Here is a 72,089-nt window from a genome sequence, read left to right as displayed (position 1 = left end):
TTGCTTAATTTCGAGAAAAAGTTTTTCTTAAACTAAAGAATAAAATGTTGTAAATATAAGATTATATATAAATAAATATAAGGTATAAAATAAAAAATAATAGAGTCGGTACTGAAGCCTTTGGCTCTTCATATAATTAGGAAATATAAGCATTATTTATTACTGTTCGTATTGAACAATCTACCCCTATTCTTTTTCAGACGTGCTATGCAGTCCTGTGTAAGAATATTATCTTTCTTTGATGGTCGTAGGTAGGAGCACTTTTAAAAAAACTTCACACGGTCACCTATGGTTACTGACGTTGTATCTCATTAAGTTTACTGAGACCGAGACTCAAATAGCCTTAGTAGAATTGCTCTTTCGCGTCAACCTTGTAGTTTTATCAGAAGAAATAGCTTCACTCTCTGTCTAATGAGCACTGAGCAGCGAAGACAGCCATCCGTGAAAGTAATGGATTATCTTCGTGGCTGTCAGAGGAAGCATTTTCTTCTTGAAGTATTCGATGCAAGAAAGGAAGAATGATGTTTGCGGCAAAGGAAACATCAATAATATTCAAAGTGTGCTGAACGCTAACAGTTTTCAAATACACATTGACAACATCATTTGTAAGTCAGCAAACAAGACATCAAAGATATAGTCAAGTCAAAACCTACGTAAAAAAAAAGCAAATTTTGGTTTATAATTGAAAGCCTTAAAGTCCTTATAAGGACTGGCTTAAAGGGACGAAGCAAGAATGCTTTTCATCTTCCCCGTTATCTGTAGAGGACAGTGTATGGATAAGGTGTTATTGAGCTATTAAAGCTCTGATCATGTCATGTCATGGCAGGAAGGTAACAGCAATTGCCGAGCCTCAGTTAGAACTTCATTGGCTACGGCATTGCCATCCGTTACTCTCCAAGCTATTAATCATTAATCACCGCATCTCACGGTCGATTCCCACTTCCTTCATTCAAGCCTTAAAAGTCCTTATAAGGACTGGCTTAAAGGGGCGAAGCAAAAATGCTTTTCATCTTCCCCGTTATCTGTAGAGGACAGTGTAGGGATAAGGTGTTATTGAGCTATTAAAGCTCTGATCATGGCAGGAGAGTAACAGCAATAGCCGAGCCTCAGTTAGAACTTCATTGGCTACAGCATTGCCATCCATTACCCTCCAAGGGTGTTGGATTGAATGAATCAATCACCGCATCTCACGGTCGATTAACCCACACCTCAAGCCTTAAAATCTGATTAGAGTCGGTACTTGGATTAATTCTAATTAATTACTGAAAGGGTGTGGGAAAAAAACTCTTGTTAATTATCGATGTAATCAATATTAGCATATTATTGAGAGTTTTTGACTAATTAATTATTCAACCTTATGAATTATTATAATTACATCATATAACATATCATTAACAGCTTATTCCAATGTAAGCATCCAAAAGTGCGTAAAGAAGAGGAAAAGCAACAATAAAATCATAAAACAGAGTGGAAACTCTGTTTTATGAGAAAGCTGCGATGTTAAAATGCTTACATGTAAAAGCACCATGTTATTTTTGTATAAATGGCTTGCTAGTTTTAAAATTCACTTGGCCAGTTGTCATCAAGAATTTCATTAAGGTTTCATTGATCCTGGTCAGTATGTGGCGAAATGGGAATTCAACTGTTCCAAATCCACTGCCATCTATCAGCAACAGATAAGTCAGTAGTTCCAAATACTGTCTACTTTTATATGAAGATTGTAAATTTGTTTATAAATTTTCCTGCTAAAATTTATATGTTAAACGTGTTCAAAAATTCTAATTAAAAAATAATCAAATACAATAACATTGCGCCCTTCGATTGGAAAAGACCTGGGTTCGATTCTCATCGTGACGAGTGGAATCCTTAGATAGGATTTTTCAGTTTAATGTGAGTTAGCCGATCTCATACGCTGGTAGCAGGGTTTTTTCTCCCGGAAACTCGGGTTTTTCATCCCGGTACAGAAAAATCGGCCTTCAGAACACGCAATTTACAGACCAAAAAATACTGTTGTTGGTGATTATGGCCGATAGATGTCGTCGATGGTAGTAGTATCGTAGTTAGAGAATTAAGTAGTAGTGGAGAGGATGCAATGTATTTAGCGAAGTAGATCAGTGTGCCCTCCCATGATGAGTCCTTGGACTCCTTGTAGGTGTCCTGTAATAATAATAATAATAATAATAATAATAATAATAATAATAATAATAATAATAATAATAATAATAATAATAATAATAATAATAACACTTAAATAAAACAAAATAGACTGAAATAAAATAAATCAAGCAGACTAGAATAGAATAAATTCAAAGAACATTTTAGTCTCGTTTATTAAAATGATATTCTAAGAAAATAATTTCCGAATAGAAATATATTAACCACTTCCATACTAAAAACAAACCACAGTTTATTATATTCTATCAAAATAAAAGAGAACACGAGTTTAGTTTGTCAGACGAAAATGGCATTGTAATTTTACTTCAAGCTAAGTAATATTTACAACGACCATTAAGAGACGGACGAACGAAAAAAATGTAGGTTGGAATATCAAAGTTTGTACTTGCTATTAACGACAAAAACTGGTAAAATTTTGCTGTTAGTTCATATCTTATTGCATCATTAGCGAAACCGGAAGAGCCAACACTTTTGAAATGTTACAAATAGGTTGAATAAGGAACTGCACTTCGCTTTGAGACTCATTGTAAATACGATACTTAAAAAGATAAATAATACCGATGGTATTCTCAGCTTTCATTGAACATTAGACAACGGTCGAGTTTTATCAAGAAAAATGAAAAAAAAGCGAGAGAGAGAGAGAGAGAGAGCGAAGCGAACGAGGCAAGCAAACGAGAGAGAGAGAGAGAGAGAGAGAGAGAGGGAGAGAGAGAGAGAGGGAGAGAGAGAGAGAGAGAGAGAGAGAGAAACTCATTATTCTTTCTTTAAATTTGAACAACTATTTCTTAAACCGAGCTGAAATATCGGCAGTAAAATTAAAGAGTCTACTTAATGTATTAAAAGAAACGGAATATTTTCAGATAAATGAAAATAGTTTTGTGAACGGTAGCGAATAAAAAAACACATAAATGGAGAATTAAATTTTCTAACATTCATCTATAAAAACGAGCGCGTGTAAATATTGTATATTACACAGAAAGTAATTTGTTTTATTTACGCATGCGCGCACAATTTCAATGGCGGTTATAATCAGTTATCAGAAAATGAATGTTCGTTTGTTGTAATTCTGATTGCTTCCATTTTAACAGTACATTTCCTCTGTTGTTAGTAGAACGTGACTAAGGCATAGTGAAGAAAAAAATGTCAAAGTTCTCCTGCATACAAATGGAAATGGTTTCATCTTGAAAAATAAAATAAATATGAAGCGATACCACAGAACATAGGAGATATGCCATTCATACTAGCCTGCGGTCTTTGAATATTCTACAAGCATTTATTTGTAAAACTCGAAAAAAAAAGTTGCAGTTCCAGTTTGCTCTTCGTGTATGTCAAAAGGAACACGCATTCGATACAACACTTCCAATATATATTGTTAAAGCGGCATCAAAAAAGAGATCCGAAGTCTATAGGGACCAACACTTTATGGTGACAACAGCGATTTTGTTATTGTTGTCAATGTTTGTAAGTCTTTTAGTATTTCGATGTGGAACGTGCTTTCTTTGTGAAAAAGCGTAAGCATCAATACACGTAGTACAATGGCACATGGAAAAACGGCATTTTTACAGGCTCATTGAGTTAACTTTAAATGAGTCTTGTTGGCAAAGCAAATCAGGAATTGCATGATGGCTAACAGACTTTTAGCAAACAGAATGACTACCAAAAGAAATAATAGATTCCTTTTCTGTATTCAGTGTGTTTCTATTTTGTCTCTTGTTACATTTTAACAATCAGATTTTGTACGCACACTTTCATGACCAATAAATCAACAAATTGAGTGTAACATCAATCGACACCTAGTGATTAATTATAAATCTATTGAAGAATAAACTGCAATTCTGGAAAACTATTTTTAAACGGTGATATTTTTTTCACTGCAAGAAGGTTATTTTTTTTTAATTGAGCAGAAAAATATGTAATTAATTATAGGCCATGAAAGAAACTAGACAAATTATTGCGTTTTAATCTAAATAATTTATACCATTAAATCATTACCTTTAGATAATGTTTTTTCAATAATAGAATAATAGGTATTTGCAACAAATTCGTAACTGTATTTTCTTTTATTGCAAATTATATGTCATTTCTTTGAACTGAAATGAATTGGCAGTTCAGTTCAAAGACCAATGCAGAAACAATAAAAAACAAAACACCGATAGAAAACTCTCCAGTTCTAGCTAATGAAACCAGAGCTTGCAGATTAAGCTTGGACATATGAAAAGAATTGGCGAGGAGAGAATGACTAAACACGCATTCAAGATGAAGCTTGATGGAAAGTGACTTAGGAGAAGACGGTGGCAGCGCTGAGAGGATAACATCCAAAAGATTTAACTGAGATAGGTATTCTGCATTGGACTGAAAGTTCAAGACAGAAAAGAATAGAAGTTGGTACTTACAGCAAAGAACCTTAGAAATCCAGCAAGCTAAGGAAGAAGAAGGTTTTAGACTTTGGTCTCTAGGGCAGAGTTCCTATTATGTAGAAATAAATAAAAAAAAACACACTAATAAAAATGACGAAAAACAATCCGTAACCAATCTACGGTATTCATGTACTATAAGCTTACAATCTTTCATGGATGGAAATCACATAAACTTACTAGGAATATAATCACTATTAAAAATTGATGTTGTCATCATATGTTCTCATGGGAAAAACTAAAATAGACAATTAGTATCAGTGCTTATATACAAAAATTCGTCTTCGCATCATGTTCTATCAAATCTTCTACTGACGTCACAGCGTTTTATATCTGAGGACTACAGAAAACATCACTGGTAAGTTAAGTGCAAGGATTACACACTACCCCTAAATTATTACATCTAATTCTCAAAATTCAAACGTGCATTACTGGATGGCATTATCGTCCATTTATTTTATCTTTAAGGAGTAATCTTATTTGTTCTTATGCAAACAAAAAAGATTGTTTATAAATCCGGTTTGTGATCTACTGTCGTTTTAATTTTTTCCCGTTCATTAAAAAAGGAAGGAGGAAGTAAGAATATAAGCTGAAATCGCATTACACAGATGGTTATCAGAAAGAATATAAAGTGGTCTGTTACACTAATTGGATTAATGGATTTCAGGGAAAATATAAAAAAAAAGAGCAACAAATGAATGAACTATTTCACTTTTCTAAAGTACAAATCATTCGTTTACTAATTGGATGTGAAAGTAAGGCTTCTAATTACTTATCACACAGCGCCTAAAGCTTAATTTGTTAAGGAGCAGACCGAGAAGTAAGAACTGGAGGAGAAGAGAGGTCTCGCAATTCTTATATAAGATAACTCAAGCATTTCGAAAGCACAACACAAGCAAAAGGTGCACAGCCTCTTTACTGCTTTTTTTTGCTATTATTGTTTAATACTTAAAAGTGAAAGTGGTTATACGTTGTTGCTCCATCTTGCGGTAGCCAGCAGATAATCAATGCAAATGTTTCTTTTGAAAATCTCAATCACTGAATGCATATTTTTTTCGATTTAGAAGAAATTTACAAAAGTAATGGAAATTACCTGGAAGAAGAATTCTCTCCAGTAAGACTACTCTTAAAATCCCCCCCCCCTCTCAGTGTGTGTGTGTGTGTGTGTGTGTGTGTGTGTGTGTGTGTGTGTGTGTGTGTGTGTGTGTGTGTGTGTGTGTGTGTGTGTGTGTGTCCTCAGTGAAGGTGAATGTTGGAAGGTAAGCTAAAACTGCGGTTATAGTCAATAATGGATATGGTTGTTGTTGTTGAGAAAGGTGAACTCTATCTTGGGATAAAGAGGAGGGTTGTCCAATTTGGAAGTTTTGCCATCACTATCATGTATCACGCAAAACTTAGGAATACAATGGCAGTAAAAGCTTACATTTTTACAGACTCACTGATGTGGAAAAGCTACTGATGTTATTGTAACAAAGGAGGACAACAAAACTGAAATGCATTTGAAAGATCATTTTCTGAATAACTTCTGAAAGACCTGAACATGAAACTCAGAGAAAAGAGAAAATTTTGACTGAAATGTTCAGTAATAAATAGTTTTGATATTACATGAAAAATACCTATAGAGTGAGATACTCTTATTTAGAGAAGATTTGACGATCGTGATAAAAGACGCACACTTCGCTAGATCACTCGATATGCCATCTGTTATTTTTTTAAGTTTTCATCTTTTCTGAAACTCCTTCATAGCAAAAAATCAAGTAAAATTTAGCAGATGAAACAATCTATCTAATCCATAAATATAGTCAAACACATTCTAGTTATTTTTCTTGCTTGCATTGCAACAGTAACAGTCTCCTATGAACAGTATTATTATTATTATTATTATTATTATTATTATTATTATTAATCGAGAACTTCAGTTAGTCAGAAACTCGTCGAGGGAGGCCACATATCACTCGCATCAGCTGTCATACATTTTCTTGAATTCATTCACACTACATGCACTCACAACCTCCAAAGGAAATCCATTTCAGTTACGCACTGCTGTATAAGAGAAAGATCTAATTCTGACTCTCCTTCTTCACTGCATTCGTTCTCAACTTCCAAAGATATTCTGGTCCACTCCTCACCCTCCATAAAATGAAAAGTTCCATCTATTCGTATCTTCAGTTATCGTTTCAGAAGTTTGTATCTATCAATCATATCGCCACTCTTTCTTCTGTTTACTAGTGTAAACAGATTCACAAATTCTCGATCGTTGTTCTCTCCATTGTATCGGCACCAGAAATGAAGATACCGACCTGTACAAAATAGTCCACGCAAGGTTGTATCATGCTTTGTAATGGGACAAAATGGCTTCCATATTATTACAAGATTCGTTTCAGCAATGCAGTTATCCTCTGAGTTATATTTGTTATCTTTGCTACATAGCTCTAAAACGTCCTGTCTAAATACAACTCCAAGATCTCTAAACTGATCAATATCCACTAGCACAATCCTACTAGTATCATATCACATTGGATATCTCCTTACACTAAAATACATGACTTTATACATTGAACTGACAGTTATATTGATATGCCCACAGTTCCAGCCTAGTCAAATCATTCTACAAGTAATACATGGCATTTGCATCCCTGATTACCTTACCTATCTTTGCATCTACAGCAAATGGTTCTACATTGCATGTCAAATTCTTCCCACTGTCATTAAAGTATAGACTGAATATCAACGGAACTTAACAGAGAGAGAGAGAGAGAGAGAGAGAGAGAGAGAGAGAGAGAGAGAGAGAGAGAGAGAGAGAGAGAGAGACGTATTGCTGCTCGAAATTTTCCCCAAGAAAACCAACAAGGCTTTATCCTTTGCTCTGAAGATAAAATGGACCGGTTTGCCTCAAGAACTCCTGAATCATTTGGTTCTAAGCATTATACGACGTTGTAAGAGAATGCATCAGTTCGGGGTAGACATATTCCGTACTGAAATGTCTCTCTACATAACTTTCTGTAAGCAATGTACATTAATTCCTTAAGTACGTCCTTAGGAAATTATAATGTTCAATCAAAATCGTATTGCAATTTAATTTGTACGAAATTTATAACACATTTTTGTGTAATATAATGTATTAGTATGCTCTGGCAATAAATTTACACCCATATTTGGCTATAGTGATGAAATGTTTTTCATATACTGGTAGTAATATAGTTCGTCCTTAGGTTTTGGACCCCAGTGTAGTATACGTCGAGTATGGAAACATCTTCATGTTGTCAGACGAGACTTTTTTTTCTTTTCTTTTTTTTAAACACAATATAAAGTGCTGCTTATAAAATATAAGTCGTATAATGCATTTTATAACGTAGTATTAGGGCAACTAAATTATAGAAATGAAGCAATAAATAATAAAAGTAAAGTAAAGCAATGAAAATGAATAAACTGCTGAATGCGGATCGCGGTATTTTGCATTTAATATTACAAACCGATAAACAAATATTATCTCAGGGAAGATGAGCATAAAATAATTCCTATACTTTCGGACATTCAAAGGTCCTATGATTTGATGTTGTCGTTGTCTACAACCATCCTACTCAACTTTCGCATATTTACGAGTCCTCCTGTTTTTGTAGCTTAATTCAATTTCTTAGAACAACAGTGGTAATAAAAGTTCAAAGATCTGCTGTACAATGCTCCACCAAATTCCAAATCTCATGGAAATAAACCCAGTACTTTCGATGTAATTTGTTCAGAACTCCATGGAAATTAAACAGTTGAAGTCGACTTTACCAACTGTGAGGCAAAGTAATGGTACATATTTCTTTCTCCCAGAGTACTGGATCCTTTAATCAGAAAACAGTAGTTAAATCCTTCTTAATGATTCAAATAAATTCAACTGGAAATCACTGGGTGAAAGATCAGGACTATGTGTGCGTGTGCAGTGGCAAGGCATCATTGTACAGTATAATGAGGCGGTAACTCGGGGGTTCGGGTTGCATTGAATAGCTAGTCATTGTATCCATTGTATTGATCCATCGTATTGTAGTAATGTTCAGACTTCCGAACCACCTTCGTTAAAAAAAGCAGTATGAATCAACCCATTATGATTCTACGGAGTTTGTACAAAAGTAGCACTTTTGTACAAACTCCATGCAATCCCATATCACGATCATATGAGCAAACAGACGGTTCGAAAGCTATTCACACCTATTGTTCTATGTGTCTTCTTCCTTCTCCTCCATTGAGGACCACCAGATTTCATATTTCAGGATATAAGGTACCAGACAATTCTCATCTCGTTTCTACTATTTTTACAACACGGTGTATTTAAGACACAGTAGAGATCATGACCAGGATCATTTATATCTGAAAAAGTGGCGAAATCGATTTCAATAAATTCTCATTGATAGTATGTAGAAGAATTGGCTCTGTGTAGTTAGGACCTGAAGTTGGAAAATATTTCCTTATTTGATGCTCATACGTGTCTCGGTGACCTGAAGCTATATTCTGCATGAATAAAACGAGCCTATAAATGCGTATGGACACTTTCTTGCCAAAGAATCCTAAATGTTAATGTTTCTCCTAAGACAAGTTATTGAGAAAGATGAATTTAAAAAAAAAAAGAATAAAGTTGAGCGTCAATATTCCTTGTATAGCACTGTTTTATGATGCAATTGTTGTCATTGCTATTTCATTTTCTTCTTTTTTTTTCGAAGGGGATCCCAACGTTTCGAATCTACGTTTCGAAGAGAAATGTATGTTGCATTTTCTTTAAAAAATTTATACGTTTTATCCTATAAATCACCAGACTGGACACGTAATGTATATACTTTTTTTTTCGAGAGATTAGTTTCGATGTAGAATTTGTGTAAATTTAGGAGAAATAAATAAATGCTCACTCTGTTTCTTAATCATATAAATATAAGACTCAATGCGCAGGCACTTATTGCCACTTAGGCAGTGGAATTTGGATTCAGGAAGTACGAAGAGATTGCAGGATTTTGCAAGTAACAAATTGGCACACAAAGATAACTTCAATACAATCTTCCCTTGCTTCTTTTCTCAGAATTTGCCATTTTTGTTTCTAGGTTTGATTCACATCTTCAAACTCTGTATACCAAACAAAATGGTACAGATTCATTATCTGTATCAATATAAGTTTTACCGTGTTCTTATTTTTCTTTTCACTATTATATCAATATAAGTTTTACCATGGTGATTGATTGATTGATTCAATCAATCACCATGGGGGTGATTGATTCATTCAATCCAATACCCTTGGAGGGTAATGGATGGCAATGCTGTAGCCAATGAAGTTCTAACTGAGGCCTCGGCTATTGCTGTTACCCTTCTGCCATGATCAGAGCTTTAATTGCTCAATAACACCAGTCCGCGCGGTTAGCCTAGTGGCTATGCGCTTCGCAACCATATGCCTGGGGAAGGAGTGTCCCAGGTTGGATTCCCGTCGGTGACGTGAGGAGTTGAAGGATCGTCCTCAGCCATAGCCAAATTAGCCAGTCTTGGGCGTGGACAGCAGGTTTTTTCCCCAGTTTATTCTGGGGTTTTTCATCCCGCAAAGTAGGCAAACTGGCCTTGAGAACTCAACACTACAGGCTATAGGATACACCGGGGCATAAGGCTGACCACCTTATCCTGTAAACGGAGTGAGGTCCGATGATCAATGGACCCTCGACATCGCAAGGTAAAAGAGGGTATAAGGAAGATGAGATGAGATGAGAAATTGGCACACAGGAGCCTCGCGTTTTTTTTTTTAATCTAAATGTTTTCTTGATTTGTTTATTTTGAAATTGCCTTTTTTGCTAGTAGTGGCGTAATGAAATATGTATACATGGATTAAGGAACACAAAGTCTCTTGTTATTCGATGCAAAATGAAGACTATTTTAATGCACATTTGGAAAATATCAATCACCTATAAACGTATTTCCATATTATGTACAAACATTATTCATTTAATTGTGCAATTAAGCATACTTAATATTTTAACTGCACTGCATGTTAAAATATTTAATTCTAAACCAGTTTCACTTGATAAATCGTTTATTTGTTAATGTTAGGAGCTTGAGGAAAAGAGGCTGAAAATTTTAATATTTAAAAAATAGCCTTTAACAAAACGTAAGAAATATTTGATATACAACTACAAACAACTCACTATATTCCTTTTAATTCACTGATTAGTTAGTAGACTCTTTGCATTCAGATTTATTTTGTTTGATAAAATACAGAGCCCGGAAAGAGAGATGTAGTAAGGCAGATTGAAAGACTCCAAAAATATTATAGCTGAACTGTGCATAAGATTTCTATGCGACAAAACAAAATCTTCCTCAATTAATATTAGCAGTGGAAATGTTTCTACAAAACATTCAAACCAAAAATATTCTTTTTTAGGAAAAATATCTATTATCGAATATTTAAAATTTTTATGGTAAGGATATAAAAAATTTAAATGGAAATTCAAATGTGCTGAATTAGAGAATAGTTAAAATATTTTGTAAAAGTCAGAGAAATGGACGCAGGAAGAGAACAAAGATATCTGGAACACAACCCTATCAATGTTTTAAAAATATCTTAGCAAAAAATTTAATCATACCTGAAAAAACGAGATATATACATACAACAGAAGAAACAGAATCACAAAAAAGTGAAAATAAACGGAAGAAGAAATGGAATGGGAGAGAACAACTAACAATTCAGTTAGCGGCGTCATTCATAAATTATTTCTTTATATCTGTTTATTTTGACTAAGACACTGTCGAAAAGAAGTCTTTGTGAAAATATTCACAAAGAAAATATCATTTGAGAGTTTTAACCTTTTCAAATACTTAGTTTTATTGTTAATATAAAATCAAACAATTTTTCCTAAGAAGATGAATGTGTGATTCTAACATACAGGCAAAAATTCAGTGAAACCAAATAAAATATTCAGGTGGCAATAATAATTAATTAATAATAATAAACTAATCAAGCATAATATTTGTTTAGAACTACTGAAAACCTCTGATTTGCCTCAATGAAAATAGATGAAATCAGGCTTACCATCCTATGATAGGTACTATATATTAGTAATACCAATAAACCGCATCTAATTTAAATTGTAATAAACTGAAATGAGATAAGCTTTGCTATTGCAAAAGGTAATTCATATCCCTGATAATACAGCTATTATTAATCCTTCATTAACTACGAGATACGATACTGACCTCCTTCGTATTTCGAGCAGGTTGAACTCTACTGATATGTTTTTTTTCTATTTCTTCAACGTCTCCATGTATTTTTCTGAACTGATCGTAGCTCCTCTCCCTCCAACACGTCTTCAAGCAAAAACCCCTATCCCCCATCCTTGTCTCAGAAAACAGATGCTATGACTTTTACACGGTTGGCATATGGTGTCTGACCCAGCGATGTCAAAAGAGCATGGAGGATGATAGAGACTTTGTTGCAAACTGACAGAATTCTCAAGAAGAAGTGGGGATTAATCCATGTAAAAACCATTTAAAATCAATTATATTTTATGGGAAAAAATAATAGAAAGAATAGTAGCCCCCCCCCATATTATAAACTTAAAGCCTTAACTTAATCTTAAAATTTCGGGTACCTATTCGCGTTTATACATTAACAAGTAGGGGTATAATTGCGCAAACTGGCCATTCTATTTTTTATTTTATCCAAAACGTTACTCTCTAGTGTGATGATCATAAAAATGCTGTTTATCCTTTATATATTTTGTAGCATCATGTTCATGTATTTCTGATGACATTTATGAAAAAGAATTTGTATTAGGAATTCGCACGATCAAATCTGTAATCCGGAAGGATTGTAACACCGAAGTTCATGCAAATTATAATAACCAGTCATAGGGAAACTTTTCAAGAAAAGAGGTATCATTCCATGTCATACAAAGGAACAATGAAATTCGTCTGGGTATGTGTTCACAGTAATATAACTTGTTAATAGCTAGTTATTTTGTGGCGGGCTTCATTATCTACCAGGAATTTTTATATAGAACGTGAAGAGGGTCACACTAACACTCAATTCTTTATCCACTCAGAATTAAACTGTACATTCCCTAAAAAAAGGCATCCGACTAACTATGACTTTTCACATTCCGTTTCACATTCCTCTGCTATTCTACGAAAAAAAGGCAAAATCAAATACTGGTTCACCTCACGAGGACACAACGAAGTTTCTAAGCATAGCTCGCGCTTGATAAGATAAAAATATCACCCTATAAGCACGTATAGTCTTGCATAAAACTGTAGTTTGGTTTCCAAAAATGCATGTAGAAGAATAAACAAACACAGAACATTCGGTAAGAGGGCATAATTACGTAATTTTTTATTCCAAACCTTTAAATAAATTTCTTTAAAAAATAGTATAGCTAGCGACAGCCTGGTTTTTTTTTTTTTTTTTTTAACGCTAAAGTATTGAATCGAAAACAAAAGTAGTTAAAAGGAGTGGAAAGTAATAAAATGTATCGCGGATAATTTAAACGGTGTAAAGAAGTATTAAGAGTATAGGAAAAAAATAGTGAAAGAAAATGAAATTAAAAGCTGAACAAAAGGAGGAGAGAGCAGAATTTGTAATCTTCAGAGTATCTCGCAGTTATAAACTGTAGACAAAGAAGAAAAAGGATTACTGTGTAAAATGAACTCGTGAGGAAGAAGCAAATGCCAACTTTTGAAAAAAAAAAATTTATTATAATAATTTCCTCTTCTATTTGCTTATAGGGTTTGTCTCCAGAGGACATCGGTCAGACTAAGATCGACAGAAGTTGTTAATCTTAACCTCAGTGTTCAGCAGACGCCTTTAAATAATGAAATACCATGGCTAAGTTTTGCTTTCTTGTACGTTTCGATTACCCAATTTCAATAAAATCTTCATTTTCTTAATAATTAACAGAAATAAAAGATGTTCTTTATTATTATGACTTACGGTATGACTTACGGATTTTCATTCTACAAACGCTCTTTCTGTTAAAATTCTTTCATTATAATATCACAACGACTCTCACTATCAAAGTACGAATATTCCTCTAAAAATGGAGGAAAAAATATGTATCCACTGGGATAAGATTCTGCCTATTAATGGCGATTACGCTCAATACAGTGGCAACTTTACGTTGATTGCTCCGGGGTATCTCAGAATATATTATTATTGTAGTAGTAGTTTTTGTTGTACGGGCACTCCATGGAGTCCGAAGACTCATCGCAGGAGACGCAAACTATCCACTCAATATCTATCATACCTATCCTTGAACATTAACAAAGCATTCAACACCGATTCTGGCAATTCATTCCACTCATTCACAACTCTCCAAGAAAAAAAAAGTCTAGTCCTCGCGCTTCTCCTAACCACACTTTCACTCAACTTCCAACGATGACCTCTTTTTCTGCCCCCAATAGCCAAGTGCTGAAATATTTCCCTTGCATATATCCTATAAAACCCTTTAAGCAACTTAAATGTTTCTGTCATATCCCTTCTTTACCGCATATCAACCAACTTCTGCAATCCACACACCCTCAATTTAACCTCATAAGGAACATTCCACTCACAATCTTGGTCACTCGTATCTGAATCCTCTCCACCGCTTCTTCATCCCCGAGAAAAATAGGGGACCAGACTTGAGCACAGTAATCCAGATGTGGACGTATGAACACCTTATAAATAGGAATTACAACTTCCTTATCAATATCTTGTGATTGATTGTTAATGTGTTAATGTGAAGAATTTGTTAATGTGTTCTTCAACAGCCAAGTAATCTTATGGGCTACCTTAGCATCCTTAGCAATATGTCCCCCAAATTTTAACTTTCTATCTAACCACCCCTAAATCACTACCCTCATCTATTTCCTGGAGTACAATTCCATCAATGTGATACACAGTTTGTAATCTATTTATCGCAAAATTCATAACTTTACATTTTTCGACATTAAACTGATGACACCCATTAACTTTCGTCCGTACTGTATTTAAATTATCCTTCTTTAAATTTCCACATACTACTCTACCTAATTTTACATCATCAGAAAACAACTGAATATTACCTTTCAGGTTATTTCCTATATCATTTATGTACAAATTAAACAATAATGATCCTAGCACCGAACCTTGAGGCACACCACAGCACTATTCACAAGCTTTCATTCTGGATTCTCCTCCTCCGTGTACCACTTTCTGATATCTGTCCATCATCAACTACAGTGTTATTTTCCCAATGATTAAACACCCGAAATATCTCACAATTTGAGAAACCAAATCTCAAAATATCATTTATCACATTTTGAGATTTTTTACCTAACCTAACCTAACCAGAAGGGCACACGCAATAACCCCTATGTCGAACCCCGAAATATTTGTTTTTTCCTATTGTCATCAAAACTCTTGACGATTACTAACCAGCAATATTCTTAAACAGCTGCTTAGAACACGTGATAGCGCACACGACCAAGTATGGTTTTTTTTTGTTGTATATACGAGGGTGGTCTGAAAAGTTCTCGGCCTAACAATGAAAAAACGAATTTATTTTCAAAATTATTTTTGTTTATTATTTATATATATATATATATATATATATATGGGTAGTGTGGCCTTTTGCCTTTAATACAAAGCATCACACATCTCCTCCAGGAGATGTGCTTTGCATTAAGGGTAAATATTAAGATTAGTGATCAGAGCTTATTCTACTTTTACCATGAGTTGCCTTGGTCTTGCACTACGTGCAGGGTCTGCTAGACTTGTAACACTTGCAGGGCGCAAACTTGACTTGTTTGTCCCTTTGCTTACTTGGGAAATTGAGTAAAACCAGGTTAAAATAGCTTGGTATCTTTAACATTTATTATACCCAAGGTAAAATACTTTCTACACACACACACACACACGCACACACACACACATATATATATAATAACAAAATTATTGTATTGTATTGTATTATAAAAATTATTAAAAATTATTATTGTACATGCAAAAAGTTCAAGGGCTCTTCTTAAAAGTAGATTATATATTAAATGAACAAGACATTAATTATAAATTAAATACTAAATAAATAAAAGAAATCAACTAAATATTTCTTTTTAATTTAGCAAAATTGTTTAAAAGTTTTCTATCTATAACTTACAGCTTACACCTTTAATAGTTTTATATACGCTTTTATAAATAATAACTTGAACTTTAATTTTACATTTCGAAATATGACAGGTTTTACATATGTATTTATATTTATGTATTTAACAGATCACCTACTAGTGGAAAGTACATGAAACAACAATATAATACCATCAACAATTCACATTCAAGTTACGTAAAGAAGCACCACTCCATTACAATACCCTATGATTTCTTAAAACGTAAGTAAATATATAAAAATATGTAAGCTAAATTTATTAATCGAATAAAATAGGTAAATAACGGCATTTTTATATCACGATTCTATTTGCATATTACTTTTTAAATATATTAATATTAATAAATAAATAATAATAATAATATATACTCATAATAATAATAAATTCTTGAAAAAGTATACGAGCACGTGCCTGAAAAGTTCTGATAAATACCTAGAACAAAAATGATATTAAAGCAACTGATATAACCACAAGAAAGAGCATTTCCAGTAGCAGGATTATGAATGTAACTTATGTTCTTATATTCTCATATCCTCGTATGTTATTTCTTGTGGTTATATCAGTTGTTTTAATATCATTTTTGTTGTAGGTGTTTATCAGAACTCTTCAGACTCCTTGTATGTTAAATGGGGCTTATTTTTAAAAATATAAATTCGTAATGTTGAGTAATATGCAAATAGAATCGTGATATAAAAATGTCATTATTTACCTATTTTATTCGATTAATAAATTTAGCTTACATATTTTTATATATTTACTTACGTTTTAAGAAATCATAGGGTATTGTAATGGAGTGGTGCTTCTTTACGTAACTTGAATGTGAATTGTTGATGGTATTAGATTGTTGTTTCATGTACTTTCCACTAGTATGGTCATCTGTGAGATGGTGATCGCTTAATGTATAACTCTCCCAGACCAAGTTAAATCACATCTTTCCGCAGATGACATTTTTTCCCAATTGGGCTCTGGAGAGGCGAGTACAATCGACATAAACGCCGACCTTTCCTAATTTGAGAAAACGTGAAGTAGACTTGAAGGTGGTAGATGACGTTCATCTCTCAGTAAAATACCACACTTCTGCTAATAAGCAGGCATGAAGTGACCATTTCCATGTTACGTCTCTATAGTAGGGTTTCATGTTTCAATCTCTTCTTTCTTCCTATATATATATATATATACCGTGCAGTAGTGAACTTATTGTTTACCACTGTACTGCATATATCGCACTCCACACCGTAGTGATTTAACTAGAAAGCCAGTATCCCTTCCTCCATTTGAGGGTCAGAAGTAAACCAATTTCCGCAGGCCAGCCACCAAATCGTATATAGTATCGAATTTGTTGGTAACAATTCGGGAGGTTCCCCGATAAACCGGAATGATCAGGCTGCTGCCTACTTTGTCAAGCCATGCCGGGTACGAGACAGGGTACAGCAGCTTACAGGCAGGAACACTGTCAAGGCCAAGTATGGTTTGGAATATGGGTACTCCCTGAGTGGGAGTCGCGTGAGTCCTCCACTCCTACTGCATACTTCAGCTCTATAAATTTACCTAATATTCTACTCACTGCTTGAAATACAACATGCAAATGATAGTGTTAGTGAGGTTAAAAATTACTCAAAAATATATAAAATATATCGAAAAATATACTCAAAATTTGCAAAAAAGAAAAAAAATAGAAAACTCAAAATATTGCAAAAAACAACAAAATATACTAACAAATCTTATAAAATAGCAAACCATACCTATAAACCCTTTCCACATGGACTTTACCAATGTCCGTGAACTCAGATCTAATATCACTAACTCCTATTACCATTTACAGACATCCAAACCAGATATCGTATGCGTCATTGAACCTCAAATGGCATCCTCTGCAACTACACCTCACCTAAACTTTCCACATTACATCACATCAGACATGAAGCATTTTACAAGAATGGTGGACGCGTGCATTTATCAAGTCTGATATCTCATGCTAAAAAAGGTTATCAGACAGGAAATATCTGCTTTGTCTCACATTGTTGCCTTCATTTGCAGCGGCTAATGATTTTTTTCCAAACTCCAATTTTTAATTCTTATCTTTTCTACAGTTCATTCTTTTACTGATTCCCTTTTCCGTTCTTTGGATTCTATCATTTGTTGTGATCTAATAACCCCACTATTCTTACTGGGATGAGTGCCCGTTACGCTCAAAAACGTGGATTCTTATTCAATACTTGGTTCTTCAATTAACGCGGCAAAGCTTTCTAACCCAAATTCTCAGTGAGTCTAATGATTCCAGTCCCTTGTTTCATTAAAACCTTTAACGACTGCAATAAATCACCTACCAATCCAGAGCAAACTTTGTAAGGACTAAATGCACTACATTACCTCCTGCTCAGAGATGTGAACGCAATTTCTGCCCTTTCATGTTTCATCTCTATCATATCTTGATCGTAGAATAGTACCATCTCCTAAACATAAGGCAGACCTCCTGGCATCATTGTGTTCCTCCTGATATTGTTTAGACGACCAAAGCAAACGTCTTTCCATTATTTCACTAACTATTCACAGCATGCTTCCTCTTATCTTTAGTGCCAAAAAAAAGGACATAAAAAATTGCTTTCACTTCAATACTCACGAAAATAATGGAAAATGTTACAACCTGCTGTTTCATCAATTACTGATCACTAATCTGGATTCTCTCTCCACAGCAGACCTTCTAATTAAACTTATCCACTTCGGACACAATCCATGGATGGAAAAGTAAAGAAAATCAAATAAGACCACAATGCCAGACTGCTGATTATTGATCGAGTATGACATTGTGAACTTACGTGTATTATTACCAAGCTGCCATCTTATGGTTTCCTCCTACCATTCTGATGCATCGCCAGCTTCTTTCCGATAGTTTACTATGGATCGTAGTGGAGGGTAGTTTCCTCTCATCAGCTTTTCAATGAATTATGGAATATCCCAGATTGCTCCATGCTTTTAGCTACACTCTTCCTTCTCAATGATCTTCTGTCCATCAGGTTAAGACCTTCTGTAACTCATGCTCTTTTTGTAAAAAAAAAGACTTACCTTCTGCTCAAGGACGGACACTATAAATTCACAAATCCACCCCTCGTTAGAACATTGTTATAACATTTCGGATGATGCACTTAAAACTTCCACACAATGCTTTCATTCGGAAAGAGAGCTAAATTATTCTCTTAATAGATGACCCCTCCCTCTCTCTCTCTCTCTCTCTCTCTCTCTCTCTCTCGCTGACTCCCAATCTGAAATAAACGCTCAGTTGCTGAATTATATTTTTCCTATAAATATTTCCATGGATGCTGCTTGACTGAACCGGCCACTACTTTCTTCTAATCATACACAACAGCTGCTAGTCAACACTCACGTGCAATTCCGTTCAGAATTTATCGAGGCAACTTCTCTTTCTCCTTCCAGAAAGAGAAGTTGCCTCGATATACCTCGATTCTCTGAAACCGTCTTCGCAGTACTGTTTTTCCCAATAATTACAAACTCCACCTCTTCAAGAAACAGATCAATAAATTCCTTTCTTCTCTAGCTTCTTGACACATGAGAGGTCCCCAGAGGTCTGGGGACCTCTAGTGTGTCTGGCTGATTTCTCTACCCATGAGCCATAAAACATTATGATCACTCAGCTTGTTTCGGCTATTCACACTAAACGGTTGGTCGGAAACTTATGCCGGAATGGGGGATGATTCTCATGGACATCACTGGGTGGTCTCATCCTCCTTGACAGCTAATTCTCACCTGGGGATTATTTTAAACCAGGTATTGTCATAGTAGTAGTGTGGCTCAATGGATCTGGATTCTTTCTTCAAGACGCCCAGTTCCACAGCACACACGTTGTGCACGCGTAGTTCGAAGAACATAGCATTCCATGTGTTCTTTCCCCTGCAGCCTTATTCTCCTGATTGGAATTTATCAGCATCTGCGGGTCGATGCTAGTGCTTTGCTCATTCCTTGGCCTCCAGGACGTTTTCTGTCTAGTTGGTCCAGGATACCCCAGGACACCTTTCATGATTTAGTGGAGTCACTGCCAATAAGAGAACAACTCTCTAGTCGTTATCTCGACTAAAGAGGCTCAATAAGCTACTAGGTGGACAGGTGATCATAATAGTTTAGCTCATTAGTGTACATAAAATATTGTAGTACTGAGCATAAGGCACATATCTTAAACTTGCCAAAAAGACAGTATGAAGGACTGCAAACAATGATTTTTGAAAGTTATCCCTTTCGAAATTTACGGTAATCTGATATCGAGAGTAGAAAGTGTTTCAAAGCGGCTTTACAGGATCATGATACGACACAATCATCAAGCAATAAAACAGCGCATAAGAATAATATCAGTGTACAAAAAGATGCGCAAAGTGCTTTGCGTGTATTAAATTTCCATAAGGATTTCTGTCAACTAATGAGAAGAGTTCGTATTCAGCGATAGTTGCAATGGTTCATAAAGCTCAAAAGCTGGAAGACCTGGAAATGAGTTATTTAGAGTGATGAATCTCGCTGCAGTCTGTTTTCATTGTGATCTGGCAGCAGTTGGATGAATGCAACTTATAGGCCTCACTGTCCCAACTCTAAGGTACTGTGGAGGAAATATTTTGGTGTGAGGGCAGTTGTCGTGGTATGGTATGGTATAAAACTACTTCCCTAGTTTTTTTCGACATCACCACGAACGGAAAGGATCTTGAACACATCCGCAGCGTCATCCGGAACACTGCTTCTGAATTAGGGTGCACGTTGGGATTCTAGTAGAGAGTCACACCTTTTCCATTGAGACATCGCCTCTCCTTTAGCAGCAAAGTCTGTTGTGGTTTGGTTTGTCCATGACAATGAACTGGTTAGCTACAAATCTCCAGTGTAAGTCCGATTGAATACTTAAAGTTTCAAAATAGATGGCTCTTGTACAAAATCTTTATACTTTAGTATTTTGAATCTTTCAGAATATACAAACTTATGATAAATATCAGTTGTAGTTTTCGTAAGCTTGTCAGTGGCTACGCTATACCTGTTGTTATCGTAACATTGCAAATATACCGACTCCACTGTTTTCGTGTCCATTCCACAGAAATATGGAAGTGCTGGGTCATTTCTGTAGTCCGACTTATCAGCAGGCAACTCATTGTATAAGGATGATACTGATCGACATTCAACTCCGACAAATGAGATGTTGGTGTTTAATTATAAATTTTATATAAATTATACATGAATAAATTTGTGATTTATATTAATAATTTATAAATATATATTTGTCATTTGTGACCAAGTGTTGTCATGGACTGAGAGCTCGTCAGACTGCAGAAAATGTAGTCGATAAATTCTTGAACACTGTGCCAGTTCATGTTTCTCTTTTCTAGATCTTCTCTTTCCCTCAAATTTCATTTCACACATTCTTCTTGGTATTTTTTCTAAGTTAATTCTAATTAGATATCCAAACGACTTTAAGCAAGAGTTTACAAGAATTTCTTCAACACTTTGTAGTCCTAAATTATTCCTTTATTATCTATGTCTTTGATGCATAAGTCAAAATGGAGAAAAATCAAAAAATTTCACTTAAGTGGATCCTCACTGTCCCAACGTAGACTATTTACACTGCTAAAAACGTTATCTAGTGAAATCCTTCTCATTATCTCTCGGTCTAAACTTCCGTGGCTAGAAAGTATTCTTCGCAGAAATTAAAAGTTTTCACTACTCTTGAAATATTGCGAATTGAATCTAACACCATTAATTTCTATATTTCCACTGAGATTTAAAACCATGCTCTCACTTTTCCTACTATTAATATGTAATGCATAATTCTTTGTCACACTATTTTATTTGTCCACTTTCTTCCCAGTTCTTCTGAATGAGCCCAAATCACCACATCATCTGCAAACACAACTGTTTCTCCTTTCTGGTCATTAACCATATCTAGAACACTATTCATCACCACAGTCAACAGCAATGGAGAAAACACTTCCTTGTCTTAGCCCACCTTTAAGTATAAAATACTCCGAATTACGAAATTTAGTCCTTACACATTTAGTCTCTTTTTAGTCTCTTAGACATAACATACATTTTATATATCATGACTATTTCTTCTTTCGCTATGCCTATTTTTTTTTCCAAACTTTCCCAGACTTTTTCTCGTTGAACCCAATCAAAGGCTTTTTCAAAACCCAGTGCATTACGTCTACTAATTGTGTATATGGTCTCTGGCCTTTTCTTGCTTTGTTGGATGAAAAACAGGAGGTTTCCCAAAGAAAAACCCTTCCACCTCTGAGACCGGCTAACTCACATTCAGTTGATCAGCCTTTATAAAAGGTCCTTAGCAGTCAGCTACAAATCTCCTAGACTAGATTGGAATCCAGATTATCTAACCAAGAGCATCGTCGATATCCACTAAGATATAGAAGGCAGTGTTAATTTCCACAAAAGATAAGCAGTGTCGTCACACTGACGACAAATTTATGAAAGTCACATTAAACATTTATATACGAGGGTGGTCTGAAAGGTTCTCGGCCTCGACCATAAATGGCAACACTATCCGCACACGATTTTCTTTGAAGTTTGTACATATGTCATAAGCATCCATGTGAAACTGTAAGTCATTCTATCAAGTAGCTTGTTTTATACAGCTGTCTGAAGCAAAAGTGTTATCTGTCTATATCTCTTGAAATGGATAAAATTGAGTATCGCGGTTACAAAATTCTTTGTAAAAGAAGGTTTAACGCCAAAAGAAATTCATTCGAAGTTCATAAAAGTTTAGGCACTCTTCTCCTTTGTTTTCGACAATAAAGAAATGGGCTGCAGAGTTTAAACATGGCCTTGAAGATGATTCACGTGAAGGATGTCCAAAAATTGTAACAACACCAGAAATCATCGATCAAGTGCATGATATGGTATTGGATGACCGGCAAGTCAAAGTGTGTGAAACTGCTGAGACTATAGGCATTTCAAAAGAACGTGTAGGTTATATTTTGAATGAAGAATTGCAAATAAAAAAGCTTTGCGCAAGATGGGTACCGCGCTTGCTCACAGCAGATCAAAAACTCACTCGTATGAAAATCTCTGAACAGTGCTTGAGCGTTTTAACAAGAATAAAACTGATTTTGTGAGTCGATTTATTACTATCGATGTAACTTGGATTCACCATTGCACACCAGAATCCAATCAGCAGTCAAAATAGTGGATAGATGCCGGTTGTTCAGCGCCAAAGAAGACAAAGTCGGTTCCATCTGCAGAAAAGCCATGACATCGGTGTTTTGAGATGCTAAATACATTTTGTTTATTAATTATCTTGAAAAGAGTAAAACAATAACCGGTGAAGATTATCCCTGTCTTTTGACCAGACTAGACGAAAACATTCGTGAGAAAAAACCCGGTTTGCAGGGGAAAAAAATCATATTTCATCAGGACAATGCACCTGCTCACAAAGGTGTTTTGGAAATGGGAATATTAAGGGATCTGCACTATGAATTCTTGGAACATCTATCCTATTCCCTAGATTTGGCTCCCTCTTACTTCTGTCTTTTCCCAATACTAAAACTCTTCCTCGCTGGTCAGCGTTTTTCTTCGAATCAAGAGGTGATTGCAGCTGTAGTGGGGTATTTTGCAGATCTTACTGAGAACTACTACAGGGACGGGATAATGGCGCTGGAGCAATAAATGTATTAGTCTTAACGGAGATTATGTTGAAAAATAAAAATAATTTTGAAATTATAAATTCGTTTTTTTTTATTGTTAGGCGAACTTTTCAGACCACCCTCGTATATATATATTTCGGAATATATATATATATTTCCGAATATATATAACATTTCGGAATATATATATATATATATATATATATATTCCGAAATGTTCATAATACCACAATATGCTAAATAATATATTTTGAAAATCGTTTTGATTTAGTCTCCTATTTAATCTCTCTAGAGACCAAAAGTCGAATTTCTTCAGGCCACCTTAGGCTACCAATAAAAGCGGTAGTAGTTTCACAGCGGGCAACGAAAATGTCTACCACACTAAGGAAATTCAAATTTATATATATATATATATATATATATATATATATATATATATATACATTCGCGCCTTAGCTTTATTTATCTCTAATTATATTGTATGCAAGCTCACATTCCTTACTTGTTAATCTTCAATATAAATTTTAACGTATTATTGAAAGAGGCTTTTTGGCGCATGCGTCCTAAGCATCCTTAATGTTACATTCCTACATCAGCAGTTTTGAAAAAGAAACAAAATCTCCAGGTCATGGCGCGCCGTTCTGTAACTCTCACGTACAATATAAGACACACACACACATACACACTCGCCTGAAGCAAAAGAAAAAAAAATGGACATTTCTTAAAAAGAATGAAATAGCAATCAAGAATGAAAGGCATCTTCTAGTCGCATAATAATTATTAAGATAAATTCGGAATCTAAACAGAGTGGTTAAACTTTAAAAATATATTTTTAATGTTATCTGCATAAATGCTACCTAGCAACAGTGCTGCCTAGCAACATACTCTGTAAAAGTGTTTTATTTTGAATATATCTGACAACATTCTTTGACACTTTCTATATTCCAATTGTTTAAAAATGCATAACATAGCCCGAGGAGATTTGACTTTCAGGAATTTGGATTCTTTGCAATAAAAGAGGACCTCGACAGACTGTCTTAGGTTGTATTTCTAAAGTGGAAAAGAATGCTAGTTGCATAGTTACGACACTGACAAATTATTAAAATCGAGCAATTTTGATATCACGTGAACGGCGTCAGAGAATTTGTATTGAACCGAATAAAAAGAAACGAAGACATAAGTTGAAATCATTTCTAAAAATAAAAATCAAACACCAGAAGAGATGTTGTTACTAGGGAGACAAAAACGCTGGAAAGGAAAAGAAGCCATAAATGATCTACGTGGATGTACGCAGTGAGATTTATTGTTGGACACTTCATATTCACTATTTATTGCATAAATGGAATCTTTGTAAGTATATTTACCATCGCTTAAAATCCTAGCTTTGATCTCACAATATTGCAAGGACACACTTTATAAGCTAAAGTGCCAATAGAATATTTGCACTTAAAATCTACAATTTATTTCGAAATTAATCTTCAAGTATCATATAGTGACTGATAACTCAATCAAACTGATTTGAATATCGTTAGGCTTATCTCCCATCCTTTGAAAGCTAGCTACAATACGTCTTAACACTGGCTCCATTCACAATAAGCACCTGACAGCAGTGAACTTCATAGAATTAACGAGGTTATCTCAAGATGGTAGGTAATATTATAAATTTATCCCAAAGGGATGGCTGTAACAAGATGGAAGGTGGTGTTAGACATTTGTAACCTATTTATTATTTAGTATGTTCTACAGGAATTCTCAAGACATTCATACGTCATCCAAGGAGTATATGTTTGAGAAAATCGCCATGCATAATAAAGTGAGTTGCTTGTCGGAAACACACGAAAGTATTCCCAGAAAGAAAGAATTATACACTCGCCAACGCTAGGTTATTCAGAGTGATGCCTAGCCTTCTTATTTTGTCAAATGAGTCCTTTTGAAGGTTCTTTGGCAGAAAATGCAGTCCCACAGCTATATCAGAGCCTACTAATATGAAATGCTTTAAGTCTAAACTGAGCAAAATTAAATATTCCACTCTTTAGAGGCAATACTCTGAATAACAATTTCGGTTCTTTTTAGAGAATAGTTTCAGTCTTATTAAAACTGTAGAAATAAGTAATGCATATTTCATTTAAGTATGCATGGCTTATTTCTAAGAGTTTGTGACAGTATTGTAAGATTAAATAAGTCACATTCACAGCTGCTGTTGTAAATAAGACAGTTTATTTTACTTCAAATACATGCACGATCAGACAGAGTCGTATTTCAAATAATTACATTATTTCACATCGTAGAGCCAATAAATATAATTTTTGTATAATCTATATATCGTATGATCCGCATTTGCAATGGGACACAGTTATGGATGAGATGCTAAGTCAGGATTTATTTATGAGTTAGGAGGAGAAACATAAGCATTTTAATATAAGTTCGTTACAATTTCATATGCTAAACTGATCCTTGGAGCGATAAATATCACTATTTGTTTTTCGATTCAAATATTCGTGGGTCAAAATTAAAGTCGGATGCAAAATATTTAGAAATAGTACCAACTATTTTACCACAGTGTAGATAGGCAGAAGTATTGTTACCGTAGAAACTGCAACAATAGTGTCTGCCTATCTGCTCTGTGGTGAAAATGCTTGGATACAAGCTGATACGCTATCTGTTTGTTTAACCAGACTGGTTATTACTATGAAGTGCAAATGTCGATTTCCTTCACATTTTCAACAAATGTCTTGTTTATTGTTTAGAATTACGTAGAAATAGACGAAGCCACAAGAGGCATAAGTCAATTATGTGTTTTCTGGCTGGTTAGTCTCCTAACTTTCCAGTATTAAATATTGATATTTCTTCAGATGAAAGCCGTCTGGTGTTTTTCAAGTCATGGATGGGATTGTAACTCACATTCTTTAGAACAAATTTATACACTTCATTTTTCTCTTAGATACCGCAGATGTTATAACTAGATAGGTATTCACTTTCTTCGAATATTGATTAACACATTCTGAGATATCTAATGATAGCATAACTGCATTTGCGATAGAAGTATTGGATTCTTATTAGTCCATCCTGAATTGTTACCACGTTAAGCGAAGATACCCGCTTCACATGTAGTATATCCGCCTTCGACTCTACACTCTTACTAAGCTAAAGTTCATGTTTTTCTAAACGCAAGATCTCAAAAGCAGAGTCTCCAGTTGAATGGATAGCATCCTTATTCTACAACGAACGGGTTGTGGGTTCGAATACTGGACGTGGATGTTTATGACTGTCTTTAAGTTGCAGACAAATTTCGTCTATTGGTTAGAGTTAGCTGGTCTCACAGATAGGTGAAAAGGGTCCGTGCCTCATGGAAATCGAGGTGTGATTTGACAAAATAAGCTCTTAAGATATCCAAGCATTAATTTGGCTTCCAAATTGTTTATTTTTTTTAATATATTATTGTCCATATGATTTTATATACCGAATAATAAGAGCAAGATTTTCGGTTTTCATTCCATTTCTTCTTCCTCTTTCCACTTTTCATTCCATTTCTGCTTCCTCTTTCCACTTTTCATTCGTCAAGGAATGTGAGTGGCGTCCACAAGTAGCAAGCATCCGATATTCCATCTTTTCATTCCTCTTCAGGCCTGAGGATAACGATAAAATGGTTCATTGGCCATCTTCAGATAGTACACCAGATGATATTTAATCGTAGCGTGTTAGAAAACTTCTGGCTCATCTGAGATGCTTCGGGAGAAGCTAGAACTTGTTGGCACAAAGCGCAGTGTTCAGTTCAGTCTTCGGTTGTAGAAGTTAAGTCTTTTTTTTAATCCAAAAATGACAAACAAAATCAATATGAATTTTTTACGAAAAAATCAACCTTAAAACTGATAAAGAAACTCCAAAAATAACAAACTTCAACCGACAGAAGACAGAAATTATACGTTCACTTGTAGTCACAGACTGAAGGAAGTTTTTTCCGTAGTTTTGTTTTTTTCCCCTTCGATTTTTAAGTTAGTCGATTTGTGGGAAAAGCAACAGGTTTTAACCGAACAACGCTCAGGAAAAGCCCCCGCAGAACTCGCACTTCAGTCAGTTTTATACTAAATAATGGTCAGAAACACGAGATGGTATAAGCTGTTTGCTGTATATGCTTTCAAAATCTATATAGTATGGCCCGGAATGCAAGTATCACTGATCATTAAATATTGAGACGAACTAATTAATGATTTCTTAAAGCTAATTTGGGTTGCAGAGTCTATTTATTTATTCTCTTTAGGCAATGAAATGCATTAAAGGATCTCCATTATAGGATTTAATTTGTTTAATTCGATTTCAATGAAATTCAAACATTTTTAAACCTCAAAATTACATTAATTTTTTTCTAATCAAAAAGTGAAATTCATTTCACTTTTCCCATTTGAAGCGTACCCAGTTCTTTCTGCACTATAAGTAGAATATTTGATCATAACTACTTTACTGAAATATGTTAAGTGTTTGACAAACGCTAACTCTTCCTTTTTGACTTTCATCAGCTCAATATTTCTTTGCATCGATTATGTACAACTAAGTCGTAGCTGATGTCGCTCCCATAACCAACAGATCACTCAAAAGTTTTAAGTATTTGAAATGTAGGCTTTCTGCAGCGCGACTCCCACAGAGAGCAAAGGACACGTGCCTCGATGACAGTAATGTGCACAACCGAAGATGGAGGAAAAGCATCCTCCATCAGAAGTGATCTCAAGAATTTATTTTTTCTTCCACCAGAACTCTCGTTCATATCTATCTTCTGATAACCTTCCAAACATAAGTTAACATCATAATAACGCTAATGTATACTTTAAAATACGTTAAAATCTATCATATATCACACAAGACTGTATACTATAGATCATAGGTTCCCAAAGTGGGCGGTACCACCCCCCAGTGGGCGCCGAAGCCCTCTAGGGGGGGCTATAGTGAGATCAGAAGCATTTGGGGGGCGTTCAGGCGTCGGTCTAGGGTCGGTGGCTCTTTATAGAAGAAATTAATAATATATGTTTAAAAATTAATTATTTTCGTGATTTTGCGATTAGATAATGAATTAAAATTTAAATATTGCATTTTAATTCATCTTATGCCCGTCTTACACGATCAATTTTTTTATAAATTTTTCTATTTAAATTATTTAATCATTTGAAAATTTACCATATCAGATAGAAATAGATGTCAATTTCCTATGTGGATGAGAAAATAGAGCATGTATATATGTATGTATAATAAGGGGAGTTACAAAATTTAATGGGGGGGGCGTTACAAAATTTATGTCTTGCAAAGTGGGCGGTGGTCCGAAAACGTTTGGGAACCTATGCTATAGATGAACAGACAAAAATCTGACATGAAAAAAAACAACAAAAAAAAAAAACGAATATTCATACTAATAACCACTAACTCATTCTGAATTTTGGGTACTTAAATTACCGTTTCCTCTTCGTTATTTTATGGTTTGTTCCCAGCTTTCTCTTGCGGTGCATTTACTATTGATTAATTGCAGAAACAGGGGCTGTTAATTGAGTTTGTTCATTTATTATGCGTGATAATGTGTAGGTGACTACTTTCTCAAGCAATTAACTTTTGTCTCATTTGACAAAACTTGGAAAAAATTACATTTAACTTGAAAATATGTACACATTACCGGAATAATTTTTTGTCCTTTTTATTCACAGTCGTGTATTACATTAAAATATAATAACAGAAAACAAGATAACTTGTAGCACGCAAGGCAGTGTTCGCTTCGCGTGACACAAGACAGTGACAGCCGATAATTGAGAATGAAATATTGCAATAAATGTTTTGGGTTGTATTACTATTCGTGCAGTACGTCAAGTGAAAAACGAACACGTGCAATAAACTTCCGATAATCGAGTATCAAACTAGATTCCGAATATCTTGAATAGTTGATATTGTGAAGTATTCGATAGCAATATTGAACTAAGTTTAAGAAAAGATGAACGCCGAGAATTGTCCCTCCATCTTATACTATGCGAAAACAACTCTTATAAACATATTGTAAACTACTGAGGGAATTATATATATATATATATAGATTACTAACTAAAATTTATTATTACAGAACTTAATTTTGAATAAATATATTCATGATTAAAACACTTAACAAAATGTTATTAAGTACACCTTTTAATTAATTAAATGTATTATTTATATTTTGAAATATTTATAAAAATAACTCTATTTCGGGTGGGAGGGAGGATTGTAAAATCCTAAAGTCCTTTTCAGGACTTCCAGGGTAACAAATGGCAATGCTGTAGCTAATGAAGTTTTAACTGAGGCTCGGCTATTGCCGTTACCCAGCCATGACTAGAGCTTTTTAGCTCAATAACACTCCATCCGCACAGATTTACTTCATTCAGATGACGGGATAAAGAGTCAAGGACTCAGTCCATCGCCCAGTTCTTATAAGAACTATAACTTTATTTCAAGTTTATGCTTATATTATATATATTATATATATATATATATAATATTATATATATATATATATATAATATTATATATATATAACTTAGTAAATTAACTTTATTAATTCATATTTAGTAAATGTAAATTTTTATCTTTATTTAGACAACTTTTTATGTTTTTCATTTTTTCGTTTGCTATATATATATATATATGCTATTTTTGAGATATATGCAATTAACAAAGCTCACACTCAAAGAGTAATAAGAAACATTAACCACCTTACCGCCCATTAAAGATCAAATACGCACCCTCAAAAGCTTCGTATCCATCATAAATTCCGATGTAATATCAATGGTATTACAATTTTAATATGCACTTCGCATCCATGGAAATGTGGACGTATATACACGTCCTGGCTGGTAGCGTGGTTGGATCTGACTTGCAAATAAGTCCAATTCGGGCCTTATCCAAAGGCCTAGGTATCGTCGTAAAATGTGAGATCCCAGAAAGTGACGTTTTTGGCAATTGAAATAGTATTATACCTGGGAGGCCCAACTTTTCCAGGTGTTTCATAAATGCTTTTGGTACCTCTCTAATGACAACTGGAATTGTTGTTGCTTACTTATTCCAAAGTCGTGAATTTAAGTCTACAGATCTCTATACTTCATTAGTTTGTCATGCATTTTCCCTTCTATTCTGCTATCACCTGGTATTGTCACATCAATAAACTACACATGCTGTTGCTCGATTACAGTGATGTCTATTTGTCTGAATTATTATTTATTACGTGACATCTTCAAGGATTCACTGTGGGAGGGTACTCTATGCCACACAATCCACTTTTTACGCAACTTAATTCACCATCCATACACTATAAAATCCATCAACGCTACGTCACCTACTAATATACTGCATAATCTACCATCCATAAAATACACCATCTACCGTCCACTAACAGCATTTTGTTGATTAATTAGGTGTGTTGTCTATATGCGGGAGGAAAAACATGAATTTCGGGGAAAACCCTGCTACTTTCATATGATATCTTAACTCACGTTCAGTTGAAAAAGTAAAACGATGCCTGTGGTCCTGATGATAACTGAATTTAGGTTAGGTTTTTTCTAAACGTATGACACACCTTTTTATAAAGAAATTTATAAAACATCCATGCCACGGCAAGGTTGGAAAGCAAACACCATAGTCACTAGCAAACTAGATCAAAATAAAATAAAAATTATCTTTTTATAATATTATCTTTTAGTGCGGTGTGGAGTTATGTTATATACGTATCATCATAATGTACGCCTCCGAAAGAGATTCGATTGCAGAGCATGATTAAAATGTATTCATTACTAAGATTTACTAAAATTTCAAAAGCATTTGTATATAGATATATAAAAAATATATTCTAATTTAATTATAAATGAATTTAAATTTACATTTTCTTAACTTGCTATTTTACTTTTGATATTCTTATATACTATTTATTCAAATAATCTAATGGTTATTTATAAGCGATTAGGTTGATGAAAAATGGTGAAGGTTACGGTTGGTTCTTCCCGTGTGGTGACCGGGTTAAGAATAGCCCTAATGTAGCTCATGCATGTCATACGAGGCGACTAAAATAGATACCCAGGGAGGGTAACGGATGGTAATGCTGTAGCCAATGAAGTTCTAATCGAGGCTCGGCTATTGCTGTTACCCTCCTGCCATGATCAGAGCTTTTTATAGCTCAAGAACACCCTATCCTTACATTGTCCTCTATAGATAACGGGGAAGATGAAAAGCATTCTTGCTTCGCCGATTTAGCCAGTCCTTTTAAGGACTTAAGAAAAAATGGTAACTTCGTTTACTGCTATTGAACTGAGTTAATGTCCGTAATGTAATCAGTAATAATAAGTCATAAATATTTCTGCAGTATTAGGACAAATGTTTCCAAATAAAGAGTCTGTTGCTGTTTTCTACCTCCTAAGAATGCTCTCCTAGAACACTGATTGGAATTTTAATCAGACTATAATTTCAAAATCTCGAAATTTAAGTTTAGAATGTTTTATTTACTTTTCTAAAATCTTATACTAAGAAAGGAGAAGAGAGAAATGAAAAGAGAGCACGATGAGTGAAAGATATTTCTATATTGCTTTTATTAATAATTTTATTTATTCAGATCTGCTGTTAATTCTGAAAAATATAAAGCAGTAAAAATTATCTTTTTTCGGGACAAATATTAAACTACCGTCGTTATTTCATTCTTCACGAAAGCAAATTGCACTGTAGGCTCATTAAATGAATGGAAAACTTAAAGCGTATCTCATTGTGTTATTAAAATCGTCAATCATATGGCATTATAATTTTTATTAAATGCAAAAGAAAACCATTATTCAAAGTTCTTCGGGAGGTTTGTTTCATTGAAGTTATATAGTAAAGATTATCTACATGGAAAGCCATTTTTAAAGACTTTTTTTTTCAAAGAAGGAAAAATCAGACACGATTAGATATTTTTTTAAACACTTTTAACCTCAGGATATACGAGCTGTGTTTGTCAGAACGGGAAGTATTTAATTTTTAATTCTTCTTTTCTTTTGGTCGTAATAAATTAACTTTCTCCAGTATTGTGTACGTAAGAATTTGGTCACAATCACTAATCAGATTAAGTTGAATTTAATTTTTTCATTTTGTCCTCTCATTTTGTTTACTTCTCTCCGTAAAAAAAGTTAAAGAAGAAAACTCGTATGGCACAAGTCGGCAAATTTCCGAACTCCTTCACAAGTACATTTAAATCCCTTGGTATACACGTTTTTTTTCCTTCCTCCCCTTTTCTTATCTTCAAACAAATGCAAGTACTTCAATTTCTTGTGAGGTGAACGACATCTGTGGCAAAAGATATTCCACACAAAAAAGTCCATTAAAGATACATAAAGAAAAACGAACGATCGACTTCGAATTTAATAAAAACATTTCTCTTAAAAATGTTTGCTTTGTCTATTTGATTTGGAAAATTAATGAATTCTTAAGAGGGGAAAACAAACCTTGTCTGAGTAGAATTGCTAAAAGTATACGTAGAGGTTGAAAGCAACTCAGAATACCGATGGCTAGCTCGTGAAAAATATACATGAAGATTAATGCTAAAAGAAATCGAAGAAACTTATATACAGAAGTTCAAAAATGATAATTTAAGAGTAATTAATATGCAATTTACTAAACATTTTAAACGTATTTGTATACATATATATAGAAAATATATTTCTATTTAATATTAAATAAACTTCATTTTGTATTTTTCTTAACTTGCTATTTTATTGTTGATAATCTTATACACCTATTTATTACGAACATCCTTTTACTATATCAGAAAACGGTAGTAATATTTATTCCGAAAATGTCTTTTTTAGGACTTCTAGGGTAACAAATGGCAATGCTGCAGCCAATGAAGTTTTAACTGAGGTTCGGCTGTTGCTGTTACCCCCCGGGACACAGAGATTCGAGAGTTTTGAGGTCGCTCTCTTAAGGTTTTTGCTTTAAGGGAGCAATTTGAGTCTCCGGAGAAAGTGTTCTCCGGCATGGCCCGCTGAGGTGCTTTGTCGGTGAATGATTTCCTTCGGAATATGAGCGGTTCTGCTCGGTGGTGGTGTGTGGGTGGAAGGCTATCACTGAGTGGAGCCACCGCTGAGATGGACGGTCTTTCGCCCACGATTCGGACGATCCCTAGTGGCCTAGGGATCGTCCGAATTTTTAGAGTTGGCTTTACTTACACATCGCCAATGAAGTTTTAACTGAGGCTCAGCTATTGCCGTTACCCAGCCATGACTAGAGCTTTTTAGCTCAATAACACCCCATCCACACAGATTTTCTTCATTCAGATGACGGGATAAAGAGTCAAGGACTCAGTCCATCGCCCAGTTCTTTTAAGAACTTTATTGACTAAAGAATATTGTCTACCTTCTTGTAACCTCTGTAATTTTGGTTTCAATTATTTTTCTCGCTTCGTGAAATAATTAACATAAATGAAGTTGCAAATTAAGAAGTATTTAGTGCCATTATTTTAATTAAAATATAATGTTATCGAAAGTAAAAGTCTGTGTTATTTTTTAATTAATATGTTAGAGAAAAAGAGCATTGTTCGATTTATCTTTTTATATTAAATATTATTAACATCTTGAGCCTTTTAAAAAACACTTGATATTAAATTTTAAATTTATTATCAAGATTCCCTGGAAAGCAGAAGCCAAATATCTGGGCGTACTGCTGGACAGAAAACTAACCTTCAGTCCACATATAAAAACCTCATGTACAAAAGCATCAAAAATCATTGCACAGCTTTACCCTCTTATCAATAAGAATAGCAAGCTGGATACCAAAATAAAACTGCTCCTTTATCAGTTGATGAGTCGACCCATTATTACTTATGCATCCCAAGCCTGGAGCCACACTTCAAGCACAAATATCCTCAAACTACAGAGAATGCAAAACAAATGTCTCCGCATGATCTTATATATTCATGGTATATTATATATACCATGAACGCACCATGGTATATCAGAAATGTCCAACTCCACCGGGATACAAATATCCCCTACATCTACTCTTTCCTGCAGTCTTCAGCAGTAAAGTTCTTCTCAGCATCCTCTTCACACCCAAATGAATTAGTGCAACAAGCAGCAAATTATGATGAAACAGACTTTTCCAAATATAGGAGACCCAAGGCCATCCTACTTCCAAATGAAGATCTTTAAATTGCACCCACTCAGGCAGAGCGCTTAGCTCATAAACTTTTCATCACACAGAAACCTTATCAGATAGCAGGGATTATAAAAGCATTTTGCTTCACCCTTTTAGTCAGCAACGTCTTGCGTCTTGCGTTGGTATTAACTAGTTCTACCTACTCACTCAGTGCCAGAAGTTCCCGTTTCCTGCGACCCTGAGAGAGAGCTCCATGTTCTAGAATCCATTAACCATTAACATTACTGTCAGGATGGGTGAAGCACTAGTGCTTTTCATATTCCCCTTTATCTGTAATGAGAGTTGTTTGGGGATGGGAGGTTTGTGAGCAGTTAAGCTCGCCCTCTGAGGGCAGTTGTGTTAGCTATGGTCAGTTGAGAGAAGAATAGCCTTCGGTATTTTGTGTTTGTAGTAATCAGTCTCATTGTAATTGACAGCTTGCACGATTAGTGGGTTTGAATGTGAACTTGACTTCACGAAGAAGTTTTCTGCAAGATTACGAAGAAAGGAGGAAATGTATGGAATGCCGGTTTCTCGGTGAATCTGTGCATTTCTGATGAACCAGTTCATCCTAAGGCATTTGTTTTGGATTCTCTGTAATTTCTAAATGTTTGATCTTGAAGTGTGACTCCATGCTGGTGAGGCGTAGGTAATGACTGGACGTATTACAATCGGGTAAAGAAGCAATTTATAATGTAGGTTCAATTTGCTCTTGCGGTTGATCAATGGGTAGAGCTGTGCTATTATTTTGGAAGATTTGGAGCCAATGAGATTGATGTGCTTGTTAAAAAGGAGTTTCGTATCCATTAATACCTGAATATATTGGGTCTCTGATTGCCATGGGATCTTATGACCAGAGAGCAGGATGTATTCTTTATTGCAGACGTTTCTTCTTGAAAACAGCATAGCTGAGCTTTTGAGGGGGTTCACTCGAATCCTCCAGTTGGTGAACCAGTTTGCTAGCTCACTGATACTTCTTTGGAGTCTAGTGATTGCTAGGCGAGGGCTGAGCGATCTAGCTAGAATAGCAGTGTCGTCTGCATAAAGGGCCGTAGTAATTATTCTTGAATTGAGAGGAATATCTGCAATGTAAGTTGTAAAAAGTATTGGGGGACAGAAGAGAACTCTTAGGTATTCCAGCCAGAATTTTGCGCCTTGATGACGCAATTCCGTTGAGTTTTACTTGCATGTATCTTTTATTAATATATGAATATATGAGTTTCACTAGTTTAATTGGGATGTTGTTTTCAATTAGTTTGAAGATAAGGCCTTGATCCCAGACCTTATCAAAGGCCTTGGCAACATTCAAAAATACAGCAGCAGTGTGAAAGTGCGTTAAAACCATTAGTGATATGCTTTGTTAGTGGGTGAATTTGTTGTACTGTGTTGTGAGCTTTGCGAAACCAAATTCTTCATTTAGGATTATTTTCTGTTTGTCCGCTGCTGATTGTAGTCTTGATAGGATGACCTTTTCTATTACTTTGCAAAGACAGGAAAGTAGACTAATGGGCCTGTAGCTTTAGGGAAGTTGTGGGTTATTACCAGGCTTTTTCAGAGGAATAATGTCCACGATTTTCCAATCTGTGGGAAAGTACTTTAATCTTAAAATGGAATTGCTAATATTGACTAGATGAATTATGGCTTTCCGTGGGAGTAGCTTTATTATTCTGTTGGTAATGCCGTCAGGGTCGGGAGCCTTTTTATTCTTCAGATGGGAAATAATATTTATTATTTCTGTTGAAGATGTGGGGGTGATGGTTTCTGAATCATCCTTAGGCTGTCTTAGTGCATTTCTAACTTTACGATGAACTTTGTAAATAAGATTGATATTTAAGTTTACATAAGATGGGCTGCATTGATTTTCCAGATTGTCAATTAGGGCGTCTACTTTTTCTTCATCTGAGTGTGCAATTCCGAGATTGGTCTTCAAAGGGGGAAGTGGTTGTCTTTTGGTACGAAGAGATTTTACAAACTTCCACATGGAGTTATCTTCTGGGTTGATTTCCCTGAGTTTGTATTCCATTCCCATTTGGAATTCCTGTGCATCTGGAGGGCTTCTCGAACCTGTCTCTTCAGGTTGTTTAAGTTTGTTTTATCCTGCGGGGCTCTGGTGTTGTCATAACGCTTTCTGGCTTTATTTTTGGCCCTAATCAGGACCATTATCTGTTCCAGAATCCACTCCCTGATCCTAGTGGTCTACTTACTCACTGATGATAATCGGGATTGCAGTACCTGTTCATGATCCAGTTTGTGAGGAGTGCCCGATCCAGCGAACCTGAAAGAGAGCTGCATGTTCCAGTCCTGCTGCCAGAAGCTTCCAGCCTTGGTGAGACCTTTTTTTTTATATTTTTGTCCTTTCTTTTGTTTTGTGCCTGCTTGTAGTCTTCCGCCTCTACCTAGTGTAGCAGGAAATTTCTGGAACGCTTGGCCATAGTTTAAAGGTCTATCCACTTTTCTGGGACATAATTCCTAGTGAGGTATTTTCTCTCTTCCAAATGACTTTATTTCTACCGTGAGTGAAGACCCTCGGTATAGAGGCAGGCACCAACGTACTTTAGCGAAAGCTCTCACCGATATAGTAGGGGAACAAAAGATGTTTAGTTTTATCCCTTATGGAGCAGGTAGATACCAGGTAGTTGTGAAAAATATAGAAACCAGGAATAAGTTAATTGCAGGTATAGAATATGAAGGGGAAAAGATCTATCCCTTCGTAGTAGGAAGTCTACTGAAGATACTACGAGTAGAAAGGTTCCCTGTAGAATATCTGGCGAGGTGACCTTCCTTATGGAGATGAAGGCCGAGGTCCCTAACTTTATACTTCTAGGCTCTGCCAGGGTATTAGTCAACTACCCTGGTGTAAGAAAGCAATGTTTTCCGTGCGCATCACTCGAACACCTAGGCGCAGACTGCCCTAAGAACAAATGCAGGAACTGTATGGCGGCAGGACTTGCCCTAGTTCAGTGTGAGGCACCTTGCCTGAAATGTGGAAATACAACCCACGAGGTAGACGCTTGTCCCAACAGGACACAAGAAGAACGAATAGGAAGCGCTATATCGCCAACCCCAGCAACCACTCCAGTAATAAACCTGAACCCACAAAAGAGGATGGCATTCCAGCTATAGGCAAAACAGCAGAGGAGCCTAAAACAACGGAGCCGGAAGACTCTCCAGTGATCCAACCCCCAGCTATCGTGATAGTAACAACAGGAAATCAAGCCACCACCACGAAAAACTCAGAATGGAAAATAAAGAAAAAAAAGAAACGTAACGCAAGGAAAACTCACATCGAGACGGAAGAGACCACTATTGAAAGCACAGAAGTAGAAGAAATGGAAGCTACCAACAACACAGGAAAAAAAAAGACAAATCAGCCCTGAAGAAGGAAAAACGAAGAGAACAAATCCAGATAACAGATGCCCAGAAGAATTATCAGACTCTGAGGAAGAGGAAGAAAGAGAGATCAGAATAGAAAACCAAGAAGATACTGAAGAATCAAGAAAAAGCAATATTACCCCAGCCGAGGAATCGGAGGAAGAATCCATCCCCGCCGTGGACGCCCAAAGGGTTCTAATGCGCTTAATCCCGGAAGACTCCGAGGTGATCCTCCAAAGGGCAATAGACAAAATAGGGGCACCTATACTCTTCCCCACAGGTCCTGAGGCTATAAGTTTCGAATGGGGAGACCTCTATATAGAAAAATTAAGTGAACTAAACCCAGCACATCTAAAAGGAATCCCGGAACTAAACCAAGAAACGGAAAGGAGGCTGTATAAAGCTCTTCACCAAATAATAAATGGCCGGGAAAAAACAATAGCTTCTCAAATCTTAGAGAAACATACAACAAAAAAAGAGTTAAGGGCAAACTAAAAACTTGTCCTCCTTTCCGGATCAACTAAATATTAGTTTTATTGTACAACTTATTGGTTCTCCAGTTCACTAAGGTGGGGGTAGACCTGAGAACCCGAGCTTCGAAGGCTTACAGCGAGGCGTTGCAGCTCTTTGTGGGCTGCATCACTCGGGTCGGGTTCTTCCCCCTAGCTCTCAGTACTCTGGTTGAGTCCACCTCAATACGGATCCTGTTATCGCAGTCTTTTTCAGTTGTAAAGCATAGTTTAAGAGTAATCTTAATTCCAAATTTTAACAAATATTTTTCTTTTTTAGGGGTTACGAGATGACGTCTCCAAACATCTGGATTAATTTAATCTAAAGTTATGTTTTTCGGGTAAAGTAAAATGTAAATTAAATTTTTTTTTAGAACAGGTGTAAGGAGATGATGTTTTACAGACCTTTTAGCCACAACCTCACCTCTGGGTTATACAGCTAAACAGGTTGACTGAGGCCTCTTTTTACCTCCTACTGTCCTACTCTACTTTTCTTTAACTTCCCCTATTACTACCTGCTGACCCTCAGCAATCTTTATACACCAAAGGCCGATGATGAAAGACATGAACTCCCATTCTACTTACTCACTGATGAGACCCCAATGACGGTGGAAACCGGTGTGGGGCCGATCTGGCTTTGAGTGGCTCCACTTAGAGGTAGGTTTTTGCCTGTCTCTGAGTGGGGCCACTGCTGAGATTATGGCTCTGCTTGGTGGTGGGGTGAGCCTGCCACTGGGTAGAAGAACTTCTCAGCCAATGCTGAGAAGTTCTTCTTGGTGATGGGGTGAGCCTGTCATCGAGTGGAACAACGCTGATTTGCGCGATCTTTGGTGATCGTCTTATTTTTAGAGCCCGCTTCACCTATACATAAGGCGGATCTGGCTTTGAGAGGCTCCGCTTGGAGGTAGGTTTTTGCCTGTCTCTGAGTGGGACCACCGCTGAGATTATGGCTCTGCTTGGTGGTGGGGTGAGCCTGATACTGGGTAGAGCCAATGTTGATAAATTCTTCTTGGTGATAGGGTGAGCCTGTCACTTAGTGGAACAACGCTTGATTAGGCGATCTTTCGGGATCGTCTTATTTTTAGAGCCCCCTTCACCTATACATAAAGGTTAAAACCGGTCTGGGTAGTGACCTTCTCTCATAACATAATGTAGAAAGTAATACAGCTCATAAGAGCTAAGTTCGCATTATGGGTAAATACCAAGAATAGTGATCGCAGCTTGCTGCACCCTTACTATGAGTTGCCTCAGTTTGCACTACCAAATGGGTCAGGCGCTGCAATATCCAGGTATTTGCTTACGCTTGGAATCGCCGAACTTTATATAGTTTCTATATTCGGCATGAAACTCTTTGAGTTTCTTATTCGGCTAAGGGATGTAATATCCCTTAACTTAAATAAGTTCATGTCGCCGAATTGAAGCCTTTGGCTCTTCATATAATTAGTAATATCGTATTATTTTAGTGAAATATTTGGAATCACGCATTATGGAAGTATTTAACATGCTTTCAATAGATGCACATTCTAGACTTAAAATGAAATTGAAAAAAAAAACGATAGGCAGTATGAATAGAAAAGTATTTGGAATATTTCTAGGAGAAATTAAGATCTAAGAACAGTTTTTGTCTGAGCACATCGTATTTCTTTTGTTCTGTGTGTGTTTAAGTTACGTGTTATATCATCACGGGCATGCAAACTAGCCATTTTTCAAAAGCCAAAAAATTATAGAATTCTTCAAAAATGTGTATTGTGAATACACTCAGATAATTTAGGAATTAAGATAAATCAAGAGAACTACCCATGTCTCTGAACAACCGAAATTTACCACACATGTTAAACAAATGAAGAAATAGACTATTCAGAGTAATAAGGAATATTGGTTGCTGTTCATGTGGTATGGTACAAACTACAATGCCATGATGGCTGCAATTATTCCTTAACGAACTTCCAAGGATATAACTCAGGGTTTTGTTATTTTTCTTATTTGTAACTAATTCATAAAATGTTAAGGTTATTGAGCCAATTCGTTAAGGCATTATACAAGAATAATGAACGTGTTAAGTATATTTTCTAAAAATTTCCAAGTTTTTCAAATGCGAAGCTAAAAAAAGTACCTTTGTATGTCAGATATCAGAAAATGAACTTCTTACTACAAAAAGTGAGGACAAGAATTTCCAAAATGAAACAGCCAAAATTCTTCACGACAATTAGAAAATCATTCTTTTAAAAACAAATGAAAATACGATTCCAGAAATAATAAAAAAAAAAAAACACGTTATAATGTGAATTTGTAGATTAATGGCCCCATTAATTAAACAATCGAAACAAATGACAGAATGTTTTATTTAACATGAATAATTGAATATTTTTTATTTAAAATATAAAAATGTATTGATATATTATACAAAAAATACTAAAATATTTAGTTAAAGATAAAAGAATCGAAATTTATTAAAGTTCTTAGAGAGTATGCTAATAATATGTATAATTTATTTTTTCTTTTAATTTAATTTATTTAATTTTATGAAACAATGCTTTTTTAGTCATAGGTTAAAATAAATGAATTTCAGAAAATATACTCAAAACAATTAGGGTATATTTTGGTTTTCTTATAAATTATAAAGTTATGAAAATAATTTAAAATGTAACACAATTTATAATAAATATCGATTACTTAAACAATATCTCATCTATTCCCCCCTATATAATTACAGCTAGAAGTAATAACTACATACGAACTCCATACAAAAAGTTGAAGGCGATAGCGATATCTTATTTCAAGCATTACTGAAACATGTTCACTTGCATCATGATTTCTTTGCAGTTTTCTATAAAAGCGGATATTGGATTTAAAAGTTCTATTTCTGTATTTTGTCCTTTTGAAATAAACATCATTTTATTGCTTTTTACTTGATCCAGGTGCCGAGTTGTTTATCTTCAAGATTTAAAGTAATATGTTTTAAATCACGTTCAGATTAAAAATTATGTTTTATCTCTTATAAGTTTAAAAAAAAATTAAATCTAAACGATATACTGAATAACAATCAAAAATTGTTAATTTTTGATTGTTATTCAGTAATTCATTATATACAATACGTTATATTATCAGGATCTACAATTTTATTCCAATATTACATCGAAATATTTATGTTATAAAATCAACATTTTGAATTAATTTCAGTGTTGTATCTGGCGTATCCCTTCCAACTATGCAACTAGAAGTGAGGGATCTGATCTTATTTTAATATTATGATCTTAATTTAGGACTAGTAATTGCAAGGATGAAACACATTTCTCAGGTGTCCTAAATTTTTCTCACACAGATCCTCTTGTGGACAAACCAAGCATACTCCAAAAAAGAACAAATGTTCGATAAAACGTAACTATTTTTTTCTTTGTTGTTGTCTATTAAGAAGAGAATTTATCAGAATCTTCATAGTATATTTGATTTAGATTAACTTCCGCGATCGATGACAACTGGAGATTGAGTTTCTGGAGTTAAATCTAGCTATAAGAACATCAGAGAATAAGTCTGCATACTTCCGACTATGGCACTGGAGTGTATATTTGAAGCAACTGATATTCACTTGTCATTTTCACGCAAGCTGGATATCCTATTAATATGATGAAAGTACAGAGATTTTTACTTACTTCTATTAAATCATTTCCTCTTTTCATTTTGTAAGACACCTTTAGTATCAAACGTTGTGGCTCTTTGTTATTATACAAACACCAGAAATCAGCTGACTCAACAAATGAACAAAACAGTATATCCAGTTAACATAATTATTAATAATCCCATCTGTGTTAATCAATCCATCATCGTCATCATCATCATCATCATCATCATCACCATCATCATCATCATTATTATTATTATGATTATTAACTGACTTCCATGGAGTCAGGAGACTCATCCGGGTAGGTCCCACTCTCATATGCACATCTCATCATACCTCGACTTAAATGCATTCACTCTCCCTGCATTCTCCACATTCTCAGGCAATGCATTCCAATCACCTACCACGCTTCATGCACAACATCTCCTAACCCTCTTGCTTACATTCACTTATACTGCTTCCAAGGATGGCCTCTCGTTCTCCCTCTTGTTTCCAGATATTCCATGAAAAATCTCCATCATTAATCTGGTAATTACCCCTTATCAACGTCATGGTCGTGTCTCCCCTCTTTCTTCTATCCACCAAGCTCTGCAATTCGCATTCACTCAATCTTCCCTCATATTCCAGATTCCAAAGATCAGAAACCAATTTAATTAATCGTCTCTGAACGTCTCCAATATTTCATCATCCCTTTGAAAACCAGTTGCCCAAATCTGTGCACGGTAATCCACATTCGGCTGATTAAAGCCTTGTACAATGGAATCAAAACTTCCTTATTTCTATATGTGTTCTTCGCATCATTCTCATGACCCCTGTGTTGGCTTCACAATTTTAGAAAAACGTCCACGAAATTTCAAGTCTCTATCCACCATCATTCCTACACATTAATCTTCTCAATTTTCTCTAAAATATCCCCAACAATCCTACACACTCTCATTCCATCTTTGCTTCCCAAATGTTAAAACCTTACATTTTGCTATATTAAACTGACTCGGCCATTCAGATAGTCTATTTAGGTCCTCTGGTAAAGTTACTGCATCTGTTCCACTTCTCATAACTCTCCCCAACTTTGCATCATCTGTAAGCAACTGTATATCACCATTTAAGCCCCTTTCCTATTTCATTTACATTGAAATTAAACAATAATGCCTCCCACCCCCAAAAACCCTCCTGGGGGAACGCGACTAGTGACTTTCCTGTTCTGGGATATCAGGATATCACTCCTGTTGATACCTATCAGATAGCCAGTTTCCACTCCAATGTATTAATCTACTGTCCAACCCCATCTGTTCCAATTTAACTACTAATAGTTATCCATTCTACGGTTTTGGCACAAAAAAAACATTACTGAACTTCGACAACCCCTTCATACACGCGCTATGAGATATGCCGTTCGACTGCATGTACATTAATAGAAGAGAAGTCGAGTCCATGGCGTTATAAGAAAAGTCGTTTATTGTTGAGCTTTATTTTCGTTTAATTGGAGTTGGTAGTGCAAATGGTCCAAGCCGATGACATATTTGTGAGTAGTTTGCTCGTCGTTTCCGTAAGCGTGCCCCAAGCAACAGTGTCATAATTGCCTTAATCGGGAGGTTCCGACGCACCGGGAGTGTTCTGCCGCAATGCAAAAGGCATTCGGGCAGACCACGAACTATTAACACAAATGAGAATCACGGGCTTGCGCTGGTGTCACAGTCTCTGAAACGCAGTCAACGCCGAACAGCGGTAAAACACATGGGATACCTCACTACAGAGAATCCTTAAGGAGCTGGGTGCCTTTGCCTTTTCATTCGGGTGGGTTAACAGCAACGGATTACGCTGCACGACGAGAATACTGTGCGCACGTGCTGACCAATGTCTATGAAGATCCGTCCTTCCTCCTCTTGGACGAAGCTCATTTCCATCTAAGCGGTCATGTAAACAGAAGAACAGACAGCCTATTTTAATAGACTGCCTGTTCAAGTTTCTATTGTTATGTAAAATAATATGTTGGATCGTTACTAAACATCATGATTGTTCATATATAATATTTGAAAGATTAATAAAATTTACTATTATTATTTAAAAATTTTTCATTTTAACTGTATTTATATAAAAACAGCGCATTTTAAAATTAATACCCTATCCAGCTTTTGGAGACTGAGTGGGCAGTTCAATCTCCACCGGTAGCCAATCAGAGATTCTGGCTCATGTCTATCACTAATTATAGGCAGCCACCGATGAAGAAACTGGCAAACAATTGCTGACATCTCTTGGTACCTAACCCTAACAGGATATGTTACAGTCTGAAATAATGTGGGTACTAGGGTCGATTTTCTTGAGTTTACTGGACGAAAAACCCCAGTTTCCGAGAGAAAAAACCCGCTTGCCCCTGCCAGAGATCGAATAATTCGGGAACCGGTCGAAAATAGGCTTAGAAAAAGTTCCTCCAGTCGGTGACTAAACTTGAAACTGTCTAATTTCGAGCGACCAAGCGCAGAGGACGCAAGCGCCACTTTGGCTGAGCTACACAGGCATCATCATCATCACCATTATTAATTTGCATTGGAAGTGAATGCATTACTTACCAATCTCAACACCGATCCTGCAACCCCAGCACCACTACGTCTACTATTTTTTTTAAAGAAAACCGCACATTAAAATACAACAACGAAGTAGTTAAAGAACAGAATGTCTTCTCAGGTTAATTGGATTCCTGGTATTTGCTAAGGACAATATCAAGAGCAAGTAACAATAAAAATATTTCTTCTATAAAGAATGGGATCTCTGATGGTAATTGTGTGCTATTTATTGATTACTTCACTTGTTTCCAGGTGCCAAGAAATACATTTAATATTATCACAGTAATTTCTCGTCTTTACCGTTTCTTAGCATCTCCCAAAATATCCCACGACACTCAGACCTTATCCCGCAATTTATTCAAAAACAAAGTCAAAACCAGAGAAAAAGTAGTCATCTGAAAAGAAAGTTCTTGGATGTTTTCGTACATGGAATTGTTTCCAACCAATCAAGCAGAAAGCTGCCGAACAGAAACATCTGCGGAATATGATCTTCTGACCTGCCCTTACGCCACACTTACTCTGTTTATCCATTTACGCTTGGCGTCCATTTCCGAGTCTACAGCCACTGAACACGAGCGTCCGTTTATCCCACTGCTTGGAAAACACTTCTAATATTAAATAGCATCGCCAAGCTTTTTTTTTCTTTTTTCTTTTTTTTTTTTTTTGTTATCACCAAGGTAACAAGCATTTTAATTTTCCTCGTACCTGACACTGCACGCTTTTATGCTATGCATCGTTTGGCAAAGCACGAATAAATCTAATTCTATGAAAATGTTTTAGAATATCGTGGATGATAAAGAAAGCGCGCAAACCATGGAAAAGTTTAATATTTGGACTACCAACGAAAAATAACATACCTTAGGTAAGAAACATTAATAATAAAACATGAAATGTCACTTAATATACGGTGAAATGCGTTGAAAATAAACAAGCCTTCTTTTTTTATTTGAACTTATATATCGTAACAGTGCCATATGAAGTAGCCAAAGGTCACTTAAATTGCTGTGATATATTCATTTATAAATTAATTATATATTATGAATACTCATTCCTATATAAATTATAATTATGATTCATAATACGTTACCATTTATAATTAAAAGTTAAAATATTTATCAAGATGACTCTTTTTCATGTGTGATATTAAGACATCATTAATAAATTAATTAATTTTAAGAGACAACAAACAATATAAAACAAGATGGAACATTATTAAGTTTTTCGTTTCGTTCACAATCTTTTATTTTCATTTACAATTATAAAAATCATCTTTCATAATCATATTAGTTATTGTTTAATAATATGAACGTTTTAATATTTTTTTAAATATTTTAACATATTTTAAATGTTCTAATATTTTAAATATTAATACTAAATACTAAATAATAATTGAGTATTATAATTATTATAGGATAATATCTGTAAAAAACTGCGTATCATCATCGTCTGAACGGTGATATGCAGTTAAATTTGCAGATAACTCAAAGTCGGAAGAACATTGGGGATTAGAAGAAATCTTGTAACTTTGCAAGAATGAATGGACTGGGTGAACAGTTAAGTGAGTGGAATTATCATTTAAAGGTTGCAGAGTGTTAAGGTTTTAAAATTCGGAAAGAAAAGATGGAATGCACAGTTTAACATTAGTGGGGATATCTTAGAGGAAGTGAAGGAGATTAGTTATCTTGGGATGACGATGAATAGGGACCTAGAATTTCAGAAACATTTCGCTAAAATTTTCAGGAGAGACTAGAGGATTATGCCAATGATGTGGAGGACACTGTCGTAGAACTAAGGATTTTATGAGTCCATTTGTATAAGGCTTTGATCGGACCGCTTTTGGATTACTGTGGAAGGATTTGGCCACCTGGCTTTTAAAAGAATGAGGAGATGTTGGAAAGGATCCGGAGTCGATTGACCAAGGTGTTTCTAGCGTTCGAATTATTTTGAGTATGAACACAGGCTTACGAGATCGCGACATATACGCTAGTAAAGGGTTGTTTGTAACCAGATTAATGTGGAAGAACAAAATATATCCCAGAAGCTTAAAAAGGGTGGGAGGGCGAGAAGTAGGTTTATTTGTATGGAGAGTGGTAGATGCTTGAAAAGCATTGCTTCAGAGTGCGATGACTACGAACACGGATTGCATTTAAAGCACGGTATGGTATGGTATGGTATGATGAGAAGTTTGGTTGTGAGGGTGGGACTCATTATGAGAACCTCATTGTCAAAAAAACCCATTGTCAAAACCTCAATGAGTTTTTTTTTTTTTTTTTTTTGGCTCCATGGAGATCTGATGATAATCATAGTATCGCTCTTAGCAGTAATCTAATCTTTTAAATTTTTTTATATATAATATAACAAAATAAATCGTTTAATAAAAATTATAATTTAAATGTTTTAAATTTTTATAATTTAATTATTTTTGTAATTCAGTCCATTGCTCATAATATCTAATTATATTCATAATTTGATTACTCCCTCATCATTAATGCCACTCAGTAATAATTCGGATCTTTCCATTTATGTTCATAATTTAATATTAGTTAATATTTATAATTTAATTAATCTGTCATATTGATAACCTGAAACCAATTTCATTTTCCATATACAATAAATTAAATTATACCTAATTAGATCAAGATTATCATCAACGTCTTCAGTCTCTTTCCATCCATTGCTGGATACAAGTCTCTTTCTTAACTTTCCATTATTTCTGTCTTTAGCTAATGTCTATCGTCTTATGTCAGACTTTAAGATCATCTCTCCTTGTTCTTTGACGACCTTTCCTTCATGGGGGTGCTTAATTTTATTAAACTTTCATCTTTATTTAATCTGATAATATGGCCATTCCATCTCCATTTACATTCTTTACAGTACTTCACAATAACTTCTCCTCCAATCATCTCTCTTATTATGTTATTCTAATTTTATTCATTTTTGTTTTGTATAGTATTCTTCTCTCCAAGGCTTTTGGGCCACAAAAAGTATTTCTTTCTCTGTTTCGTTTTTTTAGTTGATGCTCATGTTTCACTTCCATAGGCATACACTAGAAAAATGCATATATTAAATAACGTTCTTTTTAAATATGGAAGTACATTTCCTAACAGATAATCTTTATAGTCAAAATGTTTTCATTCCTTGTGTAATTATTTATTTATCTCATTTTCTTAGCTCACCCCTCTCTCAATGCTGAATTCTTTTCCATCATGTTTTAACTGTGGCTGTTGAGTACTGATATATTTTTCAATAATCTGATTATAATTTGCTAGGATATTTATTATTTATGATTTATATAAAGGATTAAATGCGTTTTTTAAAATCAATAAACACTAGATATCCAGGAAGATGCTATTTAATTTTTCTGTTACTTGGTTAACAGTCTGGACATGATCTATTTTATATCTTGCACTGAATCCTGTTTGTTTCATGGCAATGCATCATCTAAAAATCTTATTAATCTGTTTAATATAATGGATATTAAATTTTGCACAATTGTGATTGGTTCATATTATACATTCTTATTATTTATGTATTATGTAAATAATACATTTTTGATTATAATTATTATTAAATTCATACTTTTCGTTCATATTAAAACTTTAAATAAATTTTAATATTTCATTTATTATACAATGATGCGTAGATATCTTCCTTGGATTTTTACAGTGATAGCGTTTTTTAACAGCAGCTTTTAAATCGGCTTCAAACACTTCAAGGGTCCTTCCAGGAGAATTAGCTAAATCAAAAAGTTTTGTAATATGTTTCATATAGCTTTGTAGTAGTTTCGCGGTAATTTAGTAACATTTCGTGTTATAATATAATCAATTTATTTCATATTGAGATCATATGTTATACATGTCGTTTGTCATAATTTAATTAAAAGAAAAACATATTTGTTTTACCATTTTGTTTATAAAAATTATTCAGAATTGGAATGCGTAGTTATTAATAAACCATTGTTAAGAATCAATCTTTAATACGCATGACAAAAATTAATATTTACAAATATAGCACTACTGTTATAATTACTAATTTCCTTTTACGTCACGCATCGTTTTAGCTGACCATGACTTTTCATTTTAGTGATATCGTATTGATGATCATTCTCTCCCGAAGTTTCACTACATTCATCCACCACTGTAATCGGCCGAAAAAAAAAAAAAAAAAAACGAAAGAAAGAATACCGTCGCGCGTGCTCTTTGATCATTCTTTATCTGAAAGACCTTTCAGATTCTTGCTAAATTACCTCGGAACAACCTATAATCTGGAAATAGTTACCCACCCACGTTTCCTTGCTGTATTGCACAGCCTTAGCAAGTAATGTATCCTGTTTTCGCCAAACATGCGATCTTTGGAACTAGCAATATGGCCACTCGTTACCATCCTAATAAAGGACCCAAAACTATGTACCTGTCAATAATAGAAATTTTAACCAAACGCAGTATGGAAACATGAAAATATCATTCAACAAAAGAATATTTATTATTTTGCTACGTTTCCATTTATGTCCAGTTTCTTTCTTCTCAGTCTATCTGTGATATTTATTATAGCAATCAGATTTCTTATATACGGCAGCAGTAAAAAATAAATAACAACATCATTTTTATTATTAGTAAGAATCAGAGTATAACATACTAGGTTGTAAATGAAATGAATAACGGTTTACTAAATTTCACATGAAAATCAGCAGAAAGAGACAAAAGAAAACTATGAAAATAGGCAAGAATATGAACAATGTTATTCTCAACGGAGAGACTGTAGAACAAAATGGCTACCATATTTTAAGATAACCTAGAAATTAGCTGACATACGTTAGAAGAACCTAGGTATGGCAACTATTCAGGCACAATTTTATAACGAATGAATGCATAAAGTGACGAATTAAATATGAAAATAAGCAGCTATGACGTAGAACAGATTGAATAAATGTATATGGAATAAGGGGAAATTAGCCAAAATATCAAGCTTATAGTATAAAAGATAGTACTGAAAGTAGTTTTATTTTGTGAATTAGGAATTAAAGTGTTGATCAAAGGCCGGACACATATATGGGAGTTATGAGACAAAAAAAAAAAAAAACTAGCGTATTCAACAGATGTCATGAATGGCAGCATCCTCTGAAAATTGAGAATATTAGAAAGGAACTTAACATTGTTATCATTAAGGAATGTGTGAGCAGAGCGAATATAAGATAGTGTAGTCATTTAAACAGAATGGGTAAAGAAAGTTTAGCAAAATAGGTATTTTTTTTTTTTGCCTGAACGGTAGGGAAAGATCCAGAGTAAGAGCAAGGTCTAAGTGGTTCGATGAAGTCAGAAACATCTCAAAATATAAGATCTAAAAAATATTGGAATGTTAAGAAGTGTCAAATTAATTCTGACGAAAATTGTCCATAGGAGATTACTAATGCAAACTTAATCGAGTAATACTGTTATAATATCTTGCATGTCTCTTGAGGATACGTATCAGGAATTTGATGACGATGATGTACGAATTCTCTACAAAAAATGGAGGAAAAACAAAGAGAAAACACAGCAACATCAAAGCACTTGCATTTGTGAAATCGCCCAGAAATTATACCTTGTAAAAAATGTGTCATTTTCCATATTTCACCAGGACGACTGAATTTCAAACAAATAGAAACTTACAGGAATAACACGGGAATATGGCCACTGAGAAGCAGGACTACTTGAAAATGCTTCTCAGCTGTAACTTCGTTCCCCATTCCAGTTTCAGTTGTTTCGCTTTTTTTTTTTTTTTGAAGCGAATCGATATTATTTAACGATAGTCGATTTTTATACTAATATATCACAGTAAACATCCCTCCTAATATTGTATATATAAAATCTGCTAACGCAATTTATTTCCCCTAAGGGAATAGGCCATTTAGCCTAACTTTTGAAAACTAGTAGGCAAATAGCCTCTACTCCTTAGCCAATCAAAGAATAGATGATCTACCATTATGAATGATTTCAATTTAATACAGAGGGGGGGGGGTACAGCATACAAGAAATAGACTAACTCCAGTACCGGTCGAAGAAAGGCTTAGAAAAATATCCTCAGTTGGCGACTAGAATTTAACTTATGGTCTTTCATAGAGGGGCCAAGCACTATGGATGCAAATGCCATTTCTACTGGGCTATATAGGCCTCCATATTGAATTGAATAAATAAATTACAAAATTCGAATCATTACAACTCGTAGCTAAGTGTATCATATTTTCCATCTTGAAAAATTACTGCATTTTTCCTCAAAAAATGCCTGAAAAATCAGTTCTCTGAACAGTCTATAAATCTATAAGTGTATTTATTTATTTTATTATTTTATTTTTTTGGCTACATGGGTGAAGTAAGAATGCTTTTCATATTCCCCTTTATCTGTAGAAGAAAATGTATGGATTGCATGTTAATGAGTTATAAGCGCTGGTTCTTGGCGGGGTAACAGCAATAGCCGAGCCTCAGTTAAAACTTCAGTGGCTACAACACTGTCATCTATTACCTTCTGAATTCCTCCCCTCAATATCATGACTATAAATTTACATTTTTTTTGGCTACATGGGTGAAGCAAAAATGCTTTTCATATTACCCGTTTTCTGTAGAAGAAAATGTATGAATAATATAGGGCTTTAAGCTGTAATCATGGGGAGGGTAACGGTAATAGCCTCAGTTAAATCTTCATTGCCATCCATTACCCTCCCTGGGTACCCATTTTAGTCGCCTCGTACGACATGCATGGGCTACATTGGGGCTTTATTTAAGTAAAGGCCTGTTTAAAAATTAGAACGATCTCTAGACCACTCAATAGTGGACGAAAGATTGTCCAACTCAGCGTTGGCCCAATCAATGACCGGCTCACCCTACGACTGAGCAGAGCCGCTCATATGCCAGGGAAAGGCATCCACCGACAAGGCTCCACATGGACCACGCTGGAAAACACCCTCCCCGGAGACTCATAATGCTCTCTCAGGACAAACCCCCAGAAATCTAAGCCCCCCCCTCACCGGGAGCAAAATTCTGGAAGAAACCTGAGAGAGTGAAACTCTGCGTCCATTTTAGTCGCCTCTTACGACATGCATGGGTTGCATTGGCGATTTTTAAGTAAAGCCCTGTTTAAAAATTAGAACGATCCCTAGACCACTCCATAGTGGCCGAAAGATCGTCCAACTCAGCTTTGGTCCACTCAGTGACAGACTCACCCTACCACCGAGCAGAGCTGCTCATATTCCAGGGAAAGGTATCCATCGACAGAACCCCACACGGGCCATGCTGGAAAACACCCTCCCCGAAGACTCAAAATACTCTCTCAGGGCAAACCTCCCGGAATCTAAGTTCCCCTCACCGGAAGCAAAATTCCGGAAGAAAACTAAGAGAGCGAAACTCTGCGTCCATATTAGTCGCCTCTTATGACATGCATGGGCTACAGTGGCCCTATTCTTACCCCGGCCACCATACGGGGTATACATTTAAATTGACATTTAATGTCTTTAGGGGTGAAGCAAGATGCTTTTCATATTCCCCGCTATCTGTTACGGCTACAGTGAGGGTAAAATTTCATGAGCAATTTGCTTGCCCTGAATGGAGATTATGCATCGCTACAGGAAGTTAAAATGGCTTTTGATCTTTCATGTTTGAATATATCCGTTGTCTCGTAGACTATAGCTTGCTGAACTAGATTGTTGGACTAGAAATATATTTAATATAATATATTTACATATATAAATTGATATATTTTCTGTTCTTAGAAATATAGCGAACGTTTAAATAAAAAGGGTATATTAATAAATTCTAAGGAAATTTAATATTCTAAAGGTTATGGGAGATTTTTTATTTACTTTAATTTATTGTTATGATTTAAAAGATATTTTATACTTAGTATTTTAAAATGTATTAAATAAGTGCGTTGAGAGAGGTCAATATTGATTATCTTTACCAAATTGTACAAATATCTGAAATTTTTATCACTAAAAATTTATTTAAATCAATCCATAAAGACAAAATAAATGGTTAAACATAGTAATCCGTAAAAATATAAAAACCAATAGTTAAATATATTTACGATTGTTCAATTATTACCGTTTTCACACTCCAAGGAAATAGTTCTACGCATTGATTTATTCAAAGAATTCATTTACCCTTTCTAAGAACACACACACACACACACACACACACACACACACACACACACACACACACACACACAATCATTCTATTATACATTAGAAGATTAAAAGAGCTTAGAGTTTCCTTTGCATTCTCAACTGAAGTATTCTTAATCTTTCATCCAAACGAAGTGCACTCTTCATTCTATTATCATTAAAGGTCATGTACGTCGGATTGTTTCTTACTACATCGTTCGGTCTGCTAATTAGTCTCCCGGTCTTGTTTGTTAATTGTCAAATACAAACGCCTAGCTGACTGTCAAATCGTCATCATCTAGTTCTTTGGGATTTCTTTTTTTGTTTGTTTTTCATCTCAGGCAAAGGGAGTGAATGTCGTTTAAGTGATCTCTAGACAGTACTGTAATGCGGTACACAAGAACTTTTACTTCCGTCAAATTTGCTTCTTCTCTCATTGCCCAACTACACATCGGACGAAAGTTAATGTAAAATTTGTGTTCTCTTCTACCATCGCTTTCACTAAATCGCGGTAAGTTCTCGTGGTTAGTAGCAATCCCATTATCTCCAACATGTTACTTTTCTCTTTCTTTCATGCCTTTCAGTTTCCCCCTCCTCCTACTTAACTATCTTACCCCTCACTACCACATAAAAAGACGTAATCTGCTCTGCTGTTGCTCCATATTTTTTTCCCTGAAGAAACGCATCTTCTCATTTTGTTTTTATTTGTCTAAGAGGTTTATGTTACTTTCAAAACAAACACGAAAAGGTTACCACTCAAAACATTATTGAAGAGCTTTTAGTGTTCGACTAGACGCTGTTTTTTATTTCCATTTATGAAGACCATTGCGTTTTTTTCGCTTTCGCTTTTCATTTTTATCAATAAAGTCATCACAATAATCATCTCTACAAGAAAATTAGTTTCGTAACTTCACTTTAGCCCGTTTTGTTCTTTTGTTGACTTGCATATATCTTACTTTTTATTCTATTATCTTATAAGCCATCTTGACTAATAAAAATTATTTTTCAGTGTTCAGTTTCGGATTTCGGAGCATCCTGTTAGATCGATCAGTTCTTTGTTTATTAATTCCTTATGTTTCATATTATGTTTTATGAAATGGTTTCATCAAGTTTAATTTTCCAAATAATTATTATTTTTATTTATCGTTCTATTTTTCTCATCATTATTGTTCATTGTTATTTAAATAATGAGCCTTAAAACGCTTCAATTTGTCCTAATGAATTCTAGATTATAAGCATAGTATTGATCCACCGATTTTATAACTAGATAAAATAGAAACTTGAAAAGTTTCAAAATTTACCAGGGAGCTTATGAGAATATAACCTTTGGCATAAAAATTGCCTTGCTTGGCATTACTTCAGACATGGACTCTGTCCAGTAGTCCTTTCAGTTGCCTTTTATTAGTACTTTGAGGTGTTACACTGGCATGACAACTGTTTCGAACTATTGTTCTCATCAGAGAACAAGCAAAGACATAAAGAGGGCAAAAACTGGAGCTTCTCAGACTCTTTATTTCAATAATTTGTCTGAACTTATCAAGAGTTCATTTATGAATACTATAACTTTCTGACATGAGATTGCCATGATACTGAGTAGACGATTATTTCCCCTTTAGGTTTTTATCCTCATCTCTGATGAGAATCTCAGTTCGAAACAGCTGTCAGGCTCGGGAAACCTCAAACCACTAATAAAATGCGAATGTATAGGCTCCTGAGCAGGGCCATATGTTTAAAGTAGTGCTAATCCAATGCAATTACTAAGTCAAATGTTATATTCTCATAAACTGTCTGGTAAATTTATTTTTTCGATAACATTGATGACTTAATAATATTATTGTATGGGGTGTGTAAAGGTCAAGCTGTATAACTAGGAGGAGACCTCCATGAAGCCTTTTAATGAGTGTGGAGAACTGGATTCTGAATAAACAAAGATGGACTGAAAATTTGGGATTTAGCAGACCATATTTTATTCTCATTGGTTTAAACCACAATACAAAATGTGGTATACAACATGACAGAATTTAAGTCGCCCGGTTAAACAACCCCTGTTATTTTCTCCAGGGAACTATGGCAAAAAGTCCAAAATCAGCCACTGGACCAAATTTGAAAACACATCCCAAGCCAATATTAGCAGAGATCAAGATTGGTATTATTAATGTAAGAAGAATCAATGGAAAAAGAAATGGAACTAGCAGAAGAATTGGATAAGTACCGAATCGATATAATAGGCATGACTGAAACAAAGAAGAGAACAACAGGTAAGATCTTTTTAAGTAACAATTACAAAATGTTATATTCAGGCAATAATAATCAGGGAGAAGAAGGAATAGCTGGTGTATGAGAATAACCTTCTTGTATGGAAAGTAATATAAAGCAGATTGATTTGGGCAAATATCAGAAAGGGGAACTTGACCATGAGACTTATTTGTCTCATGTACCATAAAATGTTCTACTAAGGCAGAAATAAGAAATTAAGTAATTTTCTGAACTTTTTCGAAAAAAGGTAAAAAGGAAAAGTTGGTCCTTTTTTGGAGATTTAAATAGCAGAGTAGGGAATCATTGCCAGATATATAGAAATGTTTTGGTAAAATTTGGAGAAAAGAGCAAAGCTAACAAATGACAAGTGTCTGCTAGATTTTTGTTCAGCACATGGTTTCGTTATTACTAGCACAATGTTTTAACATAAAAATATGCACAATTCACATGGAGAGGAGATGCAAGAAATAAGAAAAGTCTCATTGACAATATTATAATTCATAGCGATGTTTATCAACTAGTTCAGGACGCAAGAGCATACAGAGGATTTGGAATAGGAAGTGATCGCCGTTTAGTTTTGAGGATAAAATTAAATTTCATATTGAAAAGAAGAGTGTGCGTGTAAGCAAGTTTTAAAACGAATCAAAGTTGAGAAGCATTCAGAGGCGAACTGTAGACTCAGATACACAAACATCATTCAAGATAAAAATGAAAGAATTTGAAAAGAACCAGACTTTAGAGATTCAGTGGAAAATCCTGAAGAAACCATTGATTGATTCAGTAAGAGAAGCATGTGGTGTATCCGGAAGGATAGAAAAATCAGAACTCTATGGTGGATTCAAGAAATTCAAGAGGCAGTCAAGGAAGAAGAAAGCATATCGAAAGTTCTTAGCAAGTAAGTAAGCTTGAACCCTTGGAGAATACAGAGAAAAATGTACGAAGGCGAAGCAATGTGTAAAACGAGCTGAACAAAAGGCATTAGAAAACTTTGGTAAGAACATAGAAAATAAATATCAAGAATGTGGCAAAATATTCTGAAGCTATTGAAAAAGCTTAGAAATGGAGGAAAGAGTACCGTAAAAAGGAAAGAATCAGATTCTGTTATATATTTTGTAAAAAGAATTTAGTATACTGATACCTCTATAGTTTTTAGGGTCATTTCTATTACCGTTATTAAAGATAGGAATAACAATTGCTTTTTTCCATTCTATTGGGGGGATACCAGTTAAGTAAATTTTATTTAAAAATAATAAGCGTCTTTCTTTGAATCTTGTTCCTGCATATTTATATAGTTCTGAACCTAGTATATATTTCTAGTATATATACTAGGAATATATACCTAGTATGTATAGTATATATTCTCACAAGTCATCTGGTAAATTTTGAAAATTTTAAGGTATTGCTTTATTTTATTTTTATTTTTTTATTTTTTTATGTGGCTCCCACCTAAGAAAGGCTTATTTGTAAACCTATAGTACATCCGTGTGGGCGAGCTAAGGAATTTTTTGTTCTATTTTTATTGATTTTATATGTTTTTTTATTTTATTATTTTTTTACATTTTATTTATATTATTATTTCGTGACACTTCCAAAGAGTCCAAAGACTCATCGAGGGAGGGCACTTGTTCTACAACTCTCCATGTGCACCACGTAATCCACCAACTACACCGAACCACCGCTACCATCATCATCTACACCAACGCCATCACTAGTATTTTTTTGTCGTAAATTCAGTGTGTTCTCATGGCTGGTTTACTTGTATGCGGGATGAAAAATCTCAGTTTCCAGGAGAAAAAATCCTGCTACTTCCGTATAAGATCGGCTAACTCAACTTCAATTGAAAAACACCCATATAAAGATTCCTTCCGTCAAGACGAGAATGAACTTAGGCCTTTTCCAATCGAAGTGCTCAACGTATCGTCGTTCTTCCAATTGCGCTACTGAGGCGCTCATATCGCTCTTATTATCATATCAGTGAAGATATTTCCAACAAATGATTAATTAAATTAAATATTTTCCAATATAAATCGGAAATCCTCCTTTACAGAATCCTTATTCCAATCATGGAATAACGAACGATATGTTTCCAACTTATCTTGGGTGGTATTCGTATAAAATGCAATAAATCGAACAATTCTTCTTCTTCAAAAAAACAAACTCAATTATAACATTTTTTGTAAAAAATGATTTTCATTGCTCGAAGGGACACTACTATTTTGCTTAATGAAGATATGAAGTGGCGTGAAGAAGATTACGTCAATCTCCTGAACAAAGAGACATGTTCCTTCGCAATGTTCATATCTTCAAAATGAATTCACACACGTGCATCAAACAGTTCATAGTTCAACCTGATCCAATTTCATCCACACAAATGAATCTAACTACCTGTATGTGCAGCAGCATAACGAACGTATATTAGCGCAGTCAGCCAGCTCTGGATAGCATATCCCCCTTAAACTGACAGGTTGGTGTTATAGAATTCCACTATAGGCAATAATGTTTACGATCTCCATCCTGCTTATTGGAGTCTGTAAGAAGCTCGAGTAAATTAGACTTTTTTTGCCTATAGTGCAGAGTTTCCGTTTGATAAAATGTATAACCGACAGACAGTATTACAGGTTTGGTTTATAGCCTTTTCTGAAGGTGCGGATTGACATAAAGAATTTTACGGATGTTTCTTTACCGCTTTTCACCTATGTTGAGTTTCAGCCTGATATGTAGCGTAAATTGAATGAACAATACCTCCGTACAATAGTCAGAAGAGTGCTATCTACTCTTCACTCTACATGGACGGGTTCCAGTTGCATTTAGAGGAACATAAAAATGTTTATAGAATTATCTATAAACATAAAGGGGATTAGCAGAGCACATACAAATGTACACATAGTAGTACTTTCTTTCCGAGAAGCTGATCGTTTTTTCTTCGCATAACAGACAATAAATCGCCGCATGGCATTATCGGTCTCGCAGTATTTTTAAAACAACAACAACAACGTATGCAATAACTAGTGATGAAGTAAGTACAGAAAATAATCAACAGTACTGCTTGCATCCCCCTTCATTTTCTTATTGTTCTAGAGGTATCGGGTATGTCTTCAATGTAAATAGCTATTTATCTTGTGTATTAGCAAAAAGTAGAACTCATAATAGTAAATCTAATTATTATTTAACAATAACAAACCATCGATTTTGGGTTATCCGAGAAATTGAATTTTTTATCATTCTAGTCGTTCATAAGAAAGTTCTATCAAATAGCCTATTTCAACTTTTTGCATAAGTTGTACGTTGTCAAACTTACACATTTCTTAAGGTCGTAGTTAGTAATTAATGCAGAGTGCTTATAGAAAACTATGAGGAGAAACATTTCAGTATTGAATATGTCCACCCCCTAACTGCGATGCAGCTGTAACATTGTCGTACCATGCTCAACACCAAGTGATTCAGGAGTTCTTGAGGCAAAACCGGCCCATTCCTCCTTTAAAGCAAAAGATAAAGCCTTGTTTGTTTTCTTAAGGAGAATTTCGACCAGCAATGCGTCTCCGTATTGCGTCCCAAACATGTACTATGGAGTTGGAGATCTGGAGAGCGTGCTGGCCACTGAATTCGATTAACATCGTCGATCTCCAAAAGTATCTCCGCTCCTCGTGTACGATGTGGTGTAGCACTGTCATCTACAAAAATGAATTCTTCTCCTACAGCATCACGGAACAATCGAACATGCCGTTGAAGAACATCGTTGCAACATCGTTCATCAGTCGTAGTTCCTTTTTCCAGCACTTGTAGCTCGGTGCGTCCATTAAGCATAATGAACCCCACCACCACTGTATCCAACCCTTTCAAGAATATTCTCGCGATGGGAAGCAGCACCATTTTCACGCCAGATCAAGTGTCATTTAGAATCGGGGGAAAGACTAAAAAACGACTCTCATCTTTAACGAGTACGTTAGTTCATTGGTGTCTTGTCCAATTTTTATGGATATAACACCACTGAAACCGTGTTCTGCGATGAGCTGTGGATAAAGGGACGTAAACTAGAAGCCTTCGGGCGTATGAGTCTACTTTTCATGGACGTGTTGCCACAGTTTGTCGAGATATCCGCGTACCTGTGCTTGAATGGAACCAACTTGCAAGGTCACCTGCCGTGGTGCGTCGATTTACGTTTTGCCATTATAACCAAAAATCTGCGTGTTCATGCTCCGTGGTAGAGCATGGGCAACCTCTTAGCAAACATCTTGAACACATTTCATTGATTTGAAACGCTGCCAAACAGCTTGAATACAACGCTATGTGAAATTCCGAACTCTCTGGCAATATCAGTAATTCTGAGGCCTTTTTCAAGCTTTCCGATAATTCTTCCCCGCGAGAAATCATCCAGATGATGTCTATGAGACATTAGAAGACATCCCTACACTCCAACTTTATTCCTTCACGTAATTCTTTTATTCCTGTTGAGTGCTACCACGTGATCCCTTTGCGCGCGATTCGAATTGAATGTGTACCCGCTTTCTACTCGAAATCATCAATTCTACAAATTGCCAAAAGCTGATTTGTCTGAATTTGTGGTTGTAATATTCAGAAGTAGTGTCCGTTCTTCGGTTTTGGACACCAGTGCATAACGACCATTCACTAAATTTGAGGTTGATCTCATTTGGCCCCTCCCCTGCAGGCAACCGCAGTTTTTCAGCCCTCAGAGATAAATCTACTAGTTGATACTTTATTTATACTCAAACGTGGAAACTAATATTGCCAGTGAATTATTTTTGTTTTATGTTTAAAACTTCAGATATTATTTTAAATACATAATAATATCGTTAAAATGCTAAATATTCAATTTTTCTGTACAACATATTAACACTCTTACATTTTTATACTTCCAGTAATAGTACGTACAAGATAAAATGTGACTAATAATAACACTTAATTCATACATTTAAAAAAAATAAAAAAAACTGTCCTGAAATCACGGCAGCGTATAATTCCAAAGTGTGGTTTCCGATTTCTCCAAGAATTCAGTCAGTTATTCAAGTAAAGTATCATTTCTTTTGTTCAAAATGATCTCTTTGCTTAGTGTAGGGTCATATACTTCAATAGGAATGATTTACGGTTAATCTCTGGTGTTCCAAATTTCCATTATGCCTTGAAAAACTAAAGGTTTGTCTTTGACTTTCTTTACAAATGTTGCCCTTGCACTATAACAACCGATGCTGAAATCATGCGACATGTTGTCGTTTATCACTAGATGACAACGCACAAATGTGACACTAGGTATCCCACCATCGCAATTTTCTTTATTCTTTCGATTTCTGATCTTTATATTGGCTTTCTTGAATGCGACGTGACCACTCTTCTAGCTTTTGTTCGACAGTTTTCCACGCCGGTGAGTCCATTCACGTGATCAAACATCATTTTGTTAGATGTCTAGTAACGTACTCGAGCACTGCGTCTGTTCTTTGAAGTGATGCTTTCTTCTTAGGAACTGTTTTGGGAACATCTGGAAGTGACTCATGCGAAATAGAAGAAACAATGGAAAAGCACATACTACTTCGAAAATAATTTGCTTAGTAATTGAGACAGAAATATTTCAGTATGAAATGGTAATCTATTTCCTTATTTTATGCCATTTTAATATTAAAATTTAATTTATGCTGCTGAGTGTTTGAGTGGCAGGCTTGATTGAAAAAACGAATAAAGATATAATGTGGAATTAAAACTATCTTCAGCCCATGTGCATTACACTAGAGAGTCATACTAATACTAAATATAAATATGTGAAATATAAATTTTATAAAATGTTTTAAAACAAAATATGACCAATTATATTATCTAGCCTAATAATTTAGAAATATATTTATTAACTAAAAATTATGATTATAAACAATAAGTAAAATAATACACCAACTAATTTTAAATTTCCAAATTCTTAAATAAGCTGGTTGTCATATAACCTTTAAGATGTGGTGGCGGGAATAAGAATAGCCTTACTGTAGCGCATGCATGTCGTAAAAGGCGACTAAAATGGGACGCAGAGTTTCACTCTCTTAGGTTCTTCCGGAACTAACGCTCAGTTGGACGATCTTTCGGCCACTCTTAGGGAGTGGTCTTCATTATTAGAGAGGGCTTTACTTAAACATCGCCATGCATGTCGTACGAGGCGACTAAAATGGGTACCCAGGGAGGGTAATGGATGGCAACGCTGTAGCCAATGAAATTCTAATTGAGGCTCGGCTATTGCTGTTATCCTCCTGCCATGATCAGAGCTTTATATAGCTCAATAATACCCTACTCTTACATTGTCCTCTACAGATAATGGAGAATATGAAAAGCATTGTTGCTTAGCCCATCTATTTCATCCCCCGGGGAAAAAAACGCTTCTAGTACCTGTGTGGTGTCCGGAATAAGAATAGCGCCACTAAAGCCCACGCATGTCGTAAGAGGCGATTAAAATGGGTTGCAGTGTTTCGCTCTCTTAACTTTCTTCCGGAATTTTGCTACCCGTGAGTGGGGCTTAAATTTAGGGGGCTTGCTCTGAGAGAGCATCTTGAGTCTGGGGAGGGTGGTCTCTAGTGTGGCCCGTGAGAGGCCTTGTCGGTGGATGCTTTTCCCTGGAATTTCAGAGGTTCTGCTCGGTGATAGAGTGAGCCTGTCGCTGAGGGAGCGAATGCTGAGTTGGACGATCTTTCTCGCCACTATGGAGTGGTCTAGAGATCGTTCTAATTTTTAGAGGACTTTACTTAAAAATCGTCACTGCAGCCCATGCATGTCGTAAGAGGCGACTAAAATGGGTACCCAGGGAGGGTAATGGATGGCAATTCTGTAGCCAATGAAGTTCAACTGAGGCGCGGCTACTGCTGTTACCTTCCTGCCATAAGCTATAATCTGAGCTTATAGCTCTATATTAGCCCATCCATAGATTTTCTTCCAGATAACGGGGAATATGAAAAGCATTCTCGCTTCACCCATCTAGCGAAAAAAAAAACTTCTGGAACATGGTAATCAGTTTTTTTTTATTATTTTTGTCCTAAACATTTTCTTTATGATATAATTTGCTATTTATCCTTTTGATAAACAGTAAATGGATTTCGAACGCATGCAACCTATTTTTGAACTATCCAGAGCAAGTTCCCTGAATGGAAAAAGTTTCAGCAATGTTTACAAGTACATCACGTATAATTTCGCTTCGGTATTTCAAAGGGTTATTCTCAAATGGGAATTCCTACTCCGTGCATTTACGGTACACCCATCTATCAACATGGATTATCCTAGAGTAGAGAAGATTACCATTCGTTCTTAGATGGGTATTTGAGGTATTTATTTTTGTTCCATCGCTTAAACATAGCTGTTCCAAACGCATGCACACGATCGATTTGGATGCTTAAGCATGTCATTACACTTGCATCTTGTTGCCGCAGGATATTTCCCTTTTCCACACTGTTTGGTATCTTTGTATTACTTCTTTCTGTCGTTTTGTTCATTTTTATTATGACAGTTATTATCAGCACTTTTTCTCTAGAACCCTAGAATTCCATCTTAAACAAACGACTATTCGCAAAAAAAATAAAATAAAATAAAATAAAATAAAATAAAATAAAATAATAAAATAAAATAAAACTTCAAATCGTTAACAATAACAATGAACATTCGTTGATCTTTTTTGTAATACCATAATTTATAGGAAAAAATAATAATTAATTTTATCTTTCGAGTTAAGCTTTTCAGTATATAATTCAAAGGCTCATATCTCATATTTTATCTTTCATCTGATAATAATGATTCGGGGAATTCTAGCTGAAATATTGTTCTGATTCTTTGCAAAAGATAATTTCCTAGCAAAGTCTGATTGTTTGATTATGCTCTTTATTGATATCTAGAGCCTCCGTAGCTTAGTCAGTATAGACTAAGTCAGTAAAGACCAGGTCTTTACTGACTAAGACTTAGTCAGTAAAGACCTGGGTTCGATTCCCGACAGTTATGAGAAACCTTTATCTGGTCTCTTTTGACTAAAGGTGAGTTAGTGGGTCTCATAAGGAGGTAGGGGTTTTTTTTCCACCAGGAAACTCGAGATTTTCGTCCCCCAGAACAGGCAAACCAATCCAGTGAACAAACACAGATTACAGTCATGAATACGACCCAGCTATATGCCAGACCGAGCCCGGATAAAATTGGGGGGAAGCAATGGTGAACTACTCTGTAAAAATCTCACCAGGAATACTTTGTGGGCAAAGTCTACAAAGTCATTGGAAACGACTGAAAGGGAAAAACCAGGCATTGATATTTCATTATTACTGTCGTCTACTTTAAAATGGATTAATCACCACACCCCAATAGCAAATTTGTTCCCTCTGAAAATCTCCTTTCTTTTTTTTTTTGGGGGGGGGGGAGTCCTTTATAGGTATCATCTGAATTCGTGTTGTCTTTCTCGAAACTGTCACCACATTCTTTAATATCTTTATACTACAAGATAAACGAGATCGAAAAGATGCAAGCCACATTTGATGATTCGCAATTAAGCACCGTAACGACATCATTATAAGGATGGCTAAATAGGTGGGGATCTCACAAAAGAGAAAAAGAGGAACATTTTTGCTAAATCCTAAATTATTATGCCATCTAGTCATGCTGTCATTTTGTGTGTGTATATATATATATATATATATATATATATATATAGTTACTATTCAGATCCCTTTTCCAGTCCTAAAATAATCCCTATGGCCATTGATGTATCCTTATAATACCATATACTGTATGTAATATGAGTGTGTTATGTGCTGGTGTTATTTAGTAAAGGAGTGACACTTCTTGTGAAAAATTACCTCTGTGGAAATCAGAATCGCACCCTCGAGTTGATGAAAAAAGGACGGCTTCAGTAACTGTCTTCTTTAAATTTACCGCAAGTAAATTTGTATCGAATCACATCCAAATAACTTATTTCTTAAATCTACTTAGATTTAATTAAAAGATGCATAGTATGAAATAAAAATGCATCTTAATTCTATTTAAAATTTATCTTTATAATATCTCACCTGAGGCATTTTTTTCACACGTCACTTAAACAAATGTGTAAGTAAAAAATAATCAAAGCAACTCGAATCGATCTTGAATGATAAAAATAATATTTAGTTCTTATAAGAACTGGGCGATGGACTGAGTCCTTGACTCTTTATCCCGTCATCTCTGAATGAAGAAAATCTGTGTGGATGGAGTGTTATTTTGAGCTAAAAAGCTCTAGTCATGGCTGGATAACGGCAATAGCCGAGCCTCAGTTAAAACTTCATTGGCTACAGCATTGCCATTTGTTACACTGGATTTTTAAGTAAAGGGTAAAATCTCAAAAAATCATACGATCTCTAGGCCACTCATTCGTGGGCGAAAGACCGTCTAAATTTCCGCGTTGGTTCCACTCAGTGAAACTCGACCACCGAGCAGAACCGCTCATTCCGAAGAAAATAATTCACCGATAAGAACCCCTCAGCGGGCCGTGCCGGAGAACACTTTCCCGGAAGACTCAAATTGCTCCCTTAGGGCAAAAAACCCAAGAGAGCGAACTCATCACCCAGGATAACAGCAACAGCCGAACCTCAGTTAAACTTCATTGGTTCAGCATTGCCATTTGTTACCCTGGTTAGTAAGTAAAGGGTAAAATCTCAAAAAATCGGACGATCTCTAGGCCACTCCATAGTGGGCGAAAGACCGTCCATATCTCAGCGTTGGTTCCACTCAGTGACGGGCTCCCCAACCACTGAGAAGAACCGCTCAAATTCCGAGGAAAATAATTCACCGACAAAGCCCCTCAGCGGGCCGTGCCGGAGAACACCTTCCCCGGAGACTCAAAGTGCTCCCTTAAGACAAAAACCTTAAGGGAGCGAACCAAAAACTCATCACCCAGGATAACAGCAACAGCCGAACCTCAGTTAACTTCCTTGGTTCAGCATTGCCATTCGTTACCCTGGAGGTCCTATAAATAAAGGACTTTCCAAATCTTCCCACCAAAATAAATTTATCCTTATAGTCCTTATAAGGATTGGCTTAAAAGGGCGAAGCAAGAATGCGTTTCATCTTCCCCGTTATCTGTAGAGGACAGTGTAGGGATAAGGTGTTTTTGAGCTATTAAAGCTCTGATCATGGCAGGAGGGTAAAAGCAATAGCCGAGCCTCAGTTAGAACTTCATTGGCTACAGCATTGCCATCCATTACCCTCGAAGGGTATTGGATCCTTCTGAGCTTTTATTTATATAAATTTTATCCTAAATAAAATATGGTGTCTTTTGTCTATTAAAGAATTCTCAGAATTTTTAAAGTAAATAATTTCTAATCAGGAATGTAGTTGTAATTTTTCAGAAATAGTTATTTATTTTTAACACTATTAAAATTCTTATTTTTACTCTTTTTCTTTTGTAAACTACACATTTCAGATCGATGCTGTTAACAACAACAACACCGATTTTAAATTTGAGCAAGTTTATTTTCTAGTTTTTAAAATGATGGATTTAAAGAAGCATAGCCATATAGACTTCAGATAACACAGAGGATTTCATGTAAATTGCTCATGGGCGAGTTTAAAAATTCTCTCATATATATTTGCTTGAACTATGTGTTTAATTTTAGCTTGAAGCAGTACCACGCGAGATTTACATTCGTTTTCCTTCTACCATTTTGTTTGTAAAATTTCCATAATTTTTCCTTTTCGGTGTATACAGTCTAATAGGCACTAATTAATATTTTTCATTTTGAAAATGTTTCCCCACTTGTATACTCTTAATTTTTAAGCTACCTTACAGTTTACAAGGTGCGTTAATTAGGTATTCAAATAAAACATGAAAAATATGGATTTAGAGCCCAGTAGAGATGAGATTTTATAATTGAAGTCTGTATACCAAATTTTGATATAAATAGTTTAAATATTTCATCACGACGCACTAATTTATATAAAATTCTCTTATGTTTCATTTATGCTTCTTTGTTCTGTTTAGTTTTGTTTCATTTTACTTTTTTTAAAATTCAAATAATCCTTCAGTAACTCTCATCATAATTATTTTTTCACAAAAGGTTTAAAGAATAATCTCTAAGGAAATTTCGTTCTTATAACTCTTTTTACGTTTAAATGTAAACAATGAAATAATAAACTTAAGCAGCCAAATTTAAATATATACATCTTTTTATATTAGTAGTGTGCTCAGCTTAGGCCAGTCCTTATCAATTTATTTCTTTTATTATGTGAGATTTAATGACTTTCGAAACTGTTGTTAAATGCGATATAATTATATATAAGCTCATTATCTGTGAAGGAAATAACACGATGATTTAGAAGAGATTTTTTTTTGACATTGTTGAACTGAGAATAATAATGATTTTCTTTGCTTATTATCTTCCACATGCTTAACGAATACACACCATTTATATATCCATATAAAATCTCTCCTTAAGTGGAGAGTGTATTATAGCAAAGGTATTTATATATACATATAAAATCTCTCCTATCTTCTCTCCTTAAGTGAAGAATGTGTTATAGCAAAGGCATGAGGTGTGATGAGAAATAATCGACCGTGAGATGTGGTGATTAATACCCTTGGAGAGTAATGGATGGCAATGCTGTAGCCAATGAAGTTCTAACTGAGGCTCAGCTATTGCTGTTACCCTCCTGCCATGATCAGAGCTTTAATAGCTCAATAACACAATTCCCCTCTACAGATAACGGGGAAGATGAAAAGCATTCTTGCTTCGCTCCTTTAAGCCAGTCCTTATAAGGTTATAAGGTAAAAGCAAAGGTGTGAATGAGGAATTGTGGTGCGTTTTATTACATTATGTGTCTTGTAGATCATGCAATTTTTGATTCAGTGCTCTTGCCAAAACAGTACAAAGTCCTGTAGCAGTGCCGGTAAGACTACAACTGCAAGGTAAGCGTTTTTATTTTTACTTCACATTGATAATCATGGAAAAACAGCTAAATGAGACAATATTCGAAGAGGTATATAAAGAATTTATAAGACTAGGTGAACTACTTAACAACAATTGGCCGGGAAAAGTGAAATTGTACGACACGTTTCCCCCGGAAAGTGTCACAGACCTTGTAGTAGAAGATCAGTTAGAATCGGTGCCTTCTACTCCTTCAGACTTTGTAGAAGTGCGCGCACGCAAAAAGCGAAGGGCAACAGAAGAACCGCACAATGACAATAATGAAATGGAACAGGATTCTCAGAGTTCGGACGCGGCTATTTCTCCCAAAGAAAAGGTGCCTCCGATCATCCTTAGAGAAAAGCAGAAGTGGGCAGCTTTAAGATCCACAATGTCCAATCTGCACATTGGCTTCATTAAGGCGAAACACATGGATGAAGGCATAAAGATCCAGCCAGCAACAGTGACAGACTATAGAAGGTTGACCAAAGAACTGGACGACAGAGGCATCCAGTATCATACCTTTGTGCTCATCTCCAAAAAAACTTAAAAGTGGTCCTTCGTGGTGTCTGTGAAGACATTGACACAGCAGAAATAGCTGCTGACCTTAATTCTCAGGATCTGACTCCAGTCAAGGTCAGCAGAATGTACAAAGCAGACAAGACTCCCATGCCATTAGTCCTAGTAGAGATTCATAAAATTTACAAAAATATCTACAACCTATAAACAGTCTGTGGACTCATCGTCACACCAGAACTACTCCGGAAAAGATCATCTTCTGGGCAGTGCCACAGGTGCCAGAAGTTTGGCCATGTCAAGAATCTTTGTAGAGCAGAATAGATGTTTGAAATGTGGGGACAGTCACCCAACCAATACCTGCACAAAGCCGAGGACCACCTCGGCCAAATGTGCCAACTGCAGTGGCCCCCATCCTGCGAACTACAAAGGATGTACTCAGCATTCAAAGAACAGACGGATGGAGGCAGTCAATCAGCCTCCTCATACAGTATAAGAACACCAGAGGCCCAGGCATCAAAACCGGAGACTCAGCGGCCAAAATCGGAGACCTCCAAAAATAGAGACACCCAAAAGCAAACAAGAAGTTATGCCTATGTGACCCACACAAATAGACCAATACTAGAACAAAATCACTAGCAAACATGCTACAAAATTTCGGCCTATCAAACCCTACTGAAACCTCCACTAAAAGATTTCTTCGTGAAACTCAGGTCATCCTCACAGCTCTCATAAATGAATAGTAACAAACTCATTCCAGCATCACTTAAGATAGTTGCTTGGAACGCAAATGGCCTCAAAAACAAAATTCTGGAACTCCGAAATTTCACATATAGATATCAACCAGATGTTATATTAATCAGTGAAACTCATTTAAGACAATCAGACAATCATACAATAAGGGGCTATCACCTATACAAAAATGACAGACTACTCTACAGAGGCGGCGGCACTGCCATATTCATTAAAAACTACATTAATCTCCACTCTGTGAGGAATCCTTCAACCACTGACCTTGAGATCACAGGCGTGGAAGTTGTCACCAGCTCCACTGGCAAACTGAAAATCTGCTCAGCTTACAACCCTCCCCAAAAATCTCTACTACACTCTGACCTAAATGCCATCTTATGCGTCAGAGAGCCCACCATTACAGCCGGGATCTGAATTGCAAGCACCTTGCGTGGAATTGCACAACCACCAACAAGAATGGTTGTATCCTTTCTAATTACTTAGGATCAAGCAACGCTGTTGTAGCAGGCCCCACCGAACCAAGTCATCTCAGTACGTTTGGCACTGCTGACATCCTGGATATAGCTATCCTGCAGGATATCAAACTTCAATACAGCATCACATCTATGGATGAACTATCATCCGATCACAATCCAATTCTACTACAGCTGGGAAATCAAGAATACCTAAGTCCTCCTTCTCACTTCTACATTGCATGGGAAAGACTGTCAACAGCACTCAAGGATTATATTGGACCTGTTCCTCACATACGCACAGAAGAAGTAGAAACTGCAGTTACAAATCTCACACAACAAATTAATTCTGCTATGAAGGTAGTACCTCGTACAAATCTGCCCGCAACCCAGATCGTTTGACTGAAGACATCATGAACTTGATCAGAGACAAAAACAGAGCTAGGAAAAGATTCTGTAACACGCGTGCACCACAAGATAAAACAGCTCTAAACAGGATAAATGGGGCAAAAAGAGATGCACTTAAAACTCAAAGAAAAACCAATTTTGGGATAAAAAGTTATCATCTATTCCACCTATTGGTCACTCTATCTGGGGGTTACTGAGAAACATCAGAAATAAAAACAGTTCCCTTCCTCCCCATAATCTCAAACCAGGCCTTAGTTCACACAGATGTATATAAGGCAGAGGCCATAGTGAAGAATATAGAGGAGCAGTGCAAACCCTCTTATAACAACTTAGATTTCAATCACTTGTACAAAATCAACAGACAGGTCAGACACGCTTTAAATCTCCCAGATACCAGCGCTGACCATATTGCACCCATATCACCTGTTGAATTATATGATATTATTAAAAAACTTAAGCACAATAAACCTCCTGGGCCAGACGGCATCTCAAACAGGGTAATCAAGCTGCTACCTCGGAAAACTGTAGTGCACCTGACCAGTATAATAAATGCAATCTTAAGATTTCACTATTTTCCATCTACATGGAAACTGGCTTATGTAATTCCTATACATAAACCAGGCAAAGACCCACACCTACCGCAAAATTATCGTCCAATCAGGGTAAGGTTGCGGAGAAGGTCATTCTCTCACGACTCCAAACCTCAGTAAATGACCTAAACATCCCTTCAAAACCAAACTGTTCTTCCCTAATGAACAGTTTGGTTTTCGGCAACACCATAGTACTACCCAGCAAATCCACAGAATTGTGGAATACATCACTACCAGCTATAACTGGCGCCAGTACACAGGAGCACTTTTCCTAGACCTATCCAAAGCATTTGACAAAATCTGGCATTTTGGACTCCTGCACAAACTTATCTCAGCCGGTACCTCACTAAAAATGGTTCATCTAATCCATTCATATCTTCAGAATAGACCAATGCAAAGATCAACAAGTAAAAATCAACGGTTCGCCTTCGTCCCAGCGCCATATCTTTGCTGGAGTGCCGCAGGGATCTCTACTGGCTCCATTACTGTTTTCTGTATACATGTCGGACATCCCGCACAATCCGATGTCTTCAATTTTGGCCCTGCATGCGGACGATACAGCAATACTAACAAGATCTGTCCGACCCCATTTCGTTACCAGAAAGCTTCAAGGAAACCTTATAAAGCTGGAGGGTTGGTTCTCCAAATGAAGATTGGAAGTTACACTCCAGAAAAGCTCAGCCGTTCTTTTCTCAAACATGCCAATGTCTCCTGCATTAGATGTGCTACTATTCAATAATTCTAAAATTCCCTGGCAGACAGAAACAAATTACCTGGGTGTAATTCTCGACAAAAAGCTATCTTTCAACCAACACATCAAGTCTACGTGCGCAAAGGCATCTAAAGTCATAGCTCAGATCTACCCGCTAATTAACAGAAATAGCAAGCTCAGTAACAGATTGCAACTATAGCAGATGACGATTCGTCCTATAATCACCTATGCCTCTCCAGTCTGGAGCCACACCTTTAATGCTAACATTATCAAGATACAACGAGTGCAAATCAAGTGCTTGAGAATGATTCAGAACGCCCCGTGGTATGTTAGAAACAATCAACTTCATAGAGATACAAATATTCCTTATACTTTCTCTTTTCTACAATCCTTAGCATCCAAGTTTTTCCTAAAGACGTCCACACACCCAAACGATTTGGTTCAGCAAGCTGCAGCATACGAGGCAACGGACATATTCAAATATAGAAGACCAAAAGCTATATTAGCTTCCTTTAGGGATGCATAATCTCCATGCCCATTCAGGGTGAGTAATCACCTCATAAATTTTACCCTCGCTGTATCCACAATAGATAGCGCGGAATATGAAAAACATCTTGGTTCATCCCTAAAGTCATAAATGTCAATTGTCAATTGTCAGCAAAGGTGTGCTGGGTTGACTCTTGGTGATTAATACCCTTGGAGGGTAATGGATGGCAGTGCTGTAGCCAGTGAAGTTCTTACCGAGGCTCAGCTATTGCTGATACCCTCTTGCCATGATCAGAGTTAATAGCTCAATAACACCTTATCCCTACACTCTCCTCTACAGATAACGGGGAAGATGAAAAGCATTCTTGCTTGGCCCATTTAAGCCAGTCCCAATAAGGATAAGCAAAAGTGTGATCAACTGACCCTTGGAGGGCAATGGAAGGCAATGCTGTTCCAATGACGTTTAACTGAGGTTCTGCTGTTGCTGTTACCCCCCCCCCTGGGGCATTGAGATTTGAGAGTTTTGAGTTCGCTCTCTTAAGTTTTTTGCCTTAAGGGAGCAATTTGAGTCTCCGGCACTGCCCGCTGAGGGGCTTTGTCGGTGAATACTTTTCTTCGGAATTTGAGCGGTTCTGCTCGGTGGTGGTGTGTGGGTGTAAGGCCATCACTGAGTGGAGCCAACGCTGAGATGGAGGGTCTTTCGCCCACGATTGAGTGGCCTAGGGATCGTCCGAAATTTTAGAGACGGCTTTACCTTTAAATATGGCAATGCTGTAGCCAATGAAGTTCTAACTGAGGCTCGGCTATTGCTGCTACCATCCTGCCATGATCAGAGCTTTAATAGCTCAATAACACCTTATCCCTACACTGTCCTCTACAGATAACGGGGATGATGAAAAGCATTCTTGCTTCGCCCCTTTAAGCCAGTCCTTATAAGGACTATAAGGAGCATGCAACCGAGAGAAAGCGAAAACGAGACAGAATCCCCGTGTGGTTGCCGGGATAAGAATAGCACCGATGTAAATCCATGCGTGTGTTGTAAAAGGCGACTAACATGGACGCTGAGTTTCGGGAGTTCGCTCTCTCAGGTTTCTTCCGGAATTTTCCTCCCGGTGAGGGAGGCTGATTTCGGTGGGTTTGACCTGAGAGCGCATTTTGATTCTCTGGGGAGAGTGTTCTCCGGCGTGGCTCGAGAGGAGCCTTTTTGGGGGATGCTTTTCTCTGGAATATGAGCGGTTCTGCTCAGTGGTGGTGGTGCCCGTCATTGAGTGGAGCCAACGTTGTTGGACGGTCTTTCGGCAACTATGGAGTGGTTTAGAG

This window comes from Typopeltis vanoorti, chromosome 8, assembly GCF_054136105.1.
Source record: "Typopeltis vanoorti isolate ZY-2024b chromosome 8, IOZ_Tvanoo_1.0, whole genome shotgun sequence".
In the NCBI taxonomy this organism is placed as follows: domain Eukaryota; kingdom Metazoa; phylum Arthropoda; class Arachnida; order Uropygi; family Thelyphonidae; genus Typopeltis; species Typopeltis vanoorti.
Note: the sequence above shows the minus strand (reverse complement) of the source record.